The sequence below is a fragment of the Lactuca virosa genome, chromosome 3 (assembly GCF_052849685.1).
Source record: "Lactuca virosa cultivar CGN04683 chromosome 3, Lactuca_virosa_CGN04683_v6, whole genome shotgun sequence".
NCBI lineage: Eukaryota > Viridiplantae > Streptophyta > Magnoliopsida > Asterales > Asteraceae > Lactuca > Lactuca virosa.
In genome coordinates this window covers 133,781,373-133,853,461 of record NC_136428.1, presented here as the reverse complement: position 1 = coordinate 133,853,461, position 72,089 = coordinate 133,781,373, and the positions used below count along the sequence as shown (strand labels likewise).

At 38.5% G+C, this 72,089-nt stretch overlaps 1 protein-coding gene across 1 annotated transcript; it reads right to left on the bottom strand.

Annotated features, from left to right (window-relative positions):
• Positions 1–50,187: 50,187 nt before the first annotated feature.
• LOC145164081 (uncharacterized) lies at positions 50,188–51,953 on the bottom strand. Its single transcript, XM_079082804.1, has 4 exons — positions 51,453–51,953; positions 50,891–51,373; positions 50,458–50,823; positions 50,188–50,367 (listed from the first exon to the last, which is right to left on the bottom strand). Exons 1-4 carry the CDS (start codon positions 51,951–51,953, stop codon positions 50,188–50,190), a joined length of 1,530 nt encoding a protein of 509 aa, XP_078938930.1.
• Between the last annotated feature and the right edge of the window lie 20,136 nt (positions 51,954–72,089).

Below are 72,089 nucleotides of genomic sequence, written 5' to 3'. Positions count from 1 at the left end.
TGAAGTAGTGTTAATCCCGTAAAAAATGTTTTAGTTATACTTTTATTGGTTTCATATAACCATGCCTGATATGACCTAGTGACCTCTACGACGTTCTTCACGTGTACGAATGAAATGACATTTGTTACCCCATAACTTCCGTTCCAACTGTAGCTAGCAGTCGGGGCATGGGATTGTCAATCCCGTATAGATCTATACATAAATCTCACACTCTCCCTCCAGGAGACTCTGGTTATACTATATAGGATTTAGAAACCGTACCCTGAGGGGTACAACGAAGTAGTGCCCCACAACCCTGTATTAACTAGTTTACGTATAGTGTAGTGTAGTGGCCTTTTCTGGTATTTGAATATGTGTTTATAACCTTGTAATATAAAATAATTATATTTAAATAATTAGTTAGTAGTGTGTTCTTGTACCAATGTATTAGAGTCGTGTTTCCCAAACTATACATATTATAGTTTGAATAAATGTTTTGATTATGTGTAATGTACTTAGCAAAATAGAGTAGAGATTCCCAAACTATAGTGATTATAGTTTATTCGTAATGTTCTGTGCTGTACTGAAAACAATTGTACTTTAATTGTGAGAACGTAAAATACCCTTATGTTCCATATATTACAAAAGGGTTAAAATATATGAAATATTTTTAGAAAGTGTAGCGAATACTCGTTATGAAACGATTGCAAATGTTCTTAAAATGTTTAAAAGATATTGTATAAACACAATAGTCCTTGTGTTTGACTTGTATCCCCCCCTAAAAATATAAAAAACGTTAAAAATATAGGGGTATGAACTCACCTTGAATGTGCGTTGGCGTCAGAATTTAACGTGTTGTAGAAATGATCCCCGGGTAAGCATACGCGCTAATAACGTTACCCTAAAAATAATTGTATTCGTCGTCGTATTTCAATTAATAATAAATTAATTTAAATAGTGTTTTGAATAATTAATTAAGTAAATAAGATTTACAAAATTAATTTGAAATGTTTTGAATTGTTGAAGTATGAATTCGATGGGAAAAATTGAGTTTCCGGTGGGATAGGGGGTGTTTTCGATTTTAGTATGTGTTCTTGGATTCGGTGGTTGATGAACTCGGTTGATGAACTCAATTGATTTTATCAATATGGGAAGAAGATTTGAGGGTGTTCTCGGATGAAGATTGAGAGCAAATTGAGAGTGAATTCGGTGGAAATTGTGAGAAATTAATTGAGAGATCGGTGCTTAATGGGCCTTGGATTTGTGAATTCGGTCCTACTATGACCGAATTCCCTTTGAATTCGGTTCATAAGTGGGACATGATTGAGGTGTGTTTGGTTTCAAGTCAAAAGGTGTCACACCACGAAACCAATGGCGGAAACGTTCCGGGGCGGAGGAGGTCATGTGTAGCATCACAACCAATCAATAACAGCAATCATAGCAACACAACCATTACAGTGAATACTTAAATAAAAATGTTTACATCAGTTGAAACTTTGTCTGAAACTTTGTTTCAATTACATCCAATAGCTTTGTATAGTATAAACATAAATCTCTTATTGCTCCAGTTGCTCGAAAATCTAGCAAGTACCTGTCTACTGATTTCCTGAGAATACAACCAGTTTGAAAGAGTATCAGCATAAAGCTGTTGAGTTCATAAGCGGTGGTTTGTAGTGAAAATCGTTGATGAGTTCGGAAAATATTTGTATAGTTTCAAGAAAATCCGATATTTTCCTTAGTGAAAATGTAGTGTTATCAGTTCTGTAATAAACCATGAATATATGTATGTTTCCAAGAAAATCCGATATTTTCTTTAGTGAAAAGGTACCGTTAAAGATTTCGTATAAAACCATGAATGATCGTTACTGAAAACTATAGTGATATGAGAAAATACTACCTCATGTGACTAGCTAAAACTAATCATGAAGTATAAGTATTTTGTATGTGAAACCATTGCATAATCAGTTCTGTTTGAAAACCCTGGCTTTAGCCAGTATACATAGTGTGTATTAGTCCTATTTAGTATAAATAAAACTATTGAAGAGTGCCAGGTTGTAAACTAAAGGTGATTTATACATATTGTGAGTCGTATAACCATGCTTGATATGACTAGAGACCTTTCCAACGTTCTTCAGGCGTCGAGTTAAATGACATTTGTACATCTCAGGCGTGCCCGCCTAACTGTAGCTAGCAGTCCAGATGTGGGATTGTCAGTCCCGAATAGATCTATTCACAAATCTCACGCTCTCCCTCTAGGAGACTCTGGTTATACTATGGTAGGATTTATCCCTGTACACCTAAGGGTACAGTAGTGAAGTAGCGCCTCACAGTATCGTACAATCTAGTTTACATGCAGTGTAGTAGCGTTTTATCGTAGTGAAAATCCGTATGTATACCGTATATAGTGATAATTACAGTTATGAAAACCATGATAAAGTAGTGATGTAACTGTAAACTATTTTTGTCTTAGTGCATATGTTTAGTAGTGAAAGTTTCTTTACTCGTTTTGTTTAGAAAATCCCAAACTATACCGATTATAGTTTGCATGTATAGTGAATAGCGTGTCCGGAAAACTATGCAAATTTTAATGAAAACGTCCCTTATCCTCAACACAGTACAAAAGGGTTAAAGTATGAGATTTGCATAAGTTTTGAAAACATTTATGTTTAGCTTGTATTCCCCCCCCCCCTGAAAACATTAAAAATACAGAAAATGTAGGGGTATGAACTCACAGTTGTTGTGGGAAAGCGTTGACTGAAATGAAGATCCTCGAGTTGTTGCACCTGACACTTAACGAAATCCTATTATCAAATAAATACATATGTGTATCTAAATTAGTGATTTCGTTAGATAAGTGTTAGAGGAACACTTGTATTCTATTGAGGAATGTTACAGGGACTTGATCGAATCGATGAAAGTGGGTTTTCAGTCAAAAGCACCACTTAAAAGGTGTTTACGGCCGTGAACAAGGGTTGACGGTCGACTGGTAGTTTACGGTTTCTGAAGACTTGATGAGTTTACGACCGTAAACTCAAAAACAGAGTTTACAGTCTTTGAAGGCTTGGACCGTAAACTCAAGAACAGGGTTTACGGTCTTTGAAGGTGGACCGTAAACTCAAGAACGATGGTGCTGATTTCGAAGAGATAAGCGTTTCCTGACGTTCCGAAGTGACTCCAAACGGTGTTTCTCGATGTTTCCCGAAATTTGTAGGTGTTTTTAGGTGTTTACGGTCAAGGTTCTTAGAGAGAGAAGAGAGAGTTTTTGGCCAGAAATGTTCAAATAAAGGTGGAGGTCTCGTATTTATAGGGGTTTTGTGGTCGGTGGTGGGGGTCCACTCTTTACTGATCGTAAACGGGTTTACGGTCGTAAACTAGTTTACGGTCGTAACCTCACTTAGACCGGAAATGTTTGGTTTTACGAGATATTCGGGTTCCCGCGCGATTTTTGGTTCCGACTCGTAAATAATTTGATTATATATAACTAGATTATTTTCTAAACCAAGAAGTTTGAAGGAAAACTTAATGAATTCGAAATTTTATTAATGGAAATCACGTAACTGAAACGGACAAAGTTTTGGGTTGTCACATCATCCCCCCGTTAGAGGGAATTTCGTCCCGAAATTCGAAAATAGAATACAAATCATGGATTTGGAAAAAGATGCGGATATTTCTGTTTCATCTGATCTTTGCGCTCCCAAGTGAATTCAGGTCCCTGCTTGGCATTCCAGCGAACCTTCACTATCGGGATGCGACTTTGTTTCATTCGTTTGATCTCTCTGTCCATGATTTCGACTGGTTCTTCCACGAAGTTGAGGTTTTCGTTGATTTCAATCTCATCGAGAGGAATCACAAGTGTCTCATCAGACAGACACTTCTTTAGGTTCGATACGTGGAAAACAGGGTGGATGTTACTGAGCTCTCGCGGTAACTGGAGTTTGTATGCTACGGGACCGATCCTAGCAAGGATCTCAAACGGTCCAATGTACCTTGGGTTTAGCTTTCCACGCTTCCCAAAGTGTATCATGCCTTTCCAGGGTGAGACCTTCAGAAGGATGCGGTCACCAACCTGGAACTCCAAGGGTTTTCGTCTCTTATCGGCGTAGCTCTTTTGTCTATCTCGTGAGGCTTTCAGTCGTTCTCGGATTTGCACAATCTTTTCAGTTGTCTCTCGGATGATCTCAGGACCAGTGAGAGTACTGTCGGGAACTTGACCCCTGGCTAGCTGCGTGTCACCCACCTCAGCCGAGCACAGAGGGGATCTGCACTTACGGCCATAGAGGGCTTCAAACGGCGCAGCCTTGATGCTGGTATGGTAGCTGTTGTTCTAGGAAAATTCAACCAAAGGAAGTTGAGTGTCCCATGATGCGCTGAAATCAATGACGCAGGCTCTCAACATGTCTTCCAATGTCTGAATTGTTCTCTCACTCTGTCCATCAGTATACGGATGATAAGTCGTGCTCATATCCAATTTAGTTCCAAGAGCTTTCTGTAGTGATTGCCAGAACCTCGATGTAAACCTGCTATCTCGATCGGAGATAATGGATGCAGGTACACCATGAAGGCGAACTATCTCTTGAAGGTAGATCTGTGTGAGTCTCTCCATCTTGAAGATTTCTTTGATTGGCAGGAAGTGGGCGGACTTCGTCAACCGATCGACAATTACCCAGATGGCATCGTGCCCACTCGGAGATCTGGGTAACTTGGTGATAAAATCCATGGTTATCCCTTCCCACTTCCACTCAGGTATTTCCGCCTGCTGAAGTAGACCTGAGGGCTTCTGATATTCAACCTTCACCTTGGCGCAAGTCATGCACTTGCCCACGAAGGTAGCAATATCTACTTTAATGTTTGGCCACCAATAGAGCTGTTTGAGATCCAAGTACATCTTATCCGACCCTGGGTGAACGGAGTATTTCGTCCTGTGAGCTTCGTTCATTACAACCTCTCTGAACCACCGAACTTTGGGGTCCAGATCCGGCCCATGAAATAATAGACTCCGTCTCCCTTGATCTCTAGGTTCTTTTCCATTCCTCTCAATGCTTCACCCGGCATGTTCTCTGGTTTTAAGGCTTCCAGCTGAGCCTCCTTGATTTGCGCGGATAAATGGGAGTGGATAGTCATGGTGAGTGCCTTTACCTTACGCCCTGAATACTCTTTTCGATTGAGGGCATCTGCTACCACTTTGGCCTTGCCGGGATGGTAGCGAAGTTCGCACTCGTAGTCACAGAGTAGCTCTACCCATCGTCGTTGTCTCATGTTTAACTCCTTTTGATCAAGAATATGTTGTAAGCTCTTATGGTCGGTGAAGATAGTGCACTTGGTTCCATAGAGATAGTGTCTCCAGATCTTTAACGCAAAGACCACTGCTCCCAATTCTAAATCGTGAGTTGTGTAATTGACTTCGTGTGCTTTCAACTGCCTCGAGGCATAGGCGATGACCTTTCCTCTCCGCATGAGCACACACCCTAGCCCTGATTGGATGCATCACAATAGACTACGAAGTCTTCCGTCCCTTCGGGCAGGGACATGATAGGTGCGCTGCATAGAGCCTGTTTCAAGGTTTGAAACGCAGTGTCTTGCTTAACTCCCCAACTAAAGGTTACACCCTTTTGCGTCAGGGTAGTTAAAGGCTTAGCGATTCTGGAGAAGTTCTGGATGAACCTGCGATAATAGCCCGCGAGACCCAAGAATTGTCGGATTTTTGTGGGTGTCTTTGGTGCAGACCAATTCTCAATCGCTTTGATCTTGGAAGGGTTCACGTGTATTCCTTCCTTGCTAATCACGTGTCCTAGGAAATTTACCTTCCTGATCCAGAATTCGCACTTCGAGAATTTCGCGTATAGCTTTTCTGCCCTTAATGTTTCCAACACCTGACTTAAGTGCTGTTTATGATCATTCTCACTCCACGAATAGACAAGTATATCGTCGATGAACACAATCACAAACTTGTCTAAGAAAGGGCGGCACACCCGATTCATCAGGTCCATGAATACTGTCGGTGCGTTGGTTAGACCAAAGGGCATTACTACAAACACGTAGTGTCCATAGCGAGTTCGGAATGCTGTTTTGGGTACATCATTCTCATGAACTCGCAATTGATGGTACCCTGATCTTAGATCTATCTTTGAGAAATAATTGGCTCCCTAAAGTTGGTCGAAGAGATCGTCGATTCTGGGTAAGGGATATCGATTCTTGATGGTAAGCTTATTCAGCTCTCGGTAGTCAATGCACATCCGAAAGGATCCATATTTCTTTTTCACGAATAAGATCGGAGCTCCCCATGGTGAGGAACTCGGCCTTATGAACCCTTTGCTGATCAGCTCATTGAGCTGACTGGATAATTCTTGCATTTCCGCTGGCGCTAAAGGGTAAGGAGATTTAGCTACAGGAGTAGCTCCGAGGCTCAAGTCGATACGAAACTCGACTTGGCGCTCGGGAGGGGTTCCTGGGAGATCTTCGGGGAAAACATCAGGAAAGTTACAGACTTCGGGGATGCTCTCGAGGTCTAACTTTTTGCGTTTTGTCTACAACGTGAGCTAGAAATGCATGGCACTCCTTTCGCAGATACTTCTGAGCTTTGATGCATGAAATGATACGGAGGTTCGAGCTAGGATTATCTCCGTAAATCATGACGGTTTCGCCAGAGGGAAGATTGAGACGGATAGCCTTTTCGAAGCAAAGAATATCAGCATGATTGGAGCTTAACCAGTCCATGCCGATAATGACGTCGAAACTCTTGATGGACACAGGCATAAGGTCGATGGGAAACGAATAATTGTCTAGAGTAAGAGTACGGCCTATGAATATGTCGTTAGTGCTCTCCTTCTTTCCGTTAGCCATCTTGACGGTAAATGTTTCGGTTAGAGGTTGTGATTTACATTTGATTATATGTTTGAATGTATGACTAACAAAACTCCTCTCCGCACCAGAATCGAAGAGAATGCATACATAAGAGTTGTCAAGGAGGAACGTACCCGTAACAACGATAGGATCAGCAACTGCTTCCTCCTGGCCCATCACCAGAAATCTCCATGTATTGCCACCAGTTGTTGCCTTGGGGCAGTTTCTCCTGAAATGCCCAGCCTCTCCACATCCATAACAAGATTGACCAACGCCCGCTTCCGGAGCCTGGTTGGTTGGTTGTGTTGGCACCTTGCAGTATCGAGCTGTGTGTCCTTTCTTTCCACAGCTGTTGCAACTTCACTCATGGCAACGTTCGTGATGATGGAAGTTACATTTGTTGCACAGGGGTAGTTTTCCAGCATAACCACCGGTAGGAGATTGGGTGGTTGGAACAGCAGTGGGAGCAGCAGCAGGAGCAGTAACAGCATGAACTGCCACTGTTTTTTGTTTCTTGGAGGGCTCCTGCGAAGACTGACCCTTTCGTTTGTTACCAAACTTCTTCTTCTTCCCACCGCTTTCCTTTTGTGGCTCGGAGACCGCTGCCACCTCATCCAGATCGATTCCATGATCGATCAGAGTCTCTACCAGATCCTTGGCGCTTTCAAACGTAATCGGTCTATTAGCCAAGACATTCCCTTTTGTTGGTTGTGTCGGTCCCCAGATGTACCTTTCGATTTTCTTGCTTTCCGGGGTGACCATTCCCGGACAGAGGAGAGCCAGATGACAAAATCTCGCGGTGTAGGCAGCGATGTCAGAACCCTTTATCTTCAAGTTCCAGAGTTCGTGTTCCAACTTTTGCACTTCGCCCCTCGGGTAGTACTCCACGAGCATGAGCTCCTTCAGTCTTTCCCAACCCATGGCGTTACCCACCGGCAGGGTTAGGGTTTTGACTCGACCATTCCACCAGGTCAAGGCTCTGTCGGTGAAGGTGCAGGCGGCGAACTTCACCTTGTTTGCTTCAGAACAAAGGAAAATTTCGAAGATGGATTCGATCTTCTCGAACCATTGAGTCAGGGCTGGTCATGAAGGACCATCGAGTCAGGGCTGGTCATGAAGGACCATCGAGTCAGGGCTGGAACCATCGAAGGACATGGGTTTTGCAGTCATGAAGTCCTTGTAGGAACATTCTTTTTGATGTCCCTGACTTCCACCTGGTCTCTGTGGGTCGGTTCCACCTCCAGCCCCACCAGCATTCACTTGTGCCATTGCTGCAGTCACGGCGGCGGTAACTACTGCCTGGAACATGACAGGGTCGAACTGAGGAGGTGGTGGTGGTGGCGAAGTGTCGTCGTTCCTTCTGATGGGTCTTGGTCGAGGAGGCATCTCGTTCTAGAAAACAGCCAGGAAGAAGAGGACGGTAAGTCCTCGAGATATATAAAACAAGATATATCTCATCCTGATAATAAAAGTATTCTACCGAGCGATAAGCACAGAAAGGTTACTAACGCAAGTAAGTTATAGCTTAAGGGAGAAGAGGTAGCAACACTTAGAGTGAATCTGTATACTGAGTTTGGGTCTAGCGAAAATACTCCTATAGTATTTTATGTGAGATGATTTTTGGTATGTTTTAGGCCTACTGTAACACCAAAGTCACTCCCAAGCACATGTTGGTCATGTCTCGACTGAATATAGTTGATCAGGCTATATTCACCCTAGACATGATTACATAACTGCCCAGGTTTAACCGCAGCGTTCCAGCATCCAAATACTTTTGTTCTGTTCTACTAGCGACACGAATTTTTGTTATGTATGCATGCTCGTATACTTTTTATACAAATACTTATAGTTTTGAAAGTATAATTTTAGCGTAGAGCACTTAGGCCCCTTAGTGTTTATAGTTGTATACCACGTAAGGTTCGGTATACTAGTTCGCTATAAACAAGGGCTCTGATATCAATCTGTCACACCCCGAAACCGATGGCGGAAACGTTCCGGGGCGGAGGACGTCATGTGTAGCATCACAACCAATGAATAACAGAAATCATAGCAACACAACCATTACAATGAATACTTAAATAAAAATGTTTACATGAGTTGAAACTTTGTCTGAAACTTTGTTTGAATTACATCCAATAGCTTTGTATAGTATAAACATAAATCTCTTATTGCTCCAGTTCCTCGAAAATCCAGCAAGTACCTGTCTACTGATTTCCTGAGAATACAAGCAGTTTGAAAGAGTATCAGCATAAAGATGATGAGTTCATAAGCGGTGGTTTGTAGTGAAAATCGTTGATGAGTTCGGAAAATATTTGTATAGTTTCAAGAAAATCCGATATTCTCCTTAGTGAAAATGTAGTGTTATCAGTTCTGTAATAAACCATGAATATCTTTATGTTTCCAAGAAAATCCGATATTTTCTTTAGTGAAAAGGTAGCGTTATCGATTTCGTATAAAACCATGAATGTTCGTTACTGAAAACTATGGTGATATGCGAAAATACTACCTCATGTGACTAGCTAAAACTAATCATGAAGTATAAGTATTTTGTATGTGAAACCATTGCATAATCAGTTCTGTTTGAAAACCCTGGCTTTAGCCAGTATACGTAGTGTGTATCAGTCCTATTTAGTATAAATAAAACTGTTGAAGAGTGCCAGGTTGTAAACTAAAGGTGATTTATACATATTGTGAGTCGTATAACCATGCTTGATATGACTAGAGACCTTTCCAACGTTCTTCAGGCATCGAGTTAAATGACATTTGTACATCTCAGGCGTGCCCGCCTAACTGTAGCTAGCAGTCCAAATGTGGGATTGTCAGTCCCGAATAGATCTATTCACAAATCTCACGCTCTCCCTCCAGGAGACTCTGGTTATACTATGGTAGGATTTATCCCTGTACACCCAAGGGTACAATAGTGAAGTAGCGCCTCACAGTATCGTACAATCTAGTTTACATGTAGTGTAGTAGCGTTCTATCGTAGTGGAAATCCGTATGTATACCGTATATAGTGATGATTACAGTTATGAAAACCATGATAAACTAGTGATGTAACTGTAAACTATTTTTGTCTTAGTGCATATGTTTAGTAGTGAAAGTTTCTATACTCGTTATGTTTAGAAAATCCCAAACTATACCGATTATATTTTGCATGTATAGTGAATAGCGTGTCCGGAAAACTATGCAAATTTTAGTGAAAACGTCCCTTATGCTCAACACAGTACAAAAGGGTTAAAGTATGATATTTGCATAAGCTTTGAAAACATTTATGTTTAGCTTGTATTCCCCCCCTGAAAACATTAAAAATACGGAAAATGTAGGGGTATGAACTCACAGTTGTTGTGGGAAAGCGTTGACTGAAATGAAGATCCTCGAGTTGTTGCACATGACGCTTAACGAAATCCTATTATCAAATAAATACATATATGTATCTAAATTAGTGATTTCGTTAGACAAAGTGTTAGAGGAACACTTGTATTCGATGAAAGTGGGCTTTCAATCAAAAGCACCACTTAAAAGGTGTTTATGGCCGTGAACAAGGGTTTACGGTCGACTGGTAGTTTACGGTTTCTGAAGACTTGATGAGTTTACGACCGTAAACTCAAGAACAGAGTTTACGGTCTTTGAAGACTTGGACCGTAAACTCAAGAACAGGGTTTACGGTTTTTGAAGGCTTGGACCGTAAACTCAAGAACAGGGTTTACGGCCGTAAACTCCAGACGTTCCGAAGTGACTCCAAACGGTGTTTCTCGATGTATCCCGAAATTTGAAGGTGTTTTTAGGTGTTTACGGTCAAGGTTCTTAGAGAGAGAAGGAGAGATTTTTTGGCCAGAAATGTTCAAATGAAGGTGGAGGTCTTGTATTTATAGGGGTTTTGTGGTCGGTGGTGGGGGTCCACTCTTTACTGGCCGTAAACGGGTTTACGGTCGTAAACGGGTTTACGGCCGTAAACGCGTTTACGGTCATAAACTAGTTTACGGTCGTAACCTCACTTAGACCGGAAATGTTTGGTTTTTCGAGATATTCGGGTTCCCGCGCGATTTTTGTTTCCGACTCGTAAATAATTTAATTATATATAACTAGATTATTTTCTAAACCAAGAAGTTTGACGGAAAAGTTAATGAATTCGAAATTTTATTAACGGAAATCACGTAACGGAAACGGACAAAGTTTTGGGTTGTCACAAAAGGCACAAAAGGGAATTCGGTTTTAGGCCAAAGGAAGTAAGGAATTTGGTTTTGGGACTTTATCCTTTAGGGAATTCGGTTTTGGCTTGGAAATTAGATTCCAAAAATCGAATTCCCTATACACATTAATACTTCTAAGGACATGGTTTTTCTCCATAATTTATACTAAGTATTAGACCTAGGTATGAATGAGTGTAACCCTTGTTTGATCTAGTGTAAGTTTTGATTTAATCATATGTGATTTTATGTTAAGTTTTATGCTTTTAGTATCCTACTTCACCATGACTTTCCACATGAATTTGTATATAAATTAAGTGAATCATGCACCCAAGGCATCTAGGGTTCTGATAACAATATGTTAGGTTACGAATCATTTAAACAAGATCGTAGTTTAAACTTTCATTGACTCGAAAACAACGGGTTGTCACACTTAGACAATCTACAAACCAATTCATGACAGTCTTTCTTCATTACTTACTTCCAAAGTATGATCGACTGTGGATAATTTGAACAATCCAATTATTCAGGAAGTAAAACATGCAAAAGTGAAACAATAGAAAACAATTGACACAAGATAGTAAACAATACTTATATATAAATCTCCATTATATAATCACCAAATGTCAATTACATTTATCTATTACAAGTTTCGAAACATCTATCTAATCACTAAAACCCTTTGTGAGGGGATCTGTTGGATTCTCTTCTGACGATACCCTCTTGACTAAGAGGAATCCCTCTTCTACCCGATGTCTGATGAAGTGGTATTTTTAGTCGATGCATCTAGATCTACCATGATCCCTTGGTTCCTTGGTTAAGGCAACTACTCCTTCGTTATCACAGAAAATCTCCATAGGCTCCTTTATGGCTGGTACAACTCCAAGGTCTCAAATGTAGTTCTTCAACTATATTGCCTCCTTTAATGTTTCGCTCGCTGCTATGTACTCTGATTCGCTCGTTGAATCAGCCATGGTCTCCTCCTTGGAACTTTTCCAAGTAACTGTTCCTCCATTTTGGGTAAATACCCAGCCCGACTGACAGCGGAAGTTATATATGTCGGTCTGAAAGCTGGCATCACTATACCATGTCACCCTCAAGTCATCATTCCCATCAAGTGTAAGGACCCAATCCTTAGCCCTTCGTAGGTACTTAAGAATGTCTTAACCGCTATCCAATGAGCTCTACCCGGTTTCCCTTAATATCGGCTAACCATGCTCAACGCAAAAGCCACATTAGGGCGAGTACATGTCATAGCGTACATGATCGAGCTAACAGTAGAAGCATATAGTACTCGACTCATTTCCGCTATCTTGGCATCGGTACTCGGACTCTGAGTCTTACTTAGCTTGGTATTGCTTTGGATTGGTAGATCCCCTTTCTTGGAATTCTCCATGCTAAAACGTTTCAGCACCTTGTCCAAGTAAGTACTTTTACTAAGTCCTATTAGTCTTCTACTCCTATTTCTCAAAATCTTTATCCCTAGAATGTAGGCAGCCTCTCCTAGATCTTCCATAGTCAAACACTTTCCAAGCCAAGACTTGACTTCCTGTAAGGTTGGAATGCCATTTCCTATGAGCAGTATGTCATCAACATACAAAACTAGAAACCTAACTATACTCCTACTAGCCTTGACATACACACAGGACTCATCCTTGCTTCTTAAAAATCCAAACTCTTTGACTTTCTCATCGAAACAAAGATTCCATCTGCGAGACACTTGCTCTAATCCATATATGGATTTCTCAAGCTTGCACACTCTATTGGGGTACTTTGTGTCTACAAAACCCTCTGGCTGACACATGTAAACATCTTCATCCAAATTCCCATTAAGAAAAGCAGTTTTGACTTCCACCTGCCATATTTCATAATCATGAAACGCGGCTATGGCCAGCATAACCCTTATAGACTTGATCTTGGCCACTAGTGAGATGGTATCATCATAGTCAACCCTCAGGGTTTAAGTAAAGACCTTCGCAACCAGTCGTGCCTTGAACATGTGTACTTTCCCATCCATGTCGGTCTTCTTCTTGAAGATCCACTTGCACCCGACCGTCTTACGACCCGATACATTGTCAACCAAGTTCCAAACTTGATTGTCATACATGGACTGAATCTCGCTATTCATTTCCTCCTTCCACTTTGCAGACTCCGGGCCCGCCATGGGTTCCTTGTAGTTGTTAGGTTCATCTAATTTATCAGTGTACTAACACTGATAAACGTATCACCTTCAGCAGTTATATGGAAACCATACAACATAGGTGGAACACTAACTCTACTGGAACGTCTCAGAGGTAAGGACTCGTCAAATGGTTCAACATGAATCTCTTCCTCAGGTTGAGTGCTAGTGTTAGAGGTTCCTTAACCGCTTGACTCTTGAAGCTCTTCAAGATCAATTTGCCTCCCACTGTCCTCTTGGCATATGAGTTCTCTCTCGCGAAAAACTCCTCTCATTGCTACAAAGACCATGTTATCACTAGGTCTGTAGAAAAGATATCCAAAAGATTTATGTGGGTAGCTGATGAAAATACACCGCTCACTACGAGGTTCAAGCTTGTCATGAGTCTCTCTTCTTACGAAAGCCTTGCAAACCCAAACCTTGATATGTTCCAATGAGGGAACCTTCCATGTTCACATCTCCTGAGGTGTTTTGGCAACCTTCTTAGTTGGGACTGGATATGGGCAGCAGTCTCTAAGGCATACCCCCAAAATGAGATATGTAACGAAGCTCGACTCATCATGGAACGAACCATGTCCAACAAGGTTCGATTGCACCTCTCAGCTATACCATTAAGTTGCAGTGTCCTAGGTGGCATCAATTGTGAAACAATTCCACATTCCTTAAGATAGTCGTGGAACTCGATACTAAGATACTCACCACCCCTATCAGATCTGAGCATCTTTATCTTCCTTCCCAATTGATTCTCCACTTATTGCTTAAACTCTTTGTTCAACAGTAGCTTTGGTTTCATCTATCTCTTTGAGTTCTTTGTCGAGGACGTATTCTTTCTCCTCGTATCGCAGGGTCATTCGAATGTTGCGAATCTAATCATTAAAATTGGATGCATCGAAAGTGACCCTCCCACAAATGTTCAAAAGAGAAAAGGAGCTTGAGGAGTTGGATTTCGAGCTCGAAGCGTCGTTTGAGCCAAACATCTGAATAAGAAATGGAACAAAGTTTTAATTAGATAAGGAATCCTTAATATAACACCCAAAAGAAATATTAAGGCTACGACCCAACACAATAATTCACAACTCGGAAGAGGGATGCCGTAATCCAATTAAAAATTATTTGAAGGTAGGTAAATGACGATTTACCAATTCCACCATGAAAAACGAAATGAAAAATTAGGTTTTAAATGAAATGAAATTCCTAGATTCTTTTGAGATTCATTGAACTTTTCAATGGCATGTTTAATCTCGATTATGCCCTTCAAGTTTGTGACAGGGATACCGAGGATCACAAACAAGGTGTGAAAAACCATGCAAATTAGCTTGGCACTCTCTATGTCATTTACCAACTAATCAGTGTGCCGGTTAACCACACACGCTCCATTGATCTATGGTAATTCTTGAGCTACCCTTTGCCACCCTTGTTAGCCAAGTTAGTCTGCCGGTTAACCACACGCAATCCACTAAAGACTTAGCAAGGTGCAAAGTGCAATTTCATGGACTAGCATCATTTTCATATTTTTCCTAAAGTAACTAAGATTGGGACTTTATAAAAATAAACATTTAGTTACTTTATTATAATCATTATACTTATTAATGAGGAATTAATGTCTTGTCCTACCCGTTCGGCTAACGACCCTCCACCAATCTAGGAAGCGTTGAGTAAGAGTGGACACACATTCAACCGCCATTTTATAGGAAGTTTCCTTATACCCCCCTTATAGATCGGCTTCGTGAATGAGGTCTACTAACGGTAAGACTGACTCATCTTATATATATATATATATATATATATATATATATATATATATATATATATATATATATATATATATATATATATATATATATATATATATATATATATATATATTTTAATATTATAATAGTATAAGGGATGTATTTTAAACTTTTAAAACACTAGGGTTTTAGAATTTAATATTTCAAAATTAAAACTTTTAATCAAATTTTAAATTCCAAAACTTGAGGCCAAATTTTGAAACTTTTCAAAACTTCTAGATCAAATTTTAAATAATTAAACTAATCACATAATTTTGAACATTATCTTAAAATTTGACCATTATATTTTAATTAGATGAGGATATTCATTACCATATCAGAAAATTCGATTTTAAACAGTTAAAACAATTTAAGGTACTGATCCTTATCTAATTTAGGCCTGAAATCCGAAAAATATGCCAACAGACAAACCAACTCGTCGAGTCGGTCCAACTCGTCGAGTTCTATATCGTCATGAACATCATCAGTAAATCATGTCATGAACATATAAGGAAAGAAGAATTTAACATGTACTTATACATCTAAAAAATAAATCTGAATCATGATTACTAGGAGAAAACTAAGAGAAGTAATTACCATAGGAAATTTCTCAAAGTAAGCACGAGGGGCTTGTTTAAGACCAAACAATGTTTTTCGAAGCCACCAAACTTCAGTGCGATGTTGAGAAGTACATGGGGGGAGGAGACATGTATACATCCTCATGAAGATCACCATTTAAGAATGCATTCTTGAAATCCACCTGATAGATCTTCCATCGCCAAAAAGAAGAAAACACAATCAGAGTGCGAATATTCGTCATTTTTTGCAATTGGAGCAAACGTTTCCTCATCACCCATTCCATACTATTATGAATACTCTTAAGCAAAAAAACAGTGTTTTATAAAGTTCAATACAGCCACCAGGCTTAGTTTTGATCTCGTATACCCAACAATAACCAATGTTGTGCTTTCCAGGGATAGCAGAACCAAATCCTACATATGAGTCTTATAAAGAGTTGTAAGCTCTTTAGTCTTAGTATTCTGCCAAAGGGGATCAAAGACAATCTCTTTGTTGGACGCTAGTTTATAGAGATGATGTACATTCGCAATAAAAGAGGAAAATGATAGCAGATAACATGAATAGACAAAGTTTGTAATTTTGGTGGACCTTTGATTATGAGTGAGCCACGATGGCCACGATGGTGGGGGATCATGATCAGCAGCAGATGGGCGATCTGGATCAACAACATAGGGGGTCAATATATGTAGGGTTGTTTAAAGTTGCGGAAGCATCAAAAGAGGCATCGTCACTAAACGAATTAATAGTTCAAAGTTCCGACAGAGTCATGTCGTGAGAATAAACATGAATTATATATAATGGAGTGTTCTCCAAAAATGTGACATGACGAGCAACATACAATTTCTAACTCGTCGAGTCGTAACACCGATAGCCTTTTATACTACTATCGTGCCTCAATAATATACATAGAGCCGATTTTTTAGACAAATTGTTCTTCTCTACATGAGGTTAAAAAAACAGGTACACCCAAAGACATGTAATGAAGAATAATCTAGAAATTGTCCATTCATAGGGAGACATGTCGAAATTTTGTATAGTGAGAATACGATTGATAACATAAGCAATGATAATAATGTATTCTCCCCAAAAAACTACGAACCTAAGGGGATAGTAACAAAGATCGTGTAGTTTCAACAATGTGACGATCTTTTGATTCTCCAATGAAAATTTTTAGGGGTATCAGTACATGAACACTGATGCACAGTTCCATCAGATGCAAGTAAATGAATAAAATCATTATAGGTATATTCCTCTTCCGAATCACACCAAAATCATTTCATCACAACAGAGTGTTAAGTTTTGACTACGTCTCTAAATTCTTTATATATGGTGAAAAAATTTGACATACTTTTATAAGATAAACCTACATATAACGAGTGCCATCATCTATTAAAGAAACAAAGTAAGTGGAGCCTCCTTCAGAGAAAAATGGGGAAGGACCCCACACATCAAAATGCACTAGATCAATATGAGCAACACAACAAGTGGCACTTTTATTAAACAGTTAAGTAGAAAACTTTACCAGTTTAAAACCACAACAGTCAGAAATGTCATGATTGTTCAAAAAATCTAACACACCGGTAGAGGCTAAAAACTATAAATGTGAATTTGACACATTTTCCAAACAAGAACACCAAAGATAAAAATCAAAAGATGAACGAATCAAATGAAAAGATAACAAACCGATACTAAAGGCAACAACATCAAACACTTGAAGTTGATCTAAAACATAAATATCCCAAACTCTACGAACGATCCCAATCATCCTCTGAGACTATTGTCTTGTACATAATAGAGTGAATCAGAAAAGAAAACCCAACAACCAGATTTACACAACTGACTGACTGAAACAAGATTCAAAGCAAGCGTATGAATATGGAAGACATCGGTAAAAGATATACGAGGAGTAAAAACAGAACAAACACCCTATATTATAAAAGGTATAGGAGTAGCAGACATAATAGAAACATGCGAACCAGGAGATAATGAAGTAAAAGATGACAAATGTAATGGCATATGATGTGATGCACCAGAATCGAACATCCATAAGGATGAGGGAATACCTGAAGTATTGGATGAAAACGAACCTGAGTGAGACATATATGCTAACATGCTAGTAGGATTGGAAGCAAGAAATTGTTCAAAAGCTTGAGGGTCCAAAGCTCATGGTGGTATAATTGTTGTTTCTGCTTCTACTAAATGTGTAACAACAGTAATGTACTCTGGTGGAAGAAATAGTAGGAATGGGGGCATGATTGAAACTTTCTAGAGGACCTATTTTATTGTGGAGGTGGAAACTGTCCAGGTGGTCCGGTTTGTTGTTGTTGTTGATTTACCTTGCACGAAAGTAAATGATACTAAGACTTACAATCCTTTTACTTTTTGCAAAATACGCACTAATCAAATGTAACTTTAGGAAGATTCTGATTTGAGTTATGAGGTCGTTGTGGAATGAAAAAGTCATCAAGAGTAGCAGCTATCTTCAACCCTTTGTTAGCTTGAGACTATATACAAGTTTTTTAACTGTCAAATCATGAACAACCAAATCAACAATGGGAAGACGAGTATGATGCAAGATAGATCTATGTAAGCCTTTAGAATCGGAAAGTGAATCCAACAAAAATTAAACCAACCACTACTTATCCCTTCTGGCAATGTAACGCTGGAAGGCCTTCAAATCAATAGTAAGAGCCATATGATCCTACAAATTAGAGATATATGCATAAAACTCTTGAATACTCAGATTGTTTCGGTGGAGGGCTCGAATATCAAAGTCTAACTAATAGTGTTTTGAAAAAATAGATTGTGTGTACAGTCGACACATGTGATCTCAAACTTCCTTTGCACCTTTTTTCTAACCAACAAATAAAATTGTTTCTTTCTAACTTTTCTAGTTTACCAACATTGGAATTCATGTCTCTCATAGATTTTGTACCCATTGACATTCCTTAAAAAACAATCCTAAATTTTGAATTTTAGAGAATAAAGGCATAACATGGATCTGAACTTGGAGAATTTCATTCATCATGTAGAAAACGCTTTCCAAAATCTGTGATTTCATATCTATTTCACAAGGGCATCACAAATTCATATTTGGCATAACGTAATAAATAACAATCTATGGTTCTGGGAAAAATCTAGATTTCAAAATACATAAATACCTTGTTAGTGTTCTTTTGTTCATGAGAAAAATTGTAGAAAAAAAGTTAATGTGTAAAGTGTATTCTACAACAAAACCGACAAGAATATATATACACAAAGATTGTTGATTTTGGTTAAGATTTTGGAGGGAAAGACACATTTGTTCTAAACATTTTGATGGTAATTACCGAACACACACACACACACGCATATATATATATATATATATATATATATATATATATATATATATATATATATATATATATATATCTTATACTATATTATAAAGCATATTAGTCATATCTTGAATTTTAAGATGTATACGATACAATGTTTTTATACACATCAGTTACGCATAAAAAAATCATTAATACTTGTAAAAAATTTGAGGACTTGAATTAAGGAAAGTTAATAAGAAATTGGGAAAATGTCACTGTAGCACAATCAACTATTGAGTTTGGTCTGATTTGGTCATTATTGTTTTTTTTACGCAATAGAGCATTAAAGTTGCATTTTCGGTGTCAATTACACCATTGCCGGTATATACATGCTAATTTGGCATTTAATAACTAAGATATATATTTTGTAAAAGCCATGTATCACTTATTTTATTATTATTATTATTATTAGTTACAAAAAGTTAAAAATAGATACCCTCTGGTAGGATAATGTACCAAGGAAATCAATTGCTCCATTACTCCCTTTACCCTCAACCCATTTTAACCTCTTAACCCTAAATCATGGAGCAAACTTCCAAGGAAATTGATGTTGTCGCCTGGGTATTTCGGGTGACATCTCCTTCTCGTTCTTGTCCCATCTACCGCATATTATTTCATCACCACCGGTGACCGCTTCTAGTGATACACACCATTGAAGCACACAATCAACCACAATTGACATATCAACAGTCGCCACTTTCATCCAAGATGACTGACGTGAATCATAGCCACCCTAACCGTTGGTAATCATACTAGAATTCCTGTGAATCGGATCCTTCCGCTGATTTTTGATACCCTATTTGAAAGTCATTTTAGCAACCTCGTGAATCGAATCCACCACTACCATCGTCATAAAAGTAGAAATCGTTTGATATCCAAAAATATGTTATAGTTGTAGTATTGGATTTTGATTTTTATCGATCGTTTCATTTGGATTTGGTTCATACATTAGTAGTCGATTACTATATTGTACTATTTTTTTATGTCCAACAGGTTTGGTTTTGATTTTATCATATTTGATTCTAATTTCATTAGTTTTGATTTTGATTGTTATCATATATAGTTTTGATATTTATTTTCTTTGGTTTGGTTGTAACTGATGGTGGTTGTCGGAGGTTACAAGCGGTGGTTGTCGGAGGTTACAGGCAGTGGTTATTGGATATGAAAGGGATGAGGTGGATTTGATTTTGATTACGTTTTGTTTTGATTATATGTTTGAAGTTTGAATTTTTATTTTGGAGTAATTTGCTTTGGTTCTATGGTAACTGATGGTGGTTGTCGGAGGTTATCGACGGTGGTTACCGGAGATGAAAGTGAAGAGATATCACTGGATCTTACTACATAGGGGAGAATAGGGGTTTTCTACATGTCACGGTGAAGAAGTGGATGTCATTGAGAAAGATGGATATACCTTTTTTAAATTTTTAACTTTTAAATCCAAATACTTACGTGGTAATCATGTCACCTATTGTTTCTATGTCATCAATGTCAACTAAGCATGGTAAACTACAAACCGGGAACTATTGGGGTTGATCCCCTATTTAACACATAAAATATAACTTTAATGACCTATTGTGCAAAAAAAATACAATAATGATCAATCCAAGACAAACACAAAATTTTGTTATGCTACAGTAACATTTTCCCTAAGAAATTTAATTTGGAGCAAAATTACAATTTTAAAATATTAAATTCATCTATATAAACTAATTTGCATTTATTAAACTAGACATCAAAAATAATTAATTTATATAAAATATATAAAGATACATAATAAATATAAGTTCTAAACACAAATATTTTATTTAAAATTTGTAATTTTTTATTACATAATAACTAATAATAAAATCTAATAATTATTTCACCGTAAGAAAATTATCCGCCAAAAGAGTTATTTATCGTCGCTACTTAGCGCGGACACACATCTAACATATATATATATATATATATATATATATATATATATATATATATATATATATATATATATATATATATATATATATATACACTTACTAGATGTGTGTCAGCGCAAAGGGGCAACAATAAATAGCTTTTTTGGCGAATAATTTCTTATATAGAAATAATTATTAGATTTTATTATTAGTTGTTACGTAATAAAAAATTATCATTTTTAAATTACATATTTATGTTTATACCTTATGTTTATATTGATTGTTTATATTATTGATGTAAAATTAGTTAATATTGGTATTTAATTTAAGAAATGTAAATTAATTTACATAAATGTCTTTAATATTTTCAAATTTTTATTTTGTTCCAAATTATATTTCTTAATTACTTTCCTTAATTAAACTCTTCAAACTTTTGGCTAATATTAATGGATTATTTATGCGTAATTAATTGGTACAAAAAGGTTTATAACTTATATTTATTAAAATCTTAAAATATGACTAATATGTTTTATAATATAGTATATAAGATTATATATATATATATATATATATATATATATATATATATATATATATATATATATATATATATAGGGCTTAGGGAATATGTGGCTCTCATGTACCTAATGTTAGATATAGAACCATCAAAAACTACATAGTTTTAACAAAACGCAATCAAATCTCTTTACCATCTTTCTTGCATCCTCTATTAGAGCTTATGCTAAGCTTTGTATATATTTTTATGGAATTTTAAAGGTTTAATTGTGCACCACAAACCATGTATAAGAATATTTTACCAAATACTTGTAAGTCTCCAAATTGAAATTTAATGTAGAAAACTACATTGAAAGACTGAAATTATTCATTAAAAAACCCACTAAACCTTTTTCCATAAGCCATGATAGTAAAACCATACAATTATACATAAGATAGGTATCGGAGGAAGTTATGAAACCTACTAGAGGTCTAATAAAAAAACGCATTCGAAATAGATAGATGTGGGGGATGAATCACGAAATCAAATATAATATGAGTTCAAAGGCAATAGGAAGAAACTAACAAGGCAAGAAAAATGTGTTGTTTAATCAAAATGAAGTCAATTTTGATGGTTCTATACCTAACATTACATACATGACAACCACATATTCACTTTTCTCATATATATATATATATATATATATATATATATATATATATATATATATATATATATATATATATATATATATATATAGAGAGAGAGAGAGAGAGAGAGAAAGAGATATATATATATATATATATATATATATATATATATATATATATATATATATATATAGAAGTAAGTTCAAATAAAATTAGTAAATAGTGTGAACGTAAAAACACTATGTTTACGTTATTATTTTGTAATGAATGTTGTATATATGTATTGCTGAAATAATTCTAATATGAATAGTAACGTTTGATTATTCATATATTCATTAAAATGTTATTAGTCTATTATAATTTTATGTATGTGCATTTTCGTAGTAAATTCTAATTTTTAGTTTTAACATGTGACTATTCATTTATTTATTGTTGAATAATGGCATAAAGCTGTGGATCCAAAATGCAGTGCAGAATATCAACATAAAATTAGTCTTTTTACGTCTCACATTATTACTGTTTTTATTTGAACTATCCCCTATATATATATATATATATATATATATATATATATATATATATATATATATATATATATATATATATATATATATATATATATATATATATATATGTTTATGTTAATTTGAGACAATGTTAATTTTGTGAGACCGTTATACGCAATCTAAAAATAATTTTAAAATGCAAAATAAAAGGAAAAATACGAAAATTCTTTTTTTAATTATTATTTTCGTTATTTTCTTTACCTAAAAATATAAAAATAAAACTAAAAAATATTACCGTTTTTTTTTTTTGAAAAATACATGAAATATTCTATTAGAATATTACACTGTATTCCAATGTGATTTTTAGAATGTTAGAATATTTTAGTATTCTAATATATTTGTCAGATATGTAAAATATTCTAGTATTACTAGAATATACTAATATTTTACTAGAATATTTCACAGATATTTCAAAAAAACGGTATTTTTTTTTTGGATAAAAAAATGAAGAAAATAATATTTTTGTTTTAAATTCGAAAATTTTCAATTATTTTGCATTTTAAAAATATTTTTTTTATCTACAATATGATTGGCTATGATTGCGTCTATCTGTCTCACAAAATATAGTAGTCTTACATTAACCTCTATATATATATATATATATATATATATATATATATATATATATATATATATATATATGGATCTGGTTTCGGGTCGGGATATTGCCCCCAAACTCCATGTTCTTTGCTATTACTTTAGTTTATTCGAGCATGTACTTTGCACCACCAAGACCACCTTTTAGCTAAAGCCGAATTAAGTTTGTCCCAATCGTGTTTATACCTAATACACTGATGACACTAAAATCATCTACAAACTATAGGATATGTGTTTATACCTAATACACTGATGACACTAAAATCATCTACAAACTATATGATATGAAAGTATATTATTTACATGAAACGGCCTACCATGGGTTTATAACTTGATGGAAATATTTGTTAGTTAATTTATTTTGTTGAAACTTTATGAAAAAAATATAGATGATATAATTAACAAATAAATTACACAAAATAAAAATAAAAACATTTTGTAAAAAATTGTATAGATTGTCAGTGTAAAAAATATTATTTTTCTTGCTTTTAAACTACGTCTAATCTATTTGACCTAATGTCTAATAATATAGTTTTGAATTTGTTTTTATCCACATATTTTTATGCCTCTTGAAACGACAACTTCTAACCACGAACAGGACCATATCCATGTTATATTGTCATGACTACGCGTATGCAAGTTGTAACAACGCGGCTTTAAGATTGGATTGAGAAAGAGATTAAAGGATTTAGTGTAAAACGAAAACGAGAACGATAAAGTCAATTGTGCTTGGATCAGCGACAAATATTGAGATATTTATTGTTTAATGTGAAGAAACATTACAATAATAATAATAATAATAATAATAATAATAATAATATTTCTGATTTTCGGCTTTACAACCGACCAACTCAATTTATTTATAGCATTAACTTCTAATAGGCAATCAAAATAATATTGTTACTGTCGTGTCAAAATGACATATTCCATAGGTTTACTTTAACGAAACAGCAAAAAAAATCTAAACGACTAAACTACCCAACAGGCCAACATGCAGTTAATCAAAACACATCCTAATACTTCAGTTACACTGCATTTATGGCCGAATTGTCTGTGCAACGCATCCGGTCCACCATACGAACCAGAGAAATAAATAAATTCACCATCGAGCAATTTGTTGTCAATTAGAGTACGCCACAGAACATATTATATAATATATTAAAATCCTTCACAACAAAAAACGTACCCTTTAGCGACGACAAAAATTGTCGCAATTGATGCCACCTGTCGTCGCTATTACCTCGTAGGTAATACTCATTTTTCGTCTCAAATAGCGTCGTCACTAATGCATGTCGTTGCTATTACCTCGTAGCTAATACTGTCGTCCCTATTGCCATCGTCTCTATTACCTTTTCAGTCACCGGTCGGAGTTTTTCCGGCTACTCTTCCCGGAATCCTTTGTTGTCGCTACTATTGTTTATTTAATTTTTTTTTTTTTTTTTTGAAAAAACAATTTATTTATGATATTAGTTTGTATATATTATAAAATGCAGCTTTAATAATAATACATACCACATTACATAAAACATCAAAACATACCACATTACATAAACTATATAAGAAATCTCAAATAAACATCTAATATATTATCCATAAACTAGCTAATAAATCCCAAATAACATCATCTATAACATAAAACAAGAAATAATATGTGTCTGCGTCTTCACCATCGTTGTTTTCCTCATTGTTGACTTGGTTTTTAAATGAGCGGACAATGTCTCCAATGACCGTCACAAATGCCGGGTTTTGAAGAAAATCATTCACATCAACATCCTACAATTAAGTCAGAAGCACATTAAGTCATTAACAATTTAACAAACTATCAAACCATCAAACCACCAAATGAATTAAGTCGGTAACAATTTAAAAAACTATTAAACCACCAAATCAATTAAGTCTTTAACAATTTAACAAACTACCAAACTACAAAAATTACTATAAATGCATCAAGTTCTTAACAATATAGCAAAGCTACCAAATTCTTTAAGAATTTAACAAGTACCTGTGTTGGTTCCAGTGCTTGTGACTGTGACTGCCATTGGGATTGAGAACTTGTACCCACTATTGCAGTGCTTGTGACTGTGACTGCCATTGTGACTGTGACAATCTTTGTGAAATACAGAATACCTTAGTTATTAACGTATACCCAACACCTTCTCAAATATTGCGATCTAATCAATGGTGTCTGGATCACCACCGGAGTCGTCTATGTGATGAGTCTGTAGAGCAACCTCAATAACTAAGGCATTCTGTATTTCACAAAGATTGTCAGTATACATTAAAAATAACACAAAAAAAAATTTACTTCATTTTTAAGTAATAATAACTTACATATTGGTCTTCAACCAAAGGATCAACAAATTCCCCTTGTTTGTTCACATGCACACGATAAAATGCTTCAAATTTATTCAAATTCTGTTTAACATTACAAAATATGTTATACTTGAATAAACATTAAAAAATATGTTATAACTGAATAAGCATTATTGTATCTTACGTTCTTAAAACAAGCACTACCATAGATGCACGTCCCTCCATGATTCTTAATTACTTGCTTGTTCCGACATTCTTTGTTTCCAGCGGATCGTTTTTATGCTTTTATGTTAAGAAGTGGTGAATAGCAGCATTCCAACACTACATAGCCATACCCGCAGGGGCTTGAGCCCTTGCTGCCTCCACACCCCCTTCAAAACCAGTCAAACGAGTTTTTGCAACATTGTTGCGGCCTCTATACCGCGCACATATCCGATTGTTCAGTGACTCCCAATAAATTGGACCCATGGGATCATTTGTAATCGCTCCAAAATGAAACCATGTCTAAAAAAAATAAAGAAATTAAATATAAATCAAAATTAAAAATATTAAACATATAATTTTATAAATAATTTACCGAAAGATACTAGAACATGCCAACCCTTTCGGCTTCAGAAACGTCTGTCCATGTGTCCTTATCGAAACCGATGTATCGCCACATTGTTGAATCATAAAAAGTTACCCTCTTGAACTTCAGCTACCGCAGCCGTCAAGCACCCGCAGTCGAGCTCCTTCATCAGCAACCGCATCCGGAATCCCTACCTACCGCAGTCACTTTACTAGAATATTTTACTTGTCTTTTATTGTAATACTCTCTATTGTCCAGTATGCCTTGCATGGCTACTCTTAGAGGTGTGATCTAGTGTACTTCGTCAGTCTCTATAAATAGAGCTCATTCTCTTGTATTCAAACACACGCATCTATCTATTCTGAATATACATTTCTGAAGTTATCTTTCCTATCTCTCTATGTCACTATGCATCCCTTCTTACTCTCAAATCTTACTAGAATACTACTGATTATAACCTCTCTTCGGAGCAAGTCTTTTGTGACTTAATCACTAAGTTTGATCTTCCTTATTAACTTGGTTTGAATGCATTCCTTGTTATGAATCATCTTAAGTGTATACTTGATATAACAATTGGTGTCATTTCTATTTCTTTACTTTTCCGCAACTAACTCTCTAACTATCTAACTCTAACTTATTAATATTATTGTTGAGCTTTTAGATCCTTTGAGATTAACTATTCCGCAATCTACTTGTTCTAACGTTTGTTCAAGTGTGTCTCTAAGTTTTTCTCTCAACAATTGGTATCAGAGCCATAGTGGTTTCTTTTTTAAAACGGAACATTAATTTTCAAAGGACCTTCTATACCACTGAAGCTCATTTCTTAAAAAAAACTTCAAAAATGGCACAATCGTTATCTCTGAATGTTTCCAACAGTGTTGGTGGTTCTAATCGAGCCCCAATACTGGTAGCAAATGAATATCATCACTGGTCACAAAGAATGGAAAGATACTTAAGGAGACTTGGTAGAGATGTATGGCGATCCGTAGAAGAAGGATCACATGTCCAAGTCCTTACACCAGTCCAAACTGACGGCGCTACAACAAGACTAGGAGGAGGACAACCAGTCATGAGCCGTCCCACCAAGGATGATCTCGATAAAATGGAAAATGATGTTGTTGCTTTTTATGAAATCTCCTGTGGAGTTGCTCCTGACAACTTCGATACTATCATAAATTGCAAATCAGCAAAAGAGATCTAGGAAGTTCTCAAGAATCTGTACGAAGGCTCAGAACAAGCACAATACAAGAAGCTTACTACCGTACTCAATGAGTTCAACAATTTCAAAGCTCATGTCGGCGAAAGCCTGGAAGACTCCTTCAAAAGGTTCAACCTGATAGTCACCAAGTTGTCCAATACGGGCATCATCCGCAGTAACCATGAAACAAATCTTCAGTTTCTTAATGGTTTGGGAAGACATTGGACTACGGCTAAGATGATAGTCCAAGGCGATAGAAAGATTCATTCTTTGTCACTCTACAAGCTCTATGGAGAACTGCCAGCACAAGAATCCACCGTACTCAAAGACAGTGCTGACTTCGGAGGACCACTTGCTCTCATAGCACAAGCTCCACATAATCAATCTTACTCTCCCACGTATGACAGTCCACCGCAGTCATACGAAGCTGACTCAGAGTATGACGATGAAGAATTTCAGAAGGCTATTGTTCTGGTTAGCCAACTGTTCAACCGTCTACCACCTCCTTCCTTCCGCAAGAATCAACAGTTCAACAAACCTCCATTCAACCGTAACTTCGGTTCCCAGAATAACCATCCTTGATATCCAAAAAGTTCTCATCCACCACCGCAATCTCAAAATAATCAACCAAAGGAAGCACCGCAGTCTACTCAGATCACTGACTCCGGTACTCCCTCAGAAGACAAGACTGATGTTGTAATTTGTCACAAATGCAACAAAGAGAATCACTTTGCAAGAGATTGTAAGGCCAATGTAGTGAAAGACAAAGCATTCTACCTTAGAATGGCTCAAGAGTTGGAAGATAAAGAAAAGGCAAGGGCATACGTAGCCCATGTCAAAAGAGACCATCAAGTTTGGTCATCCGGAGACGAAGATGATACCATCAGCAGTGTCAAAGGAAAAGGGAAAATTTACATGCTGGCAACTGCGGATGACGATGGGTCTACAAAGATGGACAACAACTACTGCTACATGGCAAAGGATGGAACTCTAAGCATCGTCGAACAGGTAAAACTTATGATCCAAACTCTAAACTATAGCATGCATGACTGTCAACCCTACATAGATGATCTTAATGACACTTGTGTTGCCGTCCTTATCGAATATAACAAAGCCTTAGATGAGAAGAACATTGCGTCCCAAGAGATGTTCCACGTGAGAGGAGGATTGGATAACAAAATACTCAAAATGACTATGTTAGAGAAGGACTTAGAGTTAGAAAAAGATGCAAGAATGTTGAGTGAAACCCAATTAGAGATAGCTTTGAACCAGAGAGATTTAGCTCAGAGTGAAATTGTACGCTTAAATCTTTTAATCGAAAAATTGTTCAATGAAAGTGAAGCTATTGAAAATTTGGTAAACAATGGAACCGTGGACAATACATACAATTGGGGTTGGTCAAATGGATATCCTACCGCAATGGATTCCTCACCCCGGTTCAACAAAGATAGACTGTATGTCCCTCCAGACCAAGAATTTCATTTCCCAGTCAATGACAAGACCTTTCCCGAAGACATCAAAATCACTTCGGTAGACTGCATAGTCTAAGCAATAATTGTGTCATTGAGGAAATTGTGCCTGAGGTTTCGGGTCACACATGTGATGAAATTCCTATCTGTGGCACCATTTACCTAAATTCTCAAACCACATCCGTATTTGATGAAGAAATTGTCATTGAGGGCCCCGAAGTCTCGAAAGACTTTCCATCTCTGTCCTCAGACCGCAGTGTCTCACACTGTAGTAAAAAGTTCCATAAAAGTCCCACTGAAGTCCCAACTCAGACTTACTCTGCAGTAGTCAGGTCATCCCTACCGCAGTCTTCGAACAAAAGTTCTGCCACTCTTCAAACAATTCATCACGAATTACCCATAGAAAACTTTGAAGTGGGTCAATGCTCTCAAATCCCTGAATCTTCAAGTTCTGATGACTCAAGCCCTCGTTTTCACAAATTTTCAAAGCGTTCTAGTAAACCGCAGTTGAACAACAAAGACTGCGGTTCACCAAAATCCTTAGCTAAAAAGGATTTCAAAGAGGATATTCGATCCCGTGGCACAAATAGACAAATTTTTTTGAAAAACAAGAAGCATGTCAGATTTCCAAAGTCCAAGAGTCCAGAAAAATTTGTTTTCTCACACTATTTTTCAAAAAACTCTCCTATGAAGAAAACACGCAAAAAGGAATGTCAAGTTTCATCAGTCATTCCTAATTCATCTAACAAAACCCAAAAAGGTGCAAAGTCTTTTCAAAACAATGGTTTTCAAGTCTATTCCTCAGATGACCCAAAATGGAAAGGTATCTTACCAACTCCAACACTATTAAAGTCACGTCAAAATTTCAAAAAGTGGAAGGGTATTCTACCAACTCCACCAAAAAGAACTCAAAGACCTACACGTGCTAAACCTTTTCAAAAACAAACTTTTTCAAAACCCAACACCACTCATGTTAGGGATTACCAACCTCGGACCGGTATCAAGTCCAATTCATCCTATAGACCGCTGACCAAGCGATGTGTCAGATCAAAAGACAAAATCTCTTTTTGTAAATGTCAGTGTAGTTGTCAAAAGGATTCATCATATGTCAAATCTGTTGGATATAGTGTCTAAGTCCATAACTTTATTTGGTATGTACTTGACCCGACCCGGCATGGTCCATTTGGGTTGCATGACATTGCAATACTTGGATAGACTAAATGAGAGAATAAGGCACTTATGATTATTCATATATTATAAGTTCTAATATATTAATAATAGTATTATTTAATTAGTATTGATCAAATATTAATCTAGTATTAATCTAGTGATCAATGTGAGACTAATTTAATATATAGGGTTGATTATGACAATCATCAATTCTTTTATGGTGGATTAATGATCCATGGTTTATGGGTTTGGTTATAACCATATGGAGCTCCATGGATAGTCTATGGGAGTTACAAACCCATGGGTCATGAGAAATCAAGAGTCATGAAAATTAAGGGCATTCATGTGTAAACCCTAATTGTGACAACACTATAAAAGGAACCCTATGGCTAGCAAAATCGTGACCTAGTGTTACTAGAGAGGGCATAACCGATTTTGAGGCTAAGTGACATTCTCTCAAGTTATTCCAAGTCTTGTGGTGTTGTGTGAAGCATTTGAGGCACAACATTTGGGGTGCTAGGCTCACAAAGTCTTGAAGGAATCCAAGCAACAACAAAGTATGTATTTCTACTAGTTTTATGTTCTATGTAATCCCCATGCCATGCTAGTTAGGAAATAACCTTGAAAAAGAAATTTGCATGTATATAGAGAAAACATAGATTCAAGGTTATTAGGGTTGCATGTACACTTAGGAAGTGTTAGAATGCTCAAAACCCATCAGTGGTATCAGAGCCTAGAGCCTAGGATTGTTTTCTGTATACTTGATGCAAAACTGCTTAAAAATCGAAAATTCTGCATTCTGATGACTGGACTCGCCGAGTCCATGGGGAGGACTCGCCGAGTCCATGAACAAATTCATCCTACTCGACGAGTAGAATAATGCACTCAGCGAGTAGGAGCGTGCTGGGCAGTTTTTTCGAGTTTTGTTGCTGGAAATGGATTAAGATCATTATCCCAATCTGTTTTGGACTTGTAAAATTTGTTTTTCAAAATGATAATGATTATGTTAACCCATTTTACATGACTTTTATCAATTTTCAAGTATTGTATATGTTTATATGATTTTCTTGAAATTGCTTGACATGAATTTGTGTTCTTATGAGTTTTTAGAAGATCATAGGAATTATATGTAACCTCCATGTATGTTTAATTCATGATCTTAATTGCAATGATGGTGTCCATAACTTGTCCTCAAGTTATGGATAACCAAAAGTTACTTCTTTTAATTATGATTAAAGAACTAAAGATGTTTCATAAAATAAAGAGTCTTCATTTTTATGAACCATTAAAACTCATAAGTTACAAATTGAAGAGATTGAAGAGACTTGGAATAGTTTCAAATCTTGCCCTCAAGTTTTGGAATTTGAAAAGTCTTACACTTTAATACTTTAATTCCAAATTAAACCTTAGATTTTTAAAAGGTTTAAAAATCAACACTTATACTATTATTATAATTTTATTATATAGATATGTATAAGAATATGTCATTCTTACCGTTAGTAGGCCTCATTCATGAAGCCGGTCTATAAGGGGGGTATAAGGTTGTTGCCTATAAAATGGTGACTTAATGGGTGTGCACTCTCACCCACCGCTTCCTTGATCGGTGGAGGGTCGTTAGCCGAACGGGTAGGATACGACTTTAAATACTCGTTAAAAGTATAATGAATTATAAAGTAACTATACATTATAAATTCCCAATCTTAGTTACTTTAGGAAAATGTGAAATTGGTGCTAGCCCATAAAATTACACTTTGTACCTTACCAAGTCGTTAGTGGAGCGTGTGTGGTTAACCGGCACACTAACATGGACTAGTAAGTGTGGCAAAGGGTGACTTGACCTTATTATAGATCGGTGGAGCGTGTGTGGTTAACCGACACATCGATTAGGTAATATTGTTGAGGGTACCAAGTCAATTTGTATGGTTATTCACACCTTGTTTGTGATCCTCAGCATCCCAGTCACAAACTTGAGAGGGCACAATCGAGATTCAAACATGCCATTGAAAAGTTCAATGTATCTCAAAAGATCTAGGAGTTTCAAAACCAATAAAACCTAATAATAAAATATTTCGTTCTTATGGTGGAAATTGGTAAATCGTCATTTACCTACCTTCAAATATTTTATAGTATGGATTACGGCATCCCTCTTCCAACTATAAATAGTTTGTTGGATCCTAGCCTTAATATTTCATTTGGGTGAATTATTTAGGATTCCTAATCTAATGAAACTTGTCTTTCTTTCCTTTCAGATGTCTTCCAACAATGCTTCTGGCTCAAACCCAACAAGCTCCTTTTCCCTTATGAACTTGTGTGGTAAGGTCATCTTTGATGGATCCAATTTCAATGAGTGGATCAGAACCATCAGAATGATTACTCGCTATGAGGACAAATAATATGTCCTCGATAGGGAGCTTAAGGTTGTGAGTGAAGCCGGTGCTACTCCTGAAGAGTTTGCGGAGTTTGTTGCACATGAAAAGGATGCTACTAAAGTAGCATGCATCATGATGGCCACCATGACTCCTGAACTTCAAAAATCCTATGAAGATTTCTACCCCTATGAGATGCACCTGGATCTGATGGAAAGGTACCATCAGAGCGCGCGTCAGGAGAGGTATGAAATCATCTCCTCCATGATAACCGCAAGGATGAAGGATGGTGAACCCATCACCGGTGACTTGCAGAAGATGCAAAGGTTCGTTGACCGGTTGCTAAAGCTAAATGTTGACTTTCCTGAGGAAATGGCGATTGACATCATTCTCCATTCCTTACCTCCAAGTTATGATCAGTTTCGTATGACTTATCATATGAACAAGGAGGAAGTCACACTTAGCAAACTTCAAGGACTCTTAAGGACAGCTGAAAATGGCCTTAAGGGTAAAGCGGTTGCTACTTCTACTCCTTCAACAGCCCCTGTTCTGGCTATTGGGCAGGGAAAGGGTAAGAAGAGGAAAAGCCCTTCGAAGGGTACCAAGGGTAAGACTCTTGATGGTTCCTCTTCAAGTGGGAAAAAGAAAGGTCCCATTACTCCTTCTTCAAACCCAAAGGAAGCACAGTGCTTCTATTGCCAGGATAAGGGACACTTCAAGCGAAGCTGCCCTAAATGTCTGCAAGATGTAAAGGATGGGAAGGTTAAACCCACCCATGTAGGTATTTACACAATATTGTCTAATAACTCATCTAATGCTAATTCTTGGGTGCTTGATACAGGTTGTGGTATTCACATCTGTACTGATTTGCAGGCACTAAGAAGAAGTGAGCAAGTGGAGCACGGGAAGATAAACTTAGTCATGGGCAACAGGAAAGCATCACCTGTTACCAAGATAGGAGTTTATTCTTTATTGCTTAATAATGGGTTAATGTTAGATTTGAATAAGTGTTGTTACTCGCCCGAAATAGCGAGAAATATTATTTCTTTTCATGGCTTGTACAAACAAGGTTTTTCTTTTTCATTTGATAATAAAAATGGTGTTATTAATGTTTATTACAATGATGTATTTTACTTTAAAGGATTACCTTGTGATGGTGTATATGAAGCCGTGAATGTTGTAGACAATCTAGGAAATAATGTGTTGTATATTGATTCTTCAGATAGCTTGGATAAAGCATCCTTGTGGCATTGTCGTCTTGGACATGTTAACAAGAAGCGCATAGGCCAACTCCAAAAGGCTGGAGTCTTGGAATCATTTGACCTCAAGTCAGATGATAGTTGCGAGTCTTGTTTGCTTGGAAAAATGACAAAGTCACCCTTCACAGGTACTTGTGATAGGGGTGAAGGTTTGTTGGACCTTGTACACACGGATGTGTGTGGGCCCTTCAGAGTTGCTACAAGGGATGCTAATCGCTATTATGTGACTTTTACTGATGATTACAGTAGATATGGATATATTTACTTAATCAAGCATAAGTCAGAAACCTTTGAAAAGTTCAAAGAGTTTAAGCAGGAAGTGGAGAATCAATTGGGCAGGAACATCAAGATGCTCCGATCCGATCGGGGAGGAGAGTATCTTAGCATTGAGTTCCTTGACTATCTTAAGGAATGTGGGATTGTCTCACAATTGACACCTCCCAGAACACCACAGTTGAATGGTGTAGCTGAGAGGCGCAATCGAACCTTGTTGGATATGGTTCGTTCCATGATGAGTCGAGCTTCGTTACCAATCTCTTTCTGGGGGTATGCCTTAGAGACTGCCGCCCATATCCTTAATCTAGTCCCTACTAAAAAGGTTGCCAAAACACCTCACGAGATGTGGACTGGGAAAGTTCCCAATTTGGACCACATCAAGATTTGGGGTTGTGAAGCTTTCGTGAGGCGTGAGACTCATGATAAGCTTGAACCTCGAAGTGAGAGGTGTATTTTCATCGGCTACCCACATAGATCCTTTGGTTACCTCTTCTACAGACCCAGTGATAATGTGGTCTTTGTAGCAAGAAGAGGAGTCTTTCGTGAGAGAGAATTCATAAGCCAAGGGGACAGTGGGAGGCAAATTGACCTTGAAGAGCTTCAAGAGTCAAGTGGTGAAGGAACCTCAAATGCTATCGACCAACCTGAGGAGGACACTCCTGTTGATCCGATAGATGAGTCTGTACCTCCAAGACGTTCCACTAGGGTGAGGAACACACCTGATTTTTATTATGGTTATCACATCACCACTGAAGGTGATACATTTATTAGTGATAGTACACTAATAGATTTGGATGAACCTAATAATTACAGGGAAGCCATGGCAGGCCCTGAGTCTGCTAAATGGAAGGAGGCTATGGACAGCTAGATTCAGTCCATGTATGACAATCAAGTTTGGAACTTGGTTGACAATGTACCAGGTCGTAAGACAATTGGGTGCAAATGGATCTTCAAGAAGAAGACCGACATGGATGGGAAGGTACATACTTACAAAGCGCGACTGGTTGCGAAGGGCTTTACTCAAACTCCGGGAGTTGACTATTAGGAGACCTTCTCACCAGTAGCTAAGATTAAGTCTATTAGAGTATTGTTAGCCATAGCTACATTTCATGATTATGAAATATGGCAAATGGATGTCAAAACCGCTTTCCTTAATGGAAAGTTGGCTGAGGATGTTTACATGGCTCAACCAGAGGGTTTTGTCGATACAAGATACCCTAATAGAGTGTATAAGCTTGATAAATCCATTTATGGATTGAAACAAGCATCTCGCAGATGGAATCTTTGCTTTGATGAGAAAGTCAAAGAGTTTGGCTTTTCTAGGAGTGAGGATGAGTCTTGTGTGTATGTCAGGGCTAGTGGGAGCATAGTTAGCTTCTTGGTATTGTATGTGGATGACATACTTCTCATAGGAAACGACGTCCCAACCTTGCAGGAGGTTAAGTCCTGGCTTGGGAAGTGTTTCGCTATGAAGGACCTTAGGGAAGCTGCCTATATCCTAGGGATAAGGATATTGAGAGATAGGAGTAAGAGACTAATTGGACTTAGTCAAAGTACTTACTTGGATAAAGTGCTGAAGAGCTTCAGTATGCAAGATTCCAAGAAAGGAGAATTACCAATCCAGAGTAATGTCAAGCTGAGTAAAACTCAAAGTCCGAGTACAGAGGCTGAGATAGTTGAAATGAGTCATATACCATATGCTTCCGTTGTGGGCTCGATCATGTATGCTATGACTTGTACTCGCCCTGATGTGGCCTTTGCTTTGAGCATGGTCAGTAGATATCAAGGGAACCCTGGCAAGGCACACTGGACAGCGGTAAAGAACATTCTCAAGTATCTGCGGAGGACTAAGGATTGGGTCCTTACCCTCGGAGGCAGTGATGACTTGAGAGTGGAAGGATATAGCGATGCTAGCTTCCAGACTGATAGGGATAATTTCCGCTCTCAGTCAGGCTGGGTCTTTATCCTAAATGGAGGGGTAATTACTTGGAAAAGTTCCAAGAAGGAGACAGTAGCTGATTCTACTTGTGAATCAGAGTACATAGCAGCAAGTGAAGCAGCTAAGGAGGCGATATGGCTAAAGAACTTCATCGGAGACCTTGGAGTTGTACCAGCTATAAAGGAGCCAATGGAAATTTTCTGTGACAGCGAAAGTGCGGTTGCTTTGGCTAAGGAACCAAGAGATCACAGAAAATACCATTTCATCAGACATTGAATAGAAGAAGGACTCCTCGTGGCTAAGAGGGTATCATCAGATGAGAACCCGGCAGATCCCCTCACGAAGGGACTGAGCAGGGTTAAGCATTTACAGCATGCGAGGCGCATTGGGCTGAAGGATGATATTAGTTTCAATAATTAGATTCCTGAAACTTGTAAAATGTAATTGACATTTGATGATAAATAAAAGTTGTTATTTATTTATGAGTAAGGTGTTACTATCTTGTGTTGATTGTTTACTATGTTTCAATTTTGGATGTTTTTACTTCCAGAATAATTATGTTATTATTCAAACCATCCACAGTCAGTCAAACTTTGGAAGTAAGTATTGATTTAAGACTGTCATGAATTTGGCTTGTATGATTTGTCTAAAAGTGCTTTGGACAATGCAATGGTTGCTACAACATTCATGAGTACTCATAAGGGCTGAGTATTGGATCCAACCCACGCTCACTTGCATCACTCATGGAATTTATCTCGAGTGATCGTGAGACGGTAATATCATATAAATCTTCAAACCTAGAGATATGAGTTGTTGACTATGAGTTGGTTATTAAATGATTGCACGAAAACGCATTGGTAACTCGATGTCATAAAACGTGACTTTGTGAATAATTCAACAAGTAGTTAGTACAAGCATATCAGTCGAAGTTTATCTGTTCCTTCTAGAAATAGAAGCGATATCTGGGCCCCTCGATGATTTGGTTTTGACCTATGTACCGGGCCCGGTCAGAACCTAATTGATGTGTTCAATTTAGTTCTATGTCGAAACAAATCAGAGATCGAGAAACAAATGCTGGACAATAAGTAAGACCATGTTCCATGTGTTTGTCCGGCTGATATCATGAGAACAGAGGATTATATGATCACTTATCTTAAATGGCGTATCATCATCATCTCAGTTCCGAGAGACTTTGAAAGAGCTACGATTGCTAGTCGGATTTTGAAGTCATATTTGCAAATATAGTTATTAGACTTATCCAAGTGGGAGACTGTTGGATATAGTGTCTAAGTCCATAACTTTATTTGGTATGTACTTGACCCGACCCGGCATGGTCCATTTGGGTTGCATGGCATTGCAATACTTGGATAGACTAAATGAGAGAATAAGGCACTTATGATTATTAATATATTATAAGTTCTAATATATTAATAATAGTATTATTTAATTAGTATTGATCAAATATTAATCTAGTATTAATCTAGTGATCAAAGTGAGACTAATTAAATATATAGGGTTGATTATGACAATCATCAATTCTTTTATTGTGGATTAATGATCCATGGTTTATGGGTTTGGTTATAACCATATGGAGCTCCATGGATAGTCTATGGGAGTTACAAACCCATGGGTCATGAGAAATCAAGAGTCATGACAATTAAGGGCATTCATGTGTAAACCCTAATTGTGACAACACTATAAAAGGAACCCTATGGCTAGCAAAATCGTGACCTAGTTTTACTAGAGAGGGCATAACCGATTTTGAGGCTAAGTGACATTCTCTCAAGTTATTCCAAGTCTTGTGGTGTTGTGTGAAGCATTTGAGGCACAACATTTGGGGTGCTAGGCTCACAAAGTCTTGAAGGAATCCAAGCAACAACAAGGTATGTATTTCTACTAGTTTTATGTTCTATGTAATCCCCATGCCATGCTAGTTAGGAAATAACCTTGAAAAAGAAATTTGCATGTATATAGAGAAAACATAGATTCAAGGTTATTAGGGTTGCATGTACACTTAGGAAGTGTTGGAATTCTCAAAACCCATCAAAATCTACTCGGAGTCAGAAACCTCGTATTTTTTCAAAAACTCACAACACTCCAAATCTGCACAATCACCCAGGACTAGGATTAAAATTTGACAAGAGACCCGTCACTGAAACCTCGGTCCATGCATCATTCAGAAATTCACCAATTGCCCCAGGCTCCAAACTAGTTTGGATGCCTAAACTAACCGTGTAATTCTCAGGCTTTGTGCAAGGAGGAACAAGAATATGAATGGTTAATTGACAGTGCCTGCTCCTTGCACATGACCGGAAGGTTAGAATACCTTCGTCATTTTAGGCCAATATGCAATGGTGGAAATGTCACATTCGGCAACAATGCGAATGGATTCATCCGAGGTTATGGTGTTCTCACTACGAGGAATTTTTCTATTCAAGAGGTTGCTTATGTAGAAAGCCTTAAATACAATCTCATCAGTGTTGGCCAACTATGTAAGGCAGGACATCGAGTTGAATTTGATGATCAATTTTTCTATGTAATGACAAGTGATAGGAGCACGTGTCTGATCAAATCCCGATCCGAAGGTACCATGTATCCTTTGGATGTGTCTCTGATCATTGGTAGACCGCAATTGTGCTTCCTATTCAAAGCTGTATCTAAAGTCAGCTGGCTATGGCACCGCAAGCTAGCTCATCTCAACTTCAGGTACATCAACAATTTGGTCACCGGAGAACTAGTCAGAGGTCTCCCTATTCTCAAATTCAGCAACGATACTCTATGTCCGGGGTGTGAATATGGGAAGAAATCCAAAGCAAGTCACCCCATGGTGATTGATTCTTCAATCTCTGAACCTCTAGAGCTCTTACACATTGATCTCTGCGGTCCATCAACCGTAGCCAGTCTCCATCACAAGAAATACATACTGGTTATTGTAGATGACTTTACACGCTTCACATGGGTCTTCTTCCTTAGACTCAAGTCAGAAACACCGCAGATTCTCACCAATTTTATCAAGGAAATAGAGCTTCAGATCAAGCTTCCAGTAAGACGTATCCGCAGTGATAATGGAACCGAGTTTACTAATCATCTTCTCAACAGTTTCTTGGTTTCCAAAGGCATCACTCACAACTTCTCTGCTCCTTACACACCTCAACAAAATGGAGTAGTAGAGAGAAGGAACCGCACACTAGTAGAAGCAGCCAAATCCATGCTCAACTTTGCATACCTTCCTCTCTACTTCTGCGCTGAAGCTGTAGCAACCGCATGCTTTGTACAAAACCGAAGCATTGTGTGCAAACGCCTCAATAGGACACCGTATGAGGGCCTTAACAACCTCAAGCCAAATGTTTGCTTCTTTCATATCTTTGGGTGTATATGTTTCGTCATCAACAACCGCGATCAGCTTAACAAGTTTGCACCGAAGTCTGATGAAGGCATCTTCCTCGGTTATTCCACTAACAAAGTTGCTTACAGGGTCCTCATCAGACGTACAGGGCTAATCATTGAAAGCTTCGATGTGAAATTTGATGATTCTCACATCCGCAACGCCCCTCCATCCACTGAAACCACCATAATCATGGAAAGCGATATTCCTGCCTCTTCGGGTCCATTAAATCTTGTTGAAGTCAATTATGACGATCTCTTCGACCCTGTAGAAATAGCCAAGTTATCTGAAGTTCTTGTGTCACCGGCAGCTCAACAACAACACGCTGATGTTTCTGGTCCATCACTATCCGAAGTAGCATCTCTCAATACTTCCACCTCTCCGGTTGAGGGGGAAAGCTCTACTCCGGATCAAGCAACAACCGTCGAGGTTCCAGTACTTGATGCTTCTCAAGTTCCTATCCGCAGAGAATCATTACCATCAAACGTATCTTCGGATTCGGATGATGAACTCATAGAGAACATTGACACAAGAACCGATTCAAGGATTATCACTCTTCCATCCGCAGTCCAGGGGGAACCTTCTCAGGTTCTAGAGGAACTCCCATCAGCAATCCAGGGGGAACCTCTTCCAACTGCTCAAGAAAATTCCATTCTCGTTCCAACAAACCAAGATGATTCCGCATGATGTTTTCAAATCTAGGGGGAACTGCCATCTCCAACCGTAGAATCTTCTGATATTGAAGATATTCCCTCTACCGCAGCTGCTGATCATCTACAACCCCGTCTACACGTATGGACGAAAGACCACCCACCAGGTCAAATCATTGGCAACCCATCCGCAGGTATCTAGACTCGATCTTCCAAGGACTCATCTGATCATCGTCACTACGCAACATTTATGTCCTCAGTCGAGCCCCGAACGATCAAAGAAGCATTGCTAGAACCTGATTGGATATCCGCAATGCAAGAAGAGCTAGAAGAATTCAAAAGAAACAAGGTGTGGAAGCTCATCCCAAAGCCACATGGTCACACCATTGTTGGTACTAGATGGGTATTCAAAAACAAGCTGGATGAATCTGGTGCGGTAGTCAGAAACAAGGCAAGGCTAGTTGTAAAGGGCTACAGTCAACTTGAAGGTGTTGACTATGATGAAATGTATGCTCCGGTGGCACGAATGGAAGCCATCCGAATCTTCTTAGCATACGCACCCCACAAAAACGTCAAGGTACACCAAATGGACGTTAAGAGTGCATTTCTCAATGGGGAATTAAAAGAAGAGGTCTATCTTCAGCAACCTCCAGGCTTTGAAAGTATTGAATTCCCAGACCACTGCTACAAACTTGAAAAAGTAGTCTACGGTCTGAAGCAAGCCCCAAGAGCATGGTACGAGACTCTATCTGAATTTCTTGTCTCGTCCGAATACAAAAGAGGAATAATTGATCCCACTTTATTTAGAAAAGCAAATGGTGACCACCTTATGCTAGTACAAATATATGTGGATGCTATCATCTTCGGATCGACTGATCAAGGAATGGTGGATGAATTTGCCAAGCTCATGACCAACAAATTCAAAATGAGCATGAATAGAGAGATTAACTTCTTTCTAGGACTTCAAGTGAAACAAGTTCCGCAAGGGATATTCATTCATCAAGAGAAATACACCACTGAACTGTTAAAGAAATATTCTATGGACAACTGTTCTTCGGCTAAGGTCCCCATGGCCTTCGGATATAAGATCTCTGCTGATCCCTCAGGCGAATCTGTGGATCACAAGACTTATAGAGGTATCATAGGCTCTTTGATGTACCTCACCGCAAGTAGTCCAAACATTGTCTTTGCAACAGGTGTATGCGCAAGGTATCAGGCTGACCCAAAAGTGTCACATATGACCGCAGCCAAACAGATACTACAGTATCTGAAAGGAAGCAAGTCTCTTGGATTATGGTACCCCGCAGACAATGATTTCATCCTTCAAGCATTCACAGATGCGGATCACGCCGGATGCAAACTAGATCGAAAAAGCACTTCAGGTGGTTGTCAATTTCTGGGTGGAAGACTCGTCAGCTGGTCATCAAGGAAACAAAGTTGTGTATCTCTGTCTACCGCAGAAGCTGAGTATGTGGCCACAGCCAGCTATTGTTCTCAAGTCCTTTGGATGAAAACTCAATTATTGGACTACGGATATAGAATGATGCGGATACCGATCTATTGTGACTCTGAAAGTGCTATAGCGATTTCTCATAATCCTATTCAGCACTCCAAGACTAAGCATATTGAACTACGGTATCATTTCATCAAAGACCACATCTTGAAAGGTAACATTGAACTCATCTTTGTCCATACTCATGAAGAGATTGCTGATGTGTTCACAAAAGTTCTCGACTCCACTAAACTTAACACCTTCCTGCAAATGTTGGGAATGTTGAATCCAGACCCACAATTCTTTTTGAATTGATAGATACCGCAGACCATCCTCGGTCTCCGTTGCGGTTCTAACTGAAACCTACTTATGATAGATGGTTTTGGTACCGCAGTCTATGTACCGCAACCATAAATCATACTTATCTTTCATGGGTCCTTATTGTTTGTTATTACTAACCTTTTGTACAAGTGCTCTCCTCAGTTCCTATACTGCAGACATTCATCTGTTCATCCGTAATGACATCTGTTCATCCGCAATGACATCTGGTCATCCGCAATAAAGTGTCCATCCGCAATCACATTGATAATTTCTCAACTGTTTCATTAATCCTTTTGTCAGACCTATTTTAGGTATGATGACAAAAAGAACGTTTTTCCATAAACGCATCCTTAATCTGTCTTTTCCTCTTACCCAGCACGTCCCATCCGTTCCAACTTCTTTTCCCCTCACCACACGATCACCTGACGTAATGATGTACGTCTGACTTTTCATTAAATGCAAATCCCTTTTGGTAAAATCTCAAAAACCTTTTTAAAACCGTTTTGTCTTATATGGCTGAGATTTAATTTCCAATTCAAAAGATTCCCCCCAAACGACCTTTTACCTTATCCTTTCTTTTACCTAGGGTAAAAAACAGTTACTGTTCAAATTCACCCCTATATAAACCCTTCATCTTCCCCAAAAACACTTTACGCTTTCTGAACATTGAATCTTCCCTCTCAAATTCCTACAAGCACTCTGTTTTTCTACTCTTTCTCTCAAGCTCCTACAATGGTGAAATCCGGTGTATCCAAGAAACAATCCAAGGCATCTGGATGAGCGAACCCTACTGGTTCAGACTCTCCTACGATTGCTTCAAGCAACTTCAGAGCTATATTCGAAGATCATTCATCCTACAATGCTCCGATCAAGCTGATGATCAAGTTTCTGAAGAATCATCCCCTGTTTGGCCCCTTCGATGCTTTCACGGACGTTGTCCCAATCTCAGGAAATCCTACTATGCTTACATCCGCAGCAGGTGGGTTAGGCACGGTGATCACAAATGTGCAAGGATCCATGAACCCAAAGGACACTTCGGTGCGCTTCCAAGGATTTGACGGGGATGAATCAAACGACTCATGGTTACACTACACTCCTGTAACTGAGTCAGAAATCAAGATATATGCCGCTTTCAGAAGGGCATTCCAAGCACGCAAGGAACAACATATCAAGCAACAACAACAAAAGGAGCAAGAAATCCAGTCAGTGGCTAAGTATTGGGCAGATGCAATCAATAATGCCAATACCGTAGCCACCATTCTGAAGGTTCAAGACTGGATGACCGAGATGGCTGAGACAATCCTCAAAGCTTAAGCAACAGGTGAAGGTGCAGGCCCCTCCAGAGTAACTCCAACTCCAACTGCAACAGTTCATGAATCACAAGACGAAGGAACCGCAATAGTTCTTGATGATGATACCATTCAGGAGGTAAACAAACCCTCTCCCTTTGATGATGACCTTATGACGTTCGATGAAGAAGAGGAATCCAGTGGCTCTCACCATTTAACTTCTAAACCCAAAGAGAAAAAGAAAAAGAAGAAGAATGCTGTCACAAGAAAAGAATTTCTGAGCTTACAAGCAAAAGTTGATCAAATTCTAGCTGCGGTCAAGCCAACTCAACCGCAACAAGAAGACACCCCCGGACCGCAATCATTAATCGAACGGATAGAGCGTTTGGAAACGCGTGAGTGATTGGCTGCTGAGAGAATTTCTCTCAAAGTCGAAATGGGAATCCGGTCCCTTGACAACAATCGACAGGAAGATCACAAAGACTTCATGGCTGCTGCGGAACGCCTCATCTCAGAGGTGACCGCAATCTAGAAAGATCTCCAAGCAGCCAATTCGGATCAAGCCACACAGTCTCAAAAACTGATAGCTGAGACTCATACTGCGTATGAGTCCACTATCTCAGTTCTTCAAGCCACAATCAATAGACTGCAACGATCCCTGTCCTCCAACTTCCATGGTCCCGAGATTCTTCAGCTCACCAAGGAAATTCATAGACTGCTCTTCAACTCCTCCATTCCCAATAATCAACAGTTGGCCGATGCCCTCAAAGCTCAATTTCAAGACGTTTTTGCCAAAGTTTATAGCCTTCGAAAATGGCTTGAGGAAGCCCCTGGGTTGCATTCCTCAAGAGGGGGAAGTGAAGACGAAGTCCATCACAGTGAAGAAGAAGTCCATCATTCACATCACTCCATCTCACAGCATCAGAGTCCCCCCATCATCACCGAAAAAATGTCTACACCGCAACCCTCACCGCAACCATCTCATCATACTCCACCTCATAACACTCCACCGCAAGAGGAGATCAATCCTGACAAACCAGAGACTCCCCCTCACTTCAAAAACCTAGTTGAGCACATGTCCTCTCCAAGCTCAAATGACTCTCCTGCCACCACCCAAAGGAAAAAAGATTGGAAAGCAGCTAAACTGGCAGAGCTCATATGGAGAGAATGTGGTTTTGATACCATCATGGACGAATCCTTGATAAACTCTTGGATAAATCCTCACCGCAGACTACTGGATGAAGATTACAGACCTCACCTCACATATGTTGAACCCCCTCCGGATGGCTACTGGGATGTTCCAATCTCCCCAAATGCCAAATACTTCACGGTGTTCGAGCAATTCGACCGCAGCCTTCCAGACCACAAAAGACTGCCAATGGAATTTGAGAGACTTAGTCTTTTTTATGCTAAGCATGCCTCTCCCATTGAGAAAATATGGTCTAACGATAGACCATCCGCAGTCAAGAACTACAAGATTCAGAAGTTCATGAAGGCTGACTTCTTCCAGTACACCCTCACTAGAAGGGGAAACGATTATGTCCGCACCTAAGCTGACTTCCCTTGCATGAATCTGGAAGAAGTCTTTCTCATAGCTAAGGTGTTTCAGAACAAGTCGGAGAAGCATCCGAAGATGAAGATTGCGCTTGAAAGGGCTAATACCTTTTTGAAGGAAACTGTTTGCGATTTTGCTAAAATCGATGCAGACATCTACCCCACCATTGCCAAGAAATTTGATCTGCCACCACTCGATCCTACACCAATGCCTACCGAAGCCTATCAAGAAAGATCCTTAGGTGCAACCAATTTTCCTGAACTTGGAGTCATTTTCAAAAGGAAGATCGATAATGTCAAATACTTCATTCCTATGACTGCCATGCATCGCCTCACCAGGAAGAAACTTGATATCTGCCGAACCGCAGTTGAAAAATCGAAGCACACTACTATAGACGTCAAGTTTGAGATTTTAAGGAGAATCATCTGGTTGGAAAACATCAGGAAGTTTTGGTGGATCCTGATCAAGTTTCTTAAACTTGATGGCTGAACAAAAGTTAAAGAGGTCACTTAGGGGGAAATTGTTGAATCATAAAAAGTGACCCTCTTGAACTTCAGCTACCGTAGCCGTCAAGCACCTGCAGTCGAGCTCCTTCATCAGCAACCGCATCCGTAGTCCCTACCTACCGCAGTCACTTTACTAGATTACTTTACTTGTCTTTTATTGTAATACTCTCTATTGTCCAGTATGCCTTGCATGGCTACTATTAGAGATGTGATCTAGTGTACTTCGTGAGTCTCTATAAATAGAGCTCATTCTCTTGTATTCAAACACACACATATATCTATTCTGAATACACATTTCTGAAATTATCTTTCCTATCTCTCTATGTCACTACGCATCCCTTCTTACTCTCAAATCTTACTAGAATACTACTGATTATAACCTCTCTTCGGAGCAAGTCTTTTGTGACTTAATCACTAAGTTTGATCTTCCTTATTAACTTGGTTTGAATGCATTCCTTGTTATGAATCATCTTAAGTGTATACTTGATATAACAATTGGTGTCATTTCTATTTCTTTACTTTTCCGCAACTAACTCTCTAACTATCTAACTCTAACTTATTAATATTATTGTTGAGCTTTTAGATCCTTTGAGATTAACTATTCTGCAATCTACTTGATCTAACGTTTGTTCAAGTGTGTCTCTAAGTTTTTCTCTCAACACACATATAGCTCCCAACCTCCCGAATGAAACATTTGTATACTTTCCCAATCGGCATGTGAGTATTTATGTCAAATACTATCTTCAGAGGCTGTCTGCCGTTAGCTGCAAATAACTTGTACATTGTTTTGTTTACTGCCATGCCTCTTCGTTTTGGAGGCACCCCTACAGCAACATAACCCTTGAAGATGTCGAGACTCGATTCAATCGCCTCGAAAGAAACGAGGATGTTGTCATAGAAGAAACAAAGTAATAGAACCGACGATGACCAACATATATGACTTTATTTGATACTCGTATGACGGAGTGTCTTCGTTGCAAGTCGGACAAGCTTTGTACCCTTGTCCGCTCCAATCGGATAAACTACTATGAGCTGGAAAGTTGTTTATTGTCCATAACAACATCGCTTTCATATTGAAGAATGTATCTGTCGTTGAGTCTTTAGTACGTACGCCAAAACTCCATAACTGCTTCAACTCATCCACCAACGACCTAAGGAACACATCCAAGTCCTTCCCGGGTGCTTTGGGACCGGGAATCAACAAGGTCAACATGAAGGAGGACTCTTTCATGCATAGCCATGGTGGAAGATTGTAAGTGGTGAGTATGACAGGCCACGTGCTATGAGGATTACACATGTTACCAAACAGATTAAAACCATCAGCAGCAAGCCCTAAGCGTACGTTTTGGGGTTCCCTCGAGAAGTTAGGATACTTCATATCGATTTTTTTCCATGAAGTACCATAAATGGGATTAAGCATCGTACCATCTTTGGATCGTCCGGTATTATGCCAAATCATATCTTTAGATGTGTGTCTAGAACAGTACAAACGTTGTAGTCTGGGGGTCACGATCGTAACACCTTATGAGCCACCTTCTTACCCTTTGCATTTTCATCAACCCACCGAATCTCATTACAAATTGGACACTTTTGCAACAACTTGTGTTCTTTCCGGAAAAGAAAGCAATCGTTTTTACATACGTGTATCAATTAGTAACCCAAGCCGATCTTTTTTAGTGTCTTTTTTGCTTCATAATGTGAGGGGGGGCTGTTTACTTGAGGAATGCAGTTTGCAACAACTCGAGAAGCTGATCGAATGAACTATCAGTCCATTTCTTGATCACCTTGATATGCATCAGCTTTGCTAAATAGTCAATGGACGAAAACGAACATCCAGGATATAATTTTAATTGGACTTCCTCTAACAACTTTTGAAATCCATCATCGACACCGCTACTTTCTATATTCGGGTTCCCTTCATCGCGGTTGGTATCATTTTCAATCATACCCCCATAACATCAGCAATAACATCGTCCATCTCGATAGTACGCGGTATGTCTTCGACAACCGGGTGAATTGTATTTTCGCCATGATACTTCCATATAATATAATTTGGACTAAAACCATGTTGAAGTATATGGAATTTCATTATGGCTAGTAGTATAAATTTATTGACATTACATTTGTTACACGAGCATCTGATTTGACCTTTGTTATCGACTTATGGTTTGGACCTCTTGAGAAAAGATTCGAGTCCTTGTTGGAACAAGGGAGAGTTACGGTTTTCAATAGTAGTCCACGTTTTATCAATAGACATGTTGCAACTGAAACATAAGGTAGGTTTTAGTGTTTACTCTACAAGAACAAAAAATTAGGATTGAATATTTATAAGGATAGAGTAACCGCTCAATGAGATTGAATAGAAAATTGGACAACGGAAGAGTATTCACAAGGGTAGGCTTCTAAACCCACTTTTTGAATACCTTACCTCATATGCAAATGTGTATTGCATGATTGACCGTTTAAGAAAAATTTGGCAGCATTTCCCCTTAGCTCCTAAGTATATATAAATTATATACTCTGGGAGCAAAAGAGAAAATAACAACCGGATATTTCTTAAATAATCAATCATGTAATACACATTTACATCCTAAATGAGGTAAGGTATTCAAAAAGCAGTCTCAAAACGGGGACAACCCGAAATTTATTTCTAAATCAATTTCGAGCGGGTATTTCTAGGGTTTTGATGATTTAAAAAGAAGATACTTAAACTAAAAAAAATTACTTTTTTATTATAGCATTGTATTTTAGCGTCTTAATTTTTTATTTTTATTTTTTATTATGACATTATACTTTCAACGATATTATATATTTGTTATTTATATCATCTTTTTTTTTCTATATTTTGATTTTTAATATCAACTTATTTTTGTTTTTATTTTTTTATTTTGGGTAAATTATAACTTAGTAGATTTAACATCTTAATTTTTCATTTTTATTTTTTATTATAACATTGTACTATAAACGATATTATACATTTGTTATTTATATCATCTTTTTTTTCCATATTTTGATTTTTATTATCAACTTATTTTTGTTTTTATTTTTCTATTTCGAATAATTATAACTTAGTAGATTTAGTATCTTAATTTTTTATTTTTATTTTTTATTATAACATTGTACTTTAAACGATATTATACATTTGTTATTTATTTCATCTTTTTTGTTTCCATATTTTGATTTTTAATATCAACTTAGTTTTGTTTTTATTTTTCTATTTTGAGTAAATTATAACTTACTAGATTTAACATCTTAATTTTTAATTTTTAATTTTTATTATAATATTGTACTTTAAACAATATTATATATTTGTTATTTATATCATTTTTTTGCATATTTTGAATTTTAATATCAACTTATTTTTGTTTATATTTTTCTGTTTCGAGTAATGAGAACTTAGTAGCTTTAGCGTCTTAACTTTTCATTTTTATTTTTTGTTATAACATTTTACTTTTTTTTCCATATTTAAATTTTTAATATCAACTTATTTTTGTTTTTATTTTTCTATTTTGAGTAAATTATAACTTAGTAGATTTAGCGTCTTAATTTTTTATTTTTGTTTTTTATTATAGCATTGTACTTTAAACGATATTATATATTTGTTATTTATATCATTTTTTTTCCATATTTTGATTTTTAATATGAACTTATATTTGTTTTTATTTTTCTATTTCGAGTAATTATAACTTAGTAAATTTAGCTTCCTAATTTTTCATTTTTATTTTTTATTGTAACATTGTACTTAAAACGATATTATTTACTTGTTATTTACATCATCTTTTTCTTCTCCATATTTTGATTTTTAATATCAACTTATTTTTGTTTTTATTTTTCGATTTTGAGTAAATTATAACTTAGTAGACTTAGCGTCTTAATTTTTAATTTTTTTTATTATAGCATTGTACTTTAAACGATATTATAAATTTGTTATTTATATCATCTTTTTTTTTTCGACAAAACTGCAAAAATAGTCCATGTGGTTTCTCATTTTATGTGGTTAAGGTCCAAACCTTAGAAAAGTTGTAGATTTGGTACTTTTCAATAAGTTTTGTTGTGGTTTTGGTTCTCTTCCGTTAATTTTAACCGCATAACTGTTAATTTTTTTAAAACAACTAGTTTACCTTCATGGATCATTTCTGCAGCCAAACTACAAGGGACATTTCTACACATATTCTTTTGTTGAATATATATATATATATATATATATATATATATATATATATATATATATATATATATATATATATATATATATATATATATATATATATATATATATATATATATATATATCATTTCCCTGTGATTGTTTGCATTCTGAAGTAAAGAGCTCTAGGAATTAACGAAGCGAAAATGGTGAAATACTAGTGTGGTTGCGTCGCCATAATAAGAATGTGTTCCACTCCCTCCAACCCTGGAAGACCCTTCTATGCTTGCCCTACTAAGGTGTGTGTTAGTTTGTTTATTAGGCGCCTATAGCCTTAATTTATTAGTTTGTTCCATTTTCATGTTCTCACTCGAAAATTGATTTTGTTAGGGACCTCGTAATGGTTTTATTCGTTAGGTAGAAGAAGCAGACACTAAGAATATGAGTGTTGAAGTAGTTATGATTGCAGGTTTGGCTAGGTCAAAAAAGAAGCTTGAATCAAAGATTTAGAAGCTGGAGATGTGTTTAGTTGTTAGTTGGATTGTTTTCTTTGGCATAATTGTTTACAAGTTGTAATAGTTAGCCCTTGTTTATTTGCTTTTTATGGAAAGTACTCTATTATCCATGTACCTTTATTTTAAATTAATCATAAAACAATGGGTAATTCATATGGGATCCCAAGTTAGATTCGTAGTGTATTTGTTGAAAGTGACATTGGACCATATTCAACTAGAATAAATGGGACCACATTCAACTAGAATAAATGGGACCATACGCATTTTGTCTTACAGTAATGTCAATAATGGACCCAAATACCATGCACGTCCATAAGTATAACACACAATCAACAACACATTGAAACCATTAAAATTAATTCACAAACATAACTCCAATCATACAAACATAACACCAATGATAACCACATTCAAATACATAACAACATTGAATACATAACATCAAACATTCACACTTAATCCGAGACGTTCTCTTGGATCCTAAATAAGAAGTACATAACACCAAACATCCACACTTAATCCGAAACTGGCATTGAAATTTAATACCTATTCAAGTTCCATTGGCTTGTCAATAGTGTTGCCTTCCCTATTTTTGCCCTCAACCCGTGTAGCAAGTTTTTTCTTGATTATTCTTTCATACTTCTTTCTTTTCTTGATAATTACCTTCTTAACCCCTACATCCTTTCTCATCTTTACCATCCACTTCCTTCTTACCACTGCTCCCTTGCCCAACATTACCATTACTGCCCTTATTACCCTTACTTCCTTGCTCATCAGTAACAGCCTTGACCTTCTTACCACTGCTTCTTTCCCCAACATTAACATCTACTCTCTTCCTTTTCTTTACCTTGAGTTTTGTTGGTTTTTCAGCTTAAGAACATGTAACCTTGTTATGTCCTGTTTGCTTGCATACACTACACATAATTTTTTTCCCAACCTTTGACACAGTATGTCTTGCACCCCTTTCACTTGCATCCTTTCTTCTATTAACTTTTGGTCTGCCTGGCATTTTTCTCTTCAATGGTGGCAAAGGTGCAATGAATTCAGTAGGTGGCCACATGTTTCTACATTTCATCCCACACATTGGATACTTGTAGGTGTTCTTATAAATTGCTCCATAGTACATTACATCCACATAATTACCAACATCATTGTTATGGTATGAGATTTTTCCAACTGAATGCACACATCCATACCCATTTAGTTGCCACACTCTACACGAACAAGTCTTCTTATCTATATCCACAACATAAGACTCTGCCAAATTTCTTGTTTCAAACTGGTTTAAACCAGTTGGTAAAACCTGCTAATACCTGTTTCAATTGTATACAAGTTAGTATATAGTGTAATTAATCAATTAAAATTCAAACATAAAGGTAATACCTTTGAGCTCTTTTCAACTGATTCAGTAGGATTGTAATAGCTGGACATGGTTTATAATCAGGCCATGAACAACCTTTGATGGTCAGATTGAATTGCCTCTCCATAACATACAACCTAATTTCTTCTAACATTGTGATTATTGGTTTTTTTCTTGCATCTCTAATGACATTGTTAAAGCTTTCAGATAATCCATTTTCAACTGCATCACACATCCTCCCCTCTTGAAAGAAAGCACTACACCATGACTTTGGGTTCTTTTCCATAAGGTAATCAAATGCTATAGGATTAAGTAGTTGTATTTCCTTCATGGATGCATTGAATAAAGGCTCAGTTGATGCCTTCCATGCCTTCCAAAACATCCTCTCATAATGCACACCACTGAATCTTTTCCTAAAGTTTGCAACAATATGCCTTGCACACTGTCTGTGTTCAACAGTAGGCATTACTTCCTTCATAGCCTCCAATAGCCCCTACATAATTTAAATTAATCTGTTAAGAAAATAGAAATTCATTAACAAAAAACATTAACTTGTATAGTAAGTAATATACCTTATGTTGATCTGCCATCAGGGTTATACCAAAGCCAATTTCCATTTCTAGATCATCTTTAAGATTCTCCAAAAACCATTTCCAATTTTCTTTGTTTTCTACAGACACAACTGCCCATGCTATTGGGAAAATATGATTGTTAGCATCTCTTCCTACGGCACATATCAACTCTCCACTACATAATCCCTTTAAGAAACAAGCATCCAGGTTTATTACTCTTCTACAACTGCTTTTCCAACCTTGTTTCAACCCATCAAAACATATATAAAACTTACTAAAATATGTCTTCCCATCAGGCATACTGTTGACATCCATTTTGACAGTTGATCCTAGATTGGATCTTCTTATCTCTTCACCATATGACCAAAGCTTGGCATAATGCTCAACAAGTGTGCCTTCAATTAGTTCAATTGCATATTTCTTTGCTCTTTTACACTGTCCCATACGCACATCAATTCCAAATTTTTGTTTTACTTCTTCTTTGAGTAGCCTAACACTCATTTTTTGTTTTTGTAAGAATTGTGTTGTGAAATGGCTACCAATCCATGCATAGTTTACAATTGACCCCATTTTAAAATTTCTTGCACAATTATGCTCATCTATAAGAGACTTAATCTGGAAAGATTTTTCTTCACTCATCCATGAAGCCTACAATATAAACTTGCATTGCCCTGAACAACATTTAACTAATAGCCTCCTACTATCATTTTTTTTGTAGCACAATTGATACCCTTTAGCAACAACATAATTACACAACATATGTTTAACTATTTAGGACCTTCAAATCTCATTCCTAACACAGGTTTTTGCTTTTTCCAATGAACATTTTCATTAAAATTTGTTACCTCCTCATGAATTGGCTCGTTTTCATCCATATGATCATATGGATCCTCATGAGGTGGACTGTCTGGAGTTGGCTGCTCATTAGGGCAGAGCTTGTTCAAAAATGCATCATTCAAGGTCTTGTTCATTGGAATGCAATCTCCATCTTCAATGTTATCGTCCAAATGACCTTGCACTTTCACTTCATCTAGGTCAATGCCTCCTTCTGTCTCATCAACAATCTTTTGATGAACATTAACACCAACATGATCCATGTACACAGAAATTACACAACCAGAATCATACCCTACTTCGATCAACTCTTGGTAGTCTTTCTCAGTTGATATTATCCTCAATCCTTCAGGGAACTCAATATCGGGCATGCAAAAGTACACATCAACGCATGTCTCATTTGCGAATCTTTGAATGAACAATAGAAATTCGTTTTTGTCCATTCCAGCAAAATATACATCCTCAAACCTTTGCTCCACTCCATCTGATTAACTAATCACTGGATACCTCGTAAACAAACAAGCAAAATGAAGATCGATCTTCATGTAGACGGCCATAGCAAGAATCCAAGATACTTTTTTTCGATGAACAGTAGAAGAAAAGAGAAGAAGGGGTAGATGAAACCGAGTAAACAACATTATCTCTTGCAGAGGAAGGGTTGGTCTCATTTATCGATACACGTATACGTGGCATGTGAGTTGGACATATGAGGTGGCTTTTTTTAAATGACATGTCAAATATAAGTTGCTGATTGGGATTGGGGTTACCGGGTGACCCCTTCACTTTTTAGAAAATGGCCTTATTATGTGACATCCCCAAATTCACGGCCAGAAAAGACCGGGTTAATTTATGCTTTTGAAATAATTTCAGAGTAATCATTTGATTAAAAGTGTTGCGGAATTTTTCCCAGAAAAACATAATAAATATGTTATCAAATCATTTCCGAAGAAATGTATTTTATTCATTTAAACCATTGGGATGTCATTGTGAATACAAAAACATAAGCATACACAAAACTTACATTCATTTACACTAGTGATCTACTTCTCTTTTAATCTCTCAGTGTAAAGCAACTTCGTATCGATACGTGTGATACAATTAAACTGAGTGGGTCAGGCTTGGGAGCTTGGTGAGCATATAGGGTTTTCAACCCACAATAAACAATTTATTATGCTTAAACATCAAACAATCAACCCAATTACCCAATCCCCATTGTCTTATTTATTTTTTAAGGATTTACCCTAAGAATCAACTATCACTCATTCCTAAGGATTCATCCTAAGGAATAGGCACGAAGTCCATCGTTGCCTAAGGCTTATACTACAAGCACTAACAACGTCGATCCCCACATACTGATCCTATACAATGATCTTACTAGATCTAGCCTAAAGGATTGATATGAACAACCAACTAACGAAACTGCTTCGGAATCCCCTAGCAGTAAACAAGGATCGATAAAGATATCGAATGAATGAAATAAGTTTAACCACAAACCATTGTTCGTAAAAGAAAGAACCACAAGACAATTAAGTCAGGGGTAGTTATCAATGCCTAGGCTGTGGTCTGAATATCGTGAGGTATGTAGCCCCGAGACGCACCCTATCCAGCATCGAACTTTGCCTAGGCTGTGGTATGAATATCGTGAGGTATATAACCCCCAGACGCACCCTATCCGGCAATGGAAACGCTGACTAATGCCTAGGCTGTGGTCTGAACCCCCAGACTCACCCCTATCCAGCATTGGAAACGCTGACTAATGCCTAGGCTGTGGTCTGAACCCCCAGACTCACTCCTATCCGACATCGAAAATGGAAACACCGACTAATGCATAGCCTGTGGTCTGAATATCGTGAGGTATATAACCTCCAGACGTGTCCTATCCGGCATCGGAAACGCTGACTCATGAAGCTCGTCCGATCACTTCATAGAAGAAACAAAGACTCCAAAGCTCTTCAAAATAAGAGTATAGGGAAAATACTAATAAAGTACTCTCGTACGTTCCCGTACCTCGACACATAATAGTGTCAAAAAGAAGAACTATCGGATGAACACATAGTTCAAAAACACCTAATGAACATATAGTTCGAGAACACCTTATGAACATATAGTTCAAACATAATTACTGATTACAAGTATGCTAACGTTCCACTGGACTATCTAAAATAGTCTGTGGCCGTTGTCTATACTCTACTAGATGACTAGATCATCTTAAACATCAGTACCTCTCATCACTTTTATTTCATCACACATCATCTAATTCATCTACCCATGTTTTACCTAACATATTTGTAGATAAAAATACATATACAGTTTAAAACTTGTACAAAACATCAATTCAACAGTCACCTCAACTATACACTCACCTGATTTAATGAAAATCGGGCAGCAATTCGTTTCCTAAAACGATCGTTTCTAATAAAACTCCATAAAATCGGGAGTTTTATTGAGAAACCGAGCTCTGCGAGGGTCGGGCTTCGAAACCAAAAAAATAAATTTTCCGGGCTTCTCGGGCACTCCGGGACGTGTTCCGGGCGTTGGAAATGATCTCGGCGCATTGGGGGATGTGAAAATAGCCAAAATAGTGAAAAAGGGGACAAAATTGCCAATTTTCCAAAAGTACCCGGAAGATCTCGCAAGCCTTCTATATATAGGCCCGAGGTTTGGACCCGAAGCAGCGAGAAGCAGACACGCGTTGCAGTCTGCGAGGCTTGGAGGCTAAGGCGGTGCGAGGCTCGGACCAGCGGCGAGCTTCGGATTGGTCAGCTCCGGATGACTTACCTGCTTCGGATGACTCATCAGCAGATCAGACACGGGGGTGCACACGCGTCGGATGTGCGAGGGCTGAGACTTCGGTCGAATCAGGGAGCGACACGCCTCGCCAGCTGGCCTCGGGTGACTCAGCAATTTGGACACGTGGCGCGCTACGAGCGAAGGTGACGTGGCATTTCCGGGTGAAGCTCATCCATGCGAAATTTCTCGAATTTTGTGCCAAAATCTTCTAAAATTCATAACTTTCGCATACGAGCTCTGTTTTTGACGTTCTTTATATGCACGCGTAGGTAAAATTACGCTCTACAACTTTCGTTTACACTTCGTCGGCTAATTTTGAATTTAATTTTTATATTATTATTTTTAACAGACCGGGACAAGAAATCCGTTAAAAATTCATAACTTCTTCATCCGACGTCCGTTTTCGTCTGTCTTTTTACCGTTGTGCTACAAATGACGAGACCTTCGATTCTTGTTTAGGTCGTGCGGCTAAAAATCTCTCGATCTAAAATTCGAGTTTTTAGCTGTCTAGTGCTAAGCTGAAACTTCGAAAAATCATAACTTCCTCATACGAAGTCAGATTTGGGCGTTCTTTTTATACCTACTCTCGGTTTAACGAACACTACGAGTTTCATTTACATGACTAAGGCTAAAAAGTAGTTTATCAAAAACTCACCTTTTACGACATTCGGCACCGTGACGGTTTATTGTGAAACTTCGACTAGTCATAAATTCTTCGTTATAACTCGGATTTCGGCATTCTATATATATCTGTAATCCTTGTCACGCCCACTACAAGTTTCTTAATAGATATCGGCTTTATCTAATATTTAATTTTGACGTTCATTTTTATTCTTAATTAATTAAACCATAATAATTAAGCATAAAACACATAATTCACATAATATTCACATGATTCCTTTTCATTTCTTCTAAATAAGTTACAAAGGTTAACCTAGACCATTATATCAATATTAATGCCTAGCCTAGAAACACGGGCGTTACAACTCTCTCCCCCTTAGAATGATTCCGTCCCCGGAATCACACATCAGCAAACAAATACGGGTAGCGACTCCTCATGTCACTCTCCGTTTTCCCAGGTGAGATTTGGCCCATTCGTATGTTTCCAACGCACAAGCACTAAATCGACCATTTTTACATCATAACTTCTTAGTCTTACGGTCAACGATTACCTTAGGTTCTTCAATCAACCTCTTGTTTTCATCCAACCTTAATTTAGAAATGGGAATTATGTCGGGCACATCTCCCGTAAATTTTCTTAAATAACACACACGAAAGGTGTTATGAATACCCTCTAGTTCTTCCGGTAATTCTAGCTTGTAAGCTTGATTCCCGATTCTCAGAAGAACTTTAAATGGTCCAATAAACCTTGGACTCAACTTTCCCCTTCTACCAAATCTTATCAGTCCCTTCCACGGCGAGACTTTAAGTAAAACCGAATCTACAACTTCAAATGATATCGGTTGTCTTTTCTTGTTAGCATAGCTCTTTTGAGCAGCTAACCTCCTTTCCCTAATCACTTTCAACTTTTCAGCAGTCTGATGGACTATTTCAAGTCCCATAAACTGCTTTTCCCTAGCTTCCAGCCAACATGACAGCATTCGACACTTTTCCCCATACAAAGCGTGATAAGGTGCCATCTTGATGCTTGAGTGGAAACTATTACTATAGGAAAATTCTACTAGAGGTAAGTGTTTACCCCAGTTACCTTGGAATTCCAGGGTACATGCTCTCAGCATATCCTTCAACGTTTGAATCGTTTATTCGCTCTGACCATCGGTTTGTGGATGGTAAGTTGTATTCAAACACAACTTGGTACCCAATTCCTCTTATAGACTCCTCCAAAATCTTGAGGTAAAACGGCTGTCACGATCGGATACAATCGTTAACAAAACACCATGAAGTCTCACAATTTCCTTCACGTAAGAATTCGCAAGTTTATCCATAGACCATTTCCCGTTGGCTGCTATGAAATGCGCACTCTTAGTGAAGCGATCAACGACCACCCAATCATGTCGTGACCGTTCCTTGTTCTGGGTAGTTTAGTCACGAAATCCATGGTAATGTCCTCCCATTTACCCATGAGTATAAGTAAAGGTTCTAAACTCCCATACGGCTTCTGATGTTGTGCCTTAACCATAGCACAAGTTACACACTCGGCCACATACTTAATAACATCGAGCTTCATCGTCGGCCAATAGTAATAGGGTTTTAGATACCTATACATTATTGTACTCCCGGGATGAATCTAGTACATGGTTTTGTGAGCTTCTTCCATCAGACAACCTCTTACTCCTCAAACACCAACGTTTTTCCCAAACGTTCCTCCTTTCGGTCATTTTTCTCTAAAGCTTCCTCCTGAGCTTTCTTTATACTTTCCACAATTGTAGAGACAACTTCAATTCTCAACGCTCTTGGCCTCTTCCTTTCAAGATTCACCTTCCGACTGAGAGCATTAGCAACAACACTTGCTTTACCAGGGTGGTAAAGTATCTCACAGTCGTAGTCTTTGAGTAACTCTAGCCAGCGTCGTGGCCTCATGTTCAATATCTTCTGATTAAAGAGACATTGAAGACTCTTATAATCAATGAAAAGTTTGCATTTAGTACCATAAAGATAGTGCCTCCCTATCTTTAAGGCGAATACTACCACTACCAACTCCAGATTATGAGTGGGGTAGTTCTTTTCATGCTCCTTCAATTGCCTCAATGCATACGCTATAACTTTATCACTTTGGGTCAGAGCACAACCTAACCCAACTTCTTTAACAATGAACGCGATACTTCTATTGATCGCTTTGATCATCCTTTACTTCAATTCGGCTTAAGTCAACTGCTACATCGAACTTGGTTCTCTGAACCACATAACAAACTCATCGTAGGCGGACTCAATTTGATATGACCACTAGGGTCGGAATAACAATATCTTCTTAGTCATTACTGAAACGATGGTAACGACAGACTAGAATAAGACGGAATCAATTATGAGTTCCTTGGTAACCTTGTGACTTTCCCTGATCCAAGTATGAGTCCTGTGCTTCCAGTAGTATAGATCTCTACTACTATTCACACCTAGTCATACTCGTCCCAAGTACGGTCTCGCAGTCCCGAAGTCCTAAAATCACAAAACAATTTAACACATACGAATGTGTCCAACTAATCATAAAATTTTCCTAAACTCTACTAGGACTTCTTCCATGCGTATCTTCAGTTATCAATTCTACTTCAACTTGGTTGGTGATGGAAATTCCAGACGATGGGACAACTTCAAGAATTACACCAACAATTCCATTCATCGGATGACAAAACCAGGGTTTATATTATTTCCTTGAAACGATTACACAGATGTTCAAGTTTACCCTATACTACGCCTCTAATAGGCTGCACTACAAGTTACTAACTGCATTGTTACTTTATGTCTTAGTTTTGGGAATATAAGGTCCTTACTCCTGATCCATTATATCTCGATCTGCTTCATTAAGGATCATTTGGTATGCCTTTGGTTTTGGTTTTGGTGGAACATTGGGCATTGCTGCCTCTTTCTTCTTTGGGCAGTCTTTCGAAATGTGCCCTTCCTCGTTACATCGATAGCACATCCTCTTGTTGGACGGACAGTCGTTGGTGTAATGCCCAGTCTTTCCACACTTGTAGTAGGTCACCTCTTCGCTACATTTCCCGAAGTGCTTCTTTTTGCACTTCTCGCACCATTTTGCTTCGCCTTCTCCTCCTCCATACTTCGAGAATTTTCTTTTCTCGTTGGACCCTGAAGTCCTTTCAAACTTTCTTTTCTCGCCAACTTCAACCTTGCTGGCGGCTCTCCCCTTAATCATATCTTCAACAGACTTGGCAGCCCAGATAGCTGCCTCCAAAGTAAGTGCCTGACGTACTGGCACAGTAAGTTCATCCTTACTTTGTTGAAGTAAACATTTTGTTTCTTCCATCTGTTGATCCAACATCGTACGGACCATTGCCTGCACCCCACCCATCGTGATTGGCTCAGGCTGTGGATTATCGTTTCCGAATCCACTTTGAGTACTCGCCATTTTGATCTATACACCAATCGTAGGTGAATTTAGATCTTTATTTTCGATAGGCGTTAAATCTTCGTTATTACTCCGAAATGTTTATATGTTAGTTCTAATATCGTAGTCATACATTTAGAATCCTACACACATAAAGTTTCCAGATCCGGTTGGCAATAGACCATAGATCCGAACAAATAATGGCATATATGGCAAACATATAGCATTTAGCACATAAAAGCATTTTAGGCATCTTTCCTAAAATAAACTAGTGCTCGTGTCTAAATTATGGTAGACACTCATCTCACAATCATCACTTAGCATTCTAAGTTTAAGTCTAGAAATCCTACAATTTCTTAGTTCGCTTAAACTAATGCTCTGATACCAACTGTGACATCCCCAAATTCACGACCAAAAAAGACCGGTTTAATTTATGCTTTTGAAATAATTTCAGAGTAATCATTTGATTAAAAGTGTTGCGGAATTTGTTCCCAAAAAAACATAATAAATATGTTATCAAATCATTTCCGAAGAAATGTATTTTATTCATTTAAACCATTGGGATGTCATTGTCAATACAAAAACATAAGCATAAACAAAACTTACATTCATTTACACTAGTGATCTACTTCTCTTTTAATTTCTCAGTGTAAAGCAACTTCGTATCGATACCTATGATACAATTAAACTGAGTGGGTCAGGCTTGGGAGCCTGGTGCGCATATAGGGTTTTCAACCCACAATAAATAATTTATTATGCTTAAACATCAAACAATCAACCCAATTACCCAATCCCCATTGTCTTATTTATTTCTTAAGGATTTACCCTAAGAATCAACTATCACTCATTCCTACGGATTAATCCTAAGGAATAGGCACGAAGTCCATCGTTACCCAAGACTTATACTACAAGCACTAATAACGTCGATCCCCACATACTGATCCTATACAATGATCTTACTAGATCTAGCCTAAAGGATTGATATGAACAACCACCTAACGAAACTGCTTCAGAAATCCCCTAGCAGCAAACAAGGACCAATAAAGATATCGAATGAATGAAATAAGCTTAACCACGAACCATTGTTCGTAAAAGAAAGAACCACAAGACAATTAAGTCAGGGGTAGTTATCAATGCCTAGGCTGTGGTCTGAATACCGTGAGGTATGTAGCCCCCAGACGCACCCTATCCAGCATCGAACTTTGCCTAGGCTGTGGTCTGAATATCGTGAGGTATATAACCCCCAGACGCACCCTATCCGACAATGGAAACGCTGACTAATGCCTAGGCTGTGGTCTGAACCCCCAGACTCACCCCTATCCAGCATTGGAAACGCTGACTAATGCCTAGGCTGTGGTCTGAACCCCCAGACTCACTCCTATCCGACATCGAAAATGGAAACACCGACTAATGCCTAGGATGTGGTCTGAATATCGTGAGTCTGGGGGATCAGACCACAGCCTAGGAATAGAAGCGACTAATGCCAAGCATATCAGTCGAAGTTTATCTGTTCCTTCTAGAAATAGAAGCGATATCTGGGCCCCTCGATAATTTGGTTTTGACCTATGTACCGGGCCCGGTCAGAACCTAATTGATGTGTTCAATTTAGTTCTATGTCGAAACAAATCAGAGATCGAGAAACAAATGCTGGACAATAAGTAAGACCATGTTCCATGTGTTTGTCCGGCTGATATCATGAGAACAGAGGATTATATGATCACTTATCTTAAATGACGTATCATCATCATCTCAGTTCCGAGAGACTTTGAAAGAGCTACGATTGCTAGTCGGATTTTGAAGTCATATTTGCAAATATAGTTATTAGACTTATCCAAGTGGGAGACTGTTGGATATAGTGTCTAAGTCCATAACTTTATTTGGTATGTACTTGACCCGACCTGGCATGGTCCATTTGGGTTGCATGGCATTGCAATACTTGGATAGACTAAATGAGAGAATAAGGCACTTATGATTATTAATATATTATAAGTTCTAATATATTAATAATAGTATTATTTAATTAGTATTGATCAAATATTAATCTAGTATTAATCTAGTGATCAAAGTGAGACTAATTAAATATATAGGGTTGATTATGACAATCATCAATTCTTTTATTGTGGATTAATGATCCATGGTTTATGGGTTTGGTTATAACCATATGGAGCTCCATGGATAGTCTATGGGAGTTACAAACCCATGGGTCATGAGAAATCAAGAGTCATGACAATTAAGGGCATTCATGTGTAAACCCTAATTGTGACAACACTATAAAAGGAACCCTATGGCTAGCAAAATCATGACCTAGTTTTACTAGAGAGGGCATAACCGATTTTGAGGCTAAGTGACATTCTCTCAAGTTATTCCAAGTCTTGTGGTGTTGTGTGAAGCATTTGAGGCACAACATTTGGGGTGCTAGGCTCACAAAGTCTTGAAGGAATCCAAGCAACAACAAGGTATGTATTTCTACTAGTTTTATGTTCTATGTAATCCCCATGCCATGCTAGTTAGGAAATAACCTTGAAAAAGAAATTTGCATGTATATAGAGAAAACATAGATTCAAGGTTATTAGGGTTGCATGTACACTTAGGAAGTGTTGGAATGCTCAAAACCCATCAAAATCTACTCGGAGTCAGAAACCTCGTAGTTTTTCAAAAACTCACAACACTCCAAATCTGCACAATCACCCAGGACTAGGATTAAAATTTGACAAGAGACCCGTCACTGAAACCTCGGTCCATGCATCATTCAGAAATTCACCAATTGCCCCAGGCTCCAAACTAGTTTGGATGCCTAAACTAACCGTGTAATTCTCAGGCTTTGTGCAAGGAGGAACAAGAATATGAATGGTTAATTGACAGTGCCTGCTCCTTGCACATGACCGGAAGGTTAGAATACCTTCGTCATTTTAGGCCAATATGCAATGGTGGAAATGTCACATTCGGCAACAATGCGAATATATTCATCCGAGGTTATGGTGTTCTCACTACGAGGAATTTTTCTATTCAAGAGGTTGCTTATGTAGAAAGCCTTAAATACAATCTCATCAGTGTTGGCCAACTATGTAAGGCAGGACATCGAGTTGAATTTGATGATCAATTTTTCTATGTAATGACAAGTGATAGGAGCACGTGTCTGATCAAATCCCGATCCGAAGGTACCATGTATCCTTTGGATGTGTCTCTGATCATTGGTAGACCGCAGTTGTGCTTCCTATCCAAAGCTGTATCTAAAGTCAGCTGGCTATGGCACCGCAAGCTAGCTCATCTCAACTTCAGGTACATCAACAATTTGGTCACCGGAGAACTAGTCAGAGGTCTCCCTATTCTCAAATTCAGCAACGATACTCTATGTCCGGCGTGTGAATGTGGGAAGAAATCCAAAGCAAGTCACCCCATGGTGATTGATTCTTCAATCTCTGAACCTCTAGAGCTCTTACACATTGATCTCTGCGGTCCATCAACCGTAGCCAGTCTCCATCACAAGAAATACATACTGGTTATTGTAGATGACTTTACACGCTTCACATGGGTCTTCTTCCTTAGACTCAAGTCAGAAACACCGCAGATTCTCATCAATTTTATCAAGGAAATAGAGCTTCAGATCAAGCTTCCAGTAAGACGTATCCGCAGTGATAATGGAACCGAGTTTACTAATCATCTTCTCAACAGTTTCTTGGTTTCCAAAGGCATCACTCACAACTTCTCTGCTCCTTACACACCTCAACAAAATGGAGTAGTAGAGAGAAGGAACCGCACACTAGTAGAAGCAGCCAGATCCATGCTCAACTTTGCATACCTTCCTCTCTACTTCTGCGCTGAAGCTGTAGCAACCACATGCTTTGTACAAAACCGAAGCATTGTGTGCAAACGCCTCAATAGGACACCGTATGAGGGCCTTAACAACCTCAAGCCAAATGTTCGCTTCTTTCATATCTTTGGGTGTATATGTTTCGTGATCAACAACCGCGATCAGCTTAACAAGTTTGCACCGAAGTCTGATGAAGCATCTTCCTCGGTTATTCCACTAACAAAGTTGCTTACAGGGTCCTCATCAGACGTACAAGGCTAATCATTGAAAGCTTCGATGTGAAATTTGATGATTCTCACATCCGCAACGCCCCTCCATCCACTGAAACCACCACAATCATGGAAAGCGATATTCCTGCCTCTTCGGGTCCATTAAATCTTGTTGAAGTCAATTATGACGATCTCTTCGACCCTGTAGAAATAGCCAAGTTATCTGAAGTTCTTGTGTCACCGGCAGCTCAACAACAATACGCTGATGTTTCTGGTCCATCACTATCCGAAGTAGCATCTCTCAATACTTCCACCTCTCCGGTTGAGGGGGAAAGCTCTACTCCGGATCAAGCAACAACCGTCGAGGTTCCAGTACTTGATGCTTCTCAAGTTCCTATCCGCAGAGAATCATTACCATCAAACGTATCTTCGGATTCGGATGATGAACTCATAGAGAACATTGACACAAGAACCGATTCAAGGATTATCACTCTTCCATCCGCAGTCCAGGGGGAACCTTCTCAGGTTCCAGAGGAACTCCCATCAGCAATCCAGGGGGAACCTCTTCCAACTGCTCAAGAAAATTCCATTCTCGTTCCAACAAACCAAGATGATTCCGCATGATGTTTTCAAATCCAGGGGGAACTGCCATCTCCAACCGCAGAATCTTCTGATATTGAAGATATTCCCTCTACCGCAGCTGCTGATCATCTACAACCCCGTCTACACGTATGGACGAAAGACCACCCACCAGGTCAAATCATTGGCAACCCATCCGCAGGTATCTAGACTCGATCTTCCAAGGACTCATCTGATCATCGTCACTACGCAACATTTATGTCCTCAGTCGAGCCCCGAACGATCAAAGAAGCATTGCTAGAACCTGATTGGATATCCGCAATGCAAGAAGAGCTAGAAGAATTCAAAAGAAACAAGGTGTGGAAGCTCATCCCAAAGCCACATGGTCACACCATTGTTGGTACTAGATGGGTATTCAAAAACAAGCTGGATGAATCTGGTGCGGTAGTCAGAAACAAGGCAAGGCTAGTTGTAAAGGGCTACAGTCAACTTGAAGGTGTTGACTATGATGAAATGTATGCTCCGGTGGCACGAATGGAAGCCATCCGAATCTTCTTAGCATACGCACCCCACAAAAACGTCAAGGTACACCAAATGGACGTTAAGAGTGCATTTCTCAATGGGGAATTAAAAGAAGAGGTCTATCTTCAGCAACCTCCAGGCTTTGAATGTATTGAATTCCCAGACCACTGCTACAAACTTGAAAAAGTAGTCTACGGTCTGAAGCAAGCCCCAAGAGCATGGTACGAGACTCTATCTGAATTTCTTGTCTCGTCCGAATACAAAAGAGGAATAATTGATCCCACTTTATTTAGAAAAGCAAATGGTGACCACCTTATGCTAGTACAAATATATGTGGATGCTATCATCTTCGAATCGACTGATCAAGGAATGGTGGATGAATTTGCCAAGCTCATGACCAACAAATTCAAAATGAGCATGAATAGAGATATTAACTTCTTTCTAGGACTTCAAGTGAAACAAGTTCCGCAAGGGATATTCATTCATCAAGAGAAATACACCACTGAACTGTTAAAGAAATATTCTATGGACAACTGTTCTTCGGCTAAGGTCCCCATGGCCTTCGGATATAAGATCTCTGCTGATCCCTCAGGCGAATCTGTGGATCACAAGACTTATAGAGGTATCATAGGCTCTTTGATGTACCTCACCGCAAGTAGTCCAAACATTGTCTTTGCAACAGGTGTATGCGCAAGGTATCAGGCTGACCCAAAAGTGTCACATATGACCGCAGCCAAACAGATACTACAGTATCTGAAAGGAAGCAAGTCTCTTGGATTATGGTACCCCGCAGACAATGATTTCATCCTTCAAGCATTCACAGATGCGGATCACGCCGGATGCAAACTAGATCGAAAAAGCACTTTAGGTGGTTGTCAATTTCTGGGTGGAAGACTCGTCAGCTGGTCATCAAGGAAACAAAGTTGTGCATCTCTGTCTACCGCAGAAGCTGAGTATGTGGCCACAGCCAGCTATTGTTCTCAAGTCCTTTGGATGAAAACTCAATTATTGGACTACGGATATAGAATGATGCGGATACCGATCTATTGTGACTCTGAAAGTGCTATAGCGATTTCTCATAATCCTATTCAGCACTCCAAGACTAAGCATATTGAACTACGGTATCATTTCATCAAAGACCACATCTTGAAAGGTAACATTGAACTCATCTTTGTCCATACTCATGAAGAGATTGCTGATGTGTTCACAAAAGTTCTCGACTCCACTAAACTTAACACCTTCCTGCAAATGTTGGGAATGTTGAATCCAGACCCACAATTCTTTTTGAATTGATAGATACCGCAGACCATCCTCGGTCTCCGTTGTGGTTCTAACTGAAACCTACTTATGATAGATGGTTTTGGTACCGCAGTCTATGTACCGCAACCATAAATCATACTTATCTTTCATGGGTCCTTATTGTTTGTTATTACTAACCTTTTGTACAAGTGCTCTCCTCAGTTCCTATACTGCAGACATTCATCTGTTCATCCGTAATGACATCTGTTCATCCGCAATGACATCTGGTCATCCGCAATAAAGTGTCCATCCGCAATCACATTGATAATTTCTCAACAGTTTCATTAATCCTTTTGTCAGACCTATTTTAGGTATGATGACAAAAAGAACGTTTTTCCATAAACGCATCCTTAATCTGTCTTTTCCTCTTACCCAGCACGTCCCATCCGTTCCAACTTCTTTTCCCCTCACCACACGATCACCTGACGTAATGATGTACGTCTGACTTTTCATTAAATGCAAATCCCTTTTGGTAAAATCTCAAAAACCTTTTTAAAACCGTTTTGTCTTATATGGCTGAGATTTAATTTCCAATTCAAAAGATTCCCCCCAAACGACCTTTTACCTTATCCTTTCTTTTACCTAGGGTAAAAAACAGTTACTGTTCAAATTCACCCCTATATAAACCCTTCATCTTCCCCAAAAACACTTTACGCTTTCTGAACATTGAATCTTCCCTCTCAAATTCCTACAAGCACTCTGTTTTTCTACTCTTTCTCTCAAGCTCCTACAATGGTGAAATCCGGTGTATCCAAGAAACAATCCAAGGCATCTGGATCAGCGAACCCTACTGGTTCAGACTCTCCTACGATTGCTTCAAGCAACTTCAGAGCTATATTCGAAGATCATTCATCCTACAATGCTCCGATCAAGCTGATGATCAAGTTTCTGAAGAATCATCCCCTGTTTGGCCCCTTCGATGCTTTCACGGACGTTGTCCCAATCTCAACCCTATTCAAATATGCCTTCTCCGCCTATCGCCCACTAGAAAACCCACAAGAAGTCCATCTTAACCTGGTTGACGATTCTTTGGTCATTCTGTCCAAAGAAAAGTTTCTTTCTGCCATTAACCTCCTTGTTCATCCCTCCATCAAGATTTTCACCCCATCCATGGCTGACGTTACCTCTGCATTTTACAAAATGGGATATCAGAAGAAAATTAGAGGAATTGGGGAATTGAAGAAAAACCAACTGCCTGCAATCTGGCAATTTGTTTGCCACTTCGTCATCTGCAGTCTATCCGGCAGAACCGGAGGCACGGATAAATGGGACTTAAACTTTTGGAGCTGGTGTGGAGTATCTTCACAGGTCATGACGTGAACTACGGGCAGATCCTATGGGACGACTTTCTTCAATACATTCCCAAGGAGAGCCCAAGGGAGAACCTAACCGAACTCACTTTCGCAAGGTTCTGGTCCCTCTGCATTTCAGACGTCCATGCGGATGCAGGGATCGACATGGGCAGTGACATCAATTTCTTTGTCCCCAACGATCTCAAAAGGTACAATCCCTCCTCTGATCAATCTATTTTTGGACCAATTCGAAGACTTCCCAGCCACATTCTTTCCACTCTTGGTCTTGAGACTGCTGATGTCTCAGATCATATTGAGGCTACGGAAGGTATTGCCCCATACCTTCCTACCCCGCCTCTTCAAAACCCATCCGCAATCATCAACCCTGAAGGTACCGCAGTCCCTTCTTCCACTACTCTATCCAATCTTTCTCAAAGAAGAAAGCAATTGGCCTCCAAGAAGAAACAAAGAACTCCCAAGTAGAATGCTCCCAAACCAACCGCACCCACCAAGAAACGTAAAATCAAACCAACCGCACCCACACCTGATAGTGATTCTGATGAGGATGCGCAACCAATTGCCATACTCAAGAAAAGGAAAACCAATACCTCAGGCAAAATGCATGACCAGACCAATACTGAAGCCTCTCAAAAGGCTCCGGTAGTCCTTGTGGTGGCCGCAGACCCATTCAACACCACCATCGAATACCACTCAAGCTCAGAAAGTGAGTTTGTTTCATCACTTCCTGGAGACTCCCCCCAGTTCAATCCCAAGAGGATGACACTGGTGCACGCCCTAAGGTCTCCAGGGCTTCCCGACTGCATTTCTTTTCACTTGAGGAGTTGCACTCCATCCTCTTGAACGTAACCCAAACACTTCAAACACCTCCCCAACCGCAGGGCACTTCTTCCGCCCTAGCCAGAACTGAGCTGAGGCCAAACTTGACTACGGGTCAAGGAGACCAAGGAAGCTCAGGAAATCCTACTCTGCTTACATCCGCAGCAGGTGGTTTAGGCACGGTGATCACAAATGTGCAAGGATCCATGAACCCAAAGGACACTTCGGTGCGCTTCCAAGGATTTGACGGGGATGAATCAAACGACTCATGGTTACACTACACTCCTGTAACTGAGTCAGAAATCAAGATATATGCCGCTTTCAGAAGGGCATTCCAAGCACGCAAGGAACAACATATCAAGCAACAACAACAAAAGGAGCAAGAAATCCAGTCAGTGGCTAAGTATTGGGCAGATGCAATCAATAATGCCAATACCGTAGCCACCATTCTGAAGGTTCAAGACTGGATGACCGAGATGGCTGAGACAATCCTCAAAGCTTAAGCAACAGGTGAAGGTGCAGGCCCCTCCCGAGTAACTCCAACTCCAACTGCAACAGTTCATGAATCACAAGACGAAGGAACCGCAATAGTTCTTGATGATGATACCATTCAGGAGGTAAACAAACCCTCTCCCTTTGATGATGACCTTATGATGTTCGATGAAGAAGAGGAATCCAGTGGCTCTCACCATTTAACTTCTAAACCCAAAGAGAAAAAGAAAAAGAAGAAGAATGCTGTCACAAGAAAAGAATTTCTGAGCTTACAAGCAAAAGTTGATCAAATTCTAGCTGCGGTCAAGCCAACTCAACCGCAACAAGAAGACACCCCCGGACCGCAATCATTAATCGAACGGATAGAGCGTTTGGAAACGCGTGAGTGATTGGCTGCTGAGAGAATTTCTCTCAAAGTCGAAATGGGAATCCGGTCCCTTGACAACAATCGACAGGCAGATCACAAAGACTTCATGGCTGCTGCGGAACGCCTCATCTCAGAGGTGACCGCAATCAAGAAAGATCTCCAAGCAGCCAATTCGGATCAAGCCACACAGTCTCAAAAACTGATAGCTGAGACTCATACTGCGTATGAGTCCACTATCTCAGTTCTTCAAGCCACAATCAATAGACTGCAACGATCCCTGTCCTCCAACTTCCATGGTCCCGAGATTCTTCAGCTCACCAAGGAAATTCATAGACTGCTCTTCAACTCCTCCATTCCCAATAATCAACAGTTGGCCGATGCCCTCAAAGCTCAATTTCAAGACATTTTTGCCAAAGTTTATAGCCTTCGAAAATCGCTTGAGGAAGCCCCTGGGTTGCATTCCTCAAGAGGGGGAAGTGAAGACGAATTCCATCACAGTGAAGACTCCCCCTCACTTCAAAAACCTAGTTGAGCACATGTCCTCTCCAAGATCAAATGACTCTCCTGCCACCACCCAAAGGAAAAAAGATTGGAAAGCAGCTAAACTGGCAGAGCTCATATGGAGAGAATGTGGTTTTGATACCATCATGGACGAATCCTTGATAAACTCTTGGATAAATCCTCACCGCAGACTACTGGATGAAGATTACAGACCTCACCTCACATATGTTGAACCCCCTCCGGATGGCTACTGGGATGTTCCAATCTCCCCAAATGCCAAATACTTCACGGTGTTCGAGCAATTCGACCGCAGCCTTCCAGACCACAAAAGACTGCCAATGGAATTTGAGAGACTTAGTCTTTTTTATGCTAAGCATGCCTCTCCCATTGAGAAAATATGGTCTAACGATAGACCATCCGCAGTCAAGAACTACAAGATTCAGAAGTTCATGAAGGCTGACTTCTTCCAGTACACCCTCACTAGAAGGGGAAACGATTATGTCCGCACCCAAGCTGACTTCCCTTGCATGAATCTGGAAGAAGTCTTTCTCATAGCTAAGGTGTTTCAGAACAAGTCGGAGAAGCATCCGAAGATGAAGATTGCGCTTGAAAGGGCTAATACCTTTTTGAAGGAAACTGTTTGCGATTTTGCTAAAATCGATGCAGACATCTACCCCACCATTGCCAAGAAATTTGATCTGTCACCACTCGATCCTACACCAATGCCTACCGAAGCCTATCAAGAAAGATCCTTAGGTGCAACCAATTTTCCTGAACTTGGAGTCATTTTCAAAAGGAAGATCGATAATGTCAAATACTTCATTCCTATGACTGCCATGCATCGCCTCACCAGGAAGAAACTTGATATCTGCCGAACCGCAGTTGAAAAATCGAAGCACACTACTATAGACGTCAAGTTTGAGATTTTAAGGAGAATCATCTGGTTGGAAAACATCAGGAAGTTTTGGTGGATCCTGATCAAGTTTCTTAAACTTGATGGCTGAACAAAAGTTAAAGAGGTCACTTAGGGGGAAATTGTTGAATCATAAAAAGTGACCCTCTTGAACTTCAGCTACCGTAGCCGTCAAGCACCTGCAGTCGAGCTCCTTCATCAGCAACCGCATCCGTAGTCCCTACCTACCGCAGTCACTTTACTAGATTACTTTACTTGTCTTTTATTGTAATACTCTCTATTGTCCAGTATGCCTTGCATGGCTACTATTAGAGATGTGATCTAGTGTACTTCGTGAGTCTCTATAAATAGAGCTCATTCTCTTGTATTCAAACACACGCATATATCTATTCTGAATACACATTTCTGAAATTATCTTTCCTATCTCTCTATGTCACTACGCATCCCTTCTTACTCTCAAATCTTACTAGAATACTACTGATTATAACCTCTCTTCGGAGCAAGTCTTTTGTGACTTAATCACTAAGTTTGATCTTCCTTATTAACTTGGTTTGAATGCATTCCTTGTTATGAATCATCTTAAGTGTATACTTGATATAACAATTGGTGTCATTTCTATTTCTTTACTTTTCCGCAACTAACTCTCTAACTATCTAACTCTAACTTATTAATATTATTGTTGAGCTTTTAGATCCTTTGAGATTAACTATTCTGCAATCTACTTGATCTAACGTTTGTTCAAGTGTGTCTCTAAGTTTTTCTCTCAACACACATATAGCTCCCAACCTCCCGAATGAAACATTTGTATACTTTCCCAATCGGCATGTGAGTATTTATGTCAAATACTATCTTCAGAGGCTGTCTGCCGTTAGCTGCAAATAACTTGTACATTGTTTTGTTTACTGCCATGCCTCTTCGTTTTGGAGGCACCCCTACAGCAACATAACCCTTGAAGATGTCGAGACTCGATTCAATCGCCTCGAAAGAAACGAGGATGTTGTCATAGAAGAAACAAAGTAATAGAACCGACGATGACCAACATATATGACTTTATTTGATACTCGTATGACGGAGTGTCTTCGTTGCAAGTCGGACAAGCTTTGTACCCTTGTCCGCTCCAATCGGATAAACTACTATGAGCTGGAAAGTTGTTTATTGTCCATAACAACATCGCTTTCATATTGAAGAATGTATCTGTCGTTGAGTCTTTAGTACGTACGCCAAAACTCCATAACTGCTTCAACTCATCCACCAACGACCTAAGGAACACATCCAAGTCCTTCCCGGGTGCTTTGGCACCGGGAATCAACAAGGTCAACATGAAGGAGGACTCTTTCATGCATAGCCATGGTGGAAGATTGTAAGTGGTGAGTATGACAGGCCACGTGCTATGAGGATTACACATGTTACCAAACAGATTAAAACCATCAGCAGCAAGCCCTAAGCGTACGTTTTGGGGTTCCCTCGAGAAGTTAGGATACTTCATATCGATTTTTTTCCATGAAGTACCATAAATGGGATTAAGCATCGTACCATCTTTGGATCGTCCGGTATTATGCCAAATCATATCTTTAGATGTGTGTCTAGAACAGTACGAACGTTGTAGTCTGGGGGTCACGATCGTAACACCTTATGAGCCACCTTCTTACCCTTTGCATTTTCATCAACCCACCGAATCTCATTACAAATTGGACACTTTTGCAACAACTTGTGTTCTTTCCGGAAAAGAAAGCAATCGTTTTTACATACGTGTATCGATTAGTAACCCAAGCCGATCTTTTTTAGTGTCTTTTTTGCTTCATAATGTGAGGGGGGGGGGCTGTTTACTTGAGGAATGCAGTTTGCAACAACTCGAGAAGCTGATCGAATGAACTATCAGTCCATTTCTTGATCACCTTGATATGCATCAGCTTTGCTAAATAGTCAATGGACGAAAACGAACATCCAGGATATAATTTTAATTGGACTTCCTCTAACAACTTTTGAAATCCATCATCGACACCGCTACTTTCTATATTCGGATTCCCTTCATCGCGGTTGGTATCATTTTCAATCATACCCCCATAACATCAGCAATAACATCGTCCATCTCGATAGTACGCGGTATGTCTTCGACAACCGGGTGAATTGTATTTTCGCCATGATACTTCCATATAATATAATTTGGACT

What these genes read in the sequence shown, in the direction of transcription:
- LOC145164081 (XM_079082804.1), bottom strand. Translation starts at nt 51,953, where the DNA reads ATGAGTGTTAGGCTACTCAAAGAAGAAGTAAAACAAAAATTTGGAATT. An exon ending in TGATGGCAGATCAACATAAG is followed by an intron (nt 51,374 to 51,452) that starts GTATATTACTTA and finishes TAAATTATGTAG; the next exon opens with GGGCTATTGGAGGCTATGAA. An exon ending in CAAGACATACTGTGTCAAAG is followed by an intron (nt 50,368 to 50,457) that starts GTTGGGAAAAAA and finishes ACAAAACTCAAG; the next exon opens with GTAAAGAAAAGGAAGAGAGT.